Raw genomic sequence first — 72,089 nt, forward strand, 5'->3', positions numbered from 1 at the left:
ATAACTTTTAAAAGTTGATTATTAACACTGCATTTGTATTGAAAACCAACAGTTCCCTGTCTCATTCCTGCCTATTTCCATTCTACTTCTTACAGGCAAATGCTTTCGAGTATTTTAGTAACTTATTATTGATGTGTTTTTCTCCATCTTTTTAAGTGGCATACAATTCATTTTTTAAAAAATTGTATATATTATCTACTGACTTCCTGCTATATAAAATGAGAATTTAGTTTTATTACATTCTATTTCCCCACACAAACCTACTTGACAATAAAATTATGCCACTCATTTTGGTTAAATGCATAATGATATTTTCATTTTTTTATGTTGTAATTACTTAAAACTGAGGTTCTTAAGCACACTGATTGTGTTCTTGCTCAAGTTTTTCTTTTTCCCGGTGTTTACTTAGTTTACTATATATCTATCGTGAATTTATATCTTAAAAGAAAAACCCAAACATTCTTTTCACTACATAAAACCACTTTAGATATTTAATTAAATATACTGTTGGGGCAATTTCCCTATTAAAGCCCTCCATATTCATGGTCCAATCAGTACTATATATTTTTAGAATCTATAATGTGTAAATAATGCTTATACATCAATAATAAAAAGAAAAATGAACAAAAGAGGTGAACAACTATTTACAAAGGGAAGACAATGGTCCATAAACATGAAAAATTACTCCACTTTATCAGTGTTGGCAAAATTAAAACGCTTGATGATACTAAGTTTACTAGAAAATTAAACATTTTATTACTCTGTAAATATTACTTAAAACCGAAGCTCTTAAGTACAGAGACTCTTGGTACAACCTTTTGAGGAAGTGCATCATAATCGAAGGAAGTTGCAGACTGTGCATAACCTAGATGTTATATACCGTAAAGTAACTCTTGCTCATATACCTGAGCAGACATGTACATGTAGGCATTTTGCAGCATTGGTCTTAATAGCTCCTAATGGGAATAATTCCAATGTCAATCAACAGAACACTGAATACATAAAATATGGTATCTTAATGCAGTGGAATGAAGTACTGCAGTGACATTAATACAATCCATATCTGTATGAATGAATCTCAAATAATACACGCAGAGAAACAATAAAATGCCAATTTTAATATAGTGATTATTCCTGGGAGAAAGGCGTTGGGGAGGAAATGGGATAGAAATACACACAGGACTGTAACTGTATTAGCATTTTCTTTGTGAAGCAGCATGGTGACTATATTATTCCTGATACCTCTTTAAGTATTTCATAATACATAAAAAAAGTTCAACTGGAGTCACAATACTGTAAGAGAGCATAGTTGGTGTATTTTTTAAGTATGCAGAAATTGGCTGATAGCATTGGTTGTAAGGTCACCATTGGATGAATCTCAAGAAACAGGATCATGAAAGTAATGTTATTTAACAGAAGAGAAAGAGAAGGGCTAGTCACTTGTTTTTTTTCCTTCCTCTAAACTTCTCTCAGTGAAAGAGGTGCTGTGTTTGGGTTATATTTTTGGGAATAAGTCTCATGGATTGGTCCGTGGCTATTGAGTAATTTCATTTTGACTTGAGGGAACTTTATGTCTGAAGGTGAATTAAATAGCAATTAAGTAAATACCTGCCTAGAAAAATATGCTTTGAATGTGCCAGCATGTCATTATACCTGGGAAATGCCTTCAGAAAAATTCAGCCTGCTGTAATCCTAAATCTTGCAGACTTGGGTGGAAATGCTGAAGGCTTTTTCAGATTTGCACATACCTTAATGTCACAGAAGTTTGACTTGCTAACTTAGCTAAGATACTCTGTCAGTGATGTTTATTAACAGAATTGTGAATTCAGTCCTGATGCTTCTGCATGTGTTTTACTTTAGATTGAAAACATTTCTGCATTGAATTGTCATATTTTCCATTGTAATAATAGAAGAACTGCAACAGGGACACAAAATAAAAGGCATTGCAGCCGAATCAAATCACGTAACAATCCTAGAAGTTGCATTGTGCTACTTTGTCCACCATTAAAAGGAATTCTATGGGGTTCTGCAGTGAAAGAAATGGATTGAAAATTATAATTCACTCTCATCTTTACTAACTTATGTCTGATGGTAGGGCAAGTAACTCACTCTCAGCATTTGTACTAAAATGTTAAAACGTTTATAGCACTTACAGGGGCATTAGAAGGCTTAATATATGTTTAGAAATTCCTACTAATAAGCCTCCTTTCCTCCAAAGCATTCGAGATATTAAAACTAATTAGGTGCTATCTACTTATTAAGTACTAAATGAGTGTTTTTATTGAGTTCTGAGATTCTAAGGAAAAAATTGTGAGGCATAATTATTGCTGGCACTGAATAACATATATGATGAGTAGCACGAAAACAATTCATTTCATCACTATAGCAGATTTTAGCTATTTCACTGTAGGAATGGGATAAGGTACTGTTTAAATCAAAAGGTGAAACCAACACTGACGTATCTGAACCTTCAGATGGCTCAGGATGGACCCTCAGGATTTCATGTGAGTTGAGACTAAGGATAATGAGTTTCTTTATCAAGTAATTTGTATCTAAAAAAGTTAACCTCCAGAACTACTGTCTATCTTAGAAATATTCTAGTGGCTCAGGAGGATGCATCAAGTCTGCTCTTTGGTAGAGAAAAGAATGATCAAGAACTTGGAAGAGAATGAAACACTACAGCCATATTTTCAAAATGTCACTCAGAGATTTCTAGAATGATCCTCTAAAATCTGAAGTCAGCGTCAGGGCACTACAGCAAGTCTTAGGTGTTTCCTGTACAGGCAACTTCATGTGATCATGTCTCAGCTTTCAGCCTGACCATGCCACCACCCTCCCTCCCTCGTGGAAAGTGTTATCTTTGTTTGAGAGAGATACTTTTTTCCCTTATGTCCAGGTAGATTATACCACAGCATTCCTTATGAATTATATGGAGCAATTTAATAGCACTAGAGGAAACTTGCATTTCAGTGGCTTACTGTAGCTGACAGGTAAACCAAAGAATTATCCTGCACAATGCAACTATAAAGTGCTTTAGCATTTCTAAAGTGTTTTCATACTGTGCTGATTCCAAAGTCAGAGACAAAAGTCTCATTTTTTATAGCAGCTTTTCCAAGCATAGGTATATTTGCTCCTTGCAGAATAACTTCTGTGTGCTGAGAACCAGCTGGGGTTCTCTAAGTCTTAGGTTCTGTACTTTCAGATGTGAAGAATCTAGAAAACCTGAAGAAGTCTTGTTTAAGAGTTATATTATTTCGATTCCAAATAAAAGAAAGTTGATTTTATATGGCTGAATCTCAAGGAGGAGATGTATTAATATCTGGCTTAAAAATCAAGCTGCAAGTGGAGCAAAACGTAACTGATCTCAGAAACACCTGGAACTAAGAAATTAAATACCAGCAAAACTTTCTTTCTGCTTCTCATCTTTGATTTTTTTTTTGAATTCCAGTTTCTTTTATTCTCCTTCCTTTTAGACCAGTACCAGAGCTGTGCTGATTTATGTCATATCTAACTCCTAATTTATAAAAAAATTCCAGAGGAAGAATTTTGATATGGTTGGAGTAAGGGTTGGTGGTACAAATAACAAGAAAACCTGATACTCCCAGAGGAATCAAATGGTTATAGCACAGCCAAGAAAAACTCCCTAAGTAAGATGGATTAGTACTTGGGATTTTGCACCACCATATTTTACCTGCCTGTTCTCCCAAGGACGGAGGCTGTATTTATCTACTCATGGTTCTATAACCAAAATATCACAGATGGGGCAGCTTAAACAACAGCAATTTATTTCTCACTGTTCTGGAGGCTGTAAGTTCAAAATCAAGATGGCAGAAAGGTGATGTCTGGGAAAGGAATTTCCTGTGGGTTGCAGATGGCCACCTTCTTGCTGTGTACTCACATGGCCTTTCCTTGGTGCTTGCACACAGAGTGCGAAAGAACTAGCTGGTGTCTCTTTTGATAAGGATGCCAATACTATTGGATTATGGCCCCATCCTATGACCTTACTCACCTTTTTAAAGGTCCTATGTCCAAATACAGTCATGTTCTAAAGTACTGAGGGTTAGAACTTCAAATATACTCATTTGAAGGCAGGGTCATAATTTAGTCAATAACAGAGGCTCAGATTGCTTCCAGCTCCTCACAACTATTAAAAACCTCAAAAAAAACCAACCAAACAAACAAAAAAACAACAAAAAAAACACCCTTATACATACCACCTTATGCACTGTATTAGTTAAGTAGGTCTGCCATAACAAACTAGCACAGAGTGGATGGTTTAAATAATAGATACTTTTTTTTCCCCCCCTCACTGTTCTAGAGGCTAAAACTCCAAGATGAAAATGCTAGCCAGTTTGGTTCCTGGTGAGGGATCTCTTCCTGACTTGTAAATGGCCACCTTCTAACCATGTCCTCCTATGTGCCTTCCTCTGTGCATATATTGAGAGAGAGAGAAATCCTACCAAAAGCCCTATCCCCAAATATAGCCACAATGAGGAGTAGGACTTCGAGATTTGAATTTGGAGGAGATACATATTCAGGTCATAAGATGTGCCTATATAAAACATTCCTTGGAATACTGTATCAGTTACAAATTGTGCTGCAAGAACAAATAACCTCATAATTTCAGTGGCTTAACACAATAAAAGTTTATTTTTCACTCATCTTGGAGATCCAAGATAGGTCTTAACTAATGTAGAGAATATGCTCATTGTAACCACCCAAGGACCCAGGTTGATAGAGACTCCATCTTAACATATTGTTTCCATTATCACTGCAACAGTAGTGAGAGAACACATCTCTAGTCACATTTCATTGACCAAAGTAAATCACATGGCCACATCTATCTTGAAAGATGGAAGAACATATCAGTGCAATCTTACCATGTGTCTAGGAGATTGAGACACAGAAATACTTGATGACTAGCACTGATTTCCCTAATATATGTTAAGGAGTGAAATTTCTAAATGGTAAGGTGAATACGCATTTTCTTGATTGCCTTACTGATGACAGACCACACACTCCACAATGGCTGCAACAGTCTACATTCCCACCAGCAGTGTGCAAGAAGTGCATATTCTCACCAATGCTCAGTGTTATTCAGCTTTCTAATTTGTCAGGCTAATAATGTAAAGCAGTATCTCATTGTGGTTTAACTTTCATTTTCTGATTAGCAATTATTTAAAATATGACTTCATATGTTTAATATTTGATTTCCTTTTTGTTAAACTGTTTATTCATAACCATTGCCAATTTTTCTCTTGGTTTTTCTGTCTTTTTATGATTTTGTAAGAGTTCTTTTTATATTCTAGATACTAATTTCTTGGTGGTTTTAAACAATTGCAAATTATTTCTCACCTGTCATTTATTAACTTTATCCAAGATACCAGTTTTTTAAAAGAAATTCTTAATTTTTTTTTTTTTTTTTTTTTTTTTTTTTTTGCTCTGTGGTGTGTACATTTGAAGTTGTGTTTAAGAATTACTACTTCTCTGTAGTTTGCAATTATATTTTTATTTTCCTCCATGAAGCTTATAGATTTATTCTTCACATTTAGGTCTTTAGTTACCTGTGATCTCCTTTATATATAGTGATATGTAGGGAAAAGTTTCATTTTTTCTTGATTTTGAGGGAGTTTTCCCAAGTAATATGATGTGGTTTGACTCTGTGTCCCTGTCCGAATCTCATCACAAATTGTAATCCCCACAATCCCTGTGCGTGGAGGAAGGGACTAGGTGGGAGGTGATTGGATCATGGGAGCAGTTCCCCCGTGCTAGTCTCGTGACTGAGTTCTCGCAAGATCTGATGGTTTTATAAGGCAGTTTTTCCTGCTCTCACAAGCTCTCTCTTGCCTGCCACTATTTAAGATATTCCTGTTTCCCCTTCTGTCATGATTGTAAGTTTCCTGAGCGACCCAGCCCGGAGACATTGAATGTGAGTTAATTAAACCTCCTTTGTTTATAAATTACCTAGTCTCAGGTATTTTTTTTTTCTTTTTAGCAGTGTCAAAATGGACTCATATGTAATCTATACTTTCCTCCTTGATTTGGTGGTTCCATCTTTATTGTATATCAAATTTTCATAACCCTATATATCTGCCTTTTACATTTTCGTTCTTTTCAATGGCCAGTTTGCCTTTTTTCCCCCATCAATACCACATTGTTTTAAATATATATATATCTTAATATCCAGTCAAGAAAATAATTCCTCTTTTCTCTCTTTTTAAGTTAAAATGCATGTAGTGGTGGTGGATGGTGGATATTTATTCAGTCATGTAAATTTTAAAATGAATATATTAAGTCACAAACAAAATACAAATAAATGTTTGATATTGCACTGAATTTACAGGTTAAGTATAATTGAGATTTTTATAATATTAGGTTGTCTTAGCCAAGGGTAATAATGACCATCTACCCAGTGATTCCCATTGTATTCTTGTAGCCTTATTAGATATTTAAAACATTCTCCATATAAGTATTGCTTCATGTTCTCTATGTAAGTAATTTGTTTTTTTAATCTTGTTCATGAGTTTCACTGAACTTTCTTATTAGATTTAATAATTCTTTTTTAATGTTTTAAGGCAGATAATAGTTCCATAAATAATGACAATTTTATTTCTTCTATTTAAAAGTTTACTACTTTTTTTTTTCTTTTGTTATACTCTTGTCCAGGACTTCCAGGACCATATTAAGCATTAATAGTGACAATGAGCATACTAATCTCATTCTCAATTTTAACGAGAATGTACTTAAGGTCTTTTGCTAGTAGTGTACTATAAATTTTTGGTACATGACTTCTATAAAGTGAAGAAAGTTTCCTTCTAATCATAGTTTCCTAGGATTCTTTTCCAATGTTTTAAATATGTACTAAATTCCATCAAGTGCTTTTTTTCTGAATCAAATGAAATAATACCCTCTCTTTTTTCCTTTTGGTCTATTAATGTAGTAAATTAAGGTATTTTCTAACTTTTATCATCTTCATGTTCCTGGAATAAGCCATACTTGGCCATTATTTATTACATATAAGCACATTTTTGGATTCAGTTAGCTAAAAGTCAAAATCCTTAAAATGGCCTACAAGAGCCTATAGTCCTTGCTCACTCTTCTCCCCTCTATGCCTCACCCCATTATATCTCTGACTTATTTCCTTCAACTTCCCTCATGCACTTATGTAGATCCAGTCATTCTGTCCTACTTGCTATTCCTCCAAATGGCCAGACACATTCCCACATCAATGCCTTTGCACTTGCAGTTCCTTCTGCCTAGAAAGAACTTTCTTTGATATTCAAATGGGTCACTCCCTCTCCAACTTCACGTCTTCACACAATTTTTCATCTTCTCAGTGAGGCCTATCCTGGCATTCCTGTCTAAAATTCCAGCCCACTCACTCCAACATTCTCTATCCCCTTTCTTTGCTATATTTTACTGTCTTCATTGTATTTATTTTCTTTATTCTTGGTGTTCTGGCATTTCTATTGTCACTAATTAGGGAGAGACTGCCCTCCCAGAGGTAGCCAATTCTAAGGGATAGCAAAAGGCTTTTCAGTGAGCACAACTTTCATAAGCAAACTAACCAATCCAGAGTCCGCAGCCCTAACCATCTCCTTTATCGAGCTCTTATGTACCTAGGCCTCTCCCCTCAATCAACCCAGGGTCAGGTCCAAGTCAGCTAGGGACAGACCTTATGCCGCAAAGCCCACCTGCATTATACAAACTAGACAATCCAAAGGTGTTTACCCTGCCCTACCTCACCTTTCCCTCTGAAACCCCAATAAAGGTTGTAGCCTATGACTGACTGTCTCTCAGCCCTTCTGCCCACTGACTTCCCTTGGTGCCCTTACATGTGGCCCAGCATGGTGTGCCGTGTCTCCTGTTTTCAGTATCTGTGAGCAGAAATTTACTCTATGGGAATCACTTCACGTCTGTGTGTCGTAACATACCTGATTAAAACAAATCTCAAGTTCAAATGTTAAGGCATTTACTTCTTATGTCTTCTCACTTCGTACGAAACATACTATACAGTTTATTTATTTACACTGTTTATTGCACGTCGTCCCTAATTAGAATACAAGTTTCATAAAGCAGGAATTTATTTTTGTTGTTTTTTTTTTTTAACTTCTGTATCTCCATTATTGAGAACATTCCCCAGTAAATTCTGGGTCCTCAATAAATGTTTATGAAATGAATGAATGAAATACCAATGAATAAAATGAATCTAATATTTTCCTTTCAAGTAAGGAAAATGAGAAGCAATTAATGTTGGCATATTGATATAGTTTTTGTCAGTTTATGCATTTTTGTTTACAGCTGACTTAGTATTTCCATCTGACAACAGTCATTTGCATGTTTGCTGAGCAGCTCCTTGCTCTGTATCAGACTTTGTGCTGGATATTGGGCAGGCAAGGATGACCAAAATAAACACTATTCTTGTCTGGAGGCAGTTTTCAGCCTTCAAATTTTAAATCTCCTGTTTATTATATTATGGGCAATCCCCCATGTTTCAAAATAAATAAGATTTCCATGAAAATTAATTTTAATAGTTGTACAACAAAAGATTTAAAGCAATCTTCCATGCATTACATGGGGCCGGCAGACTTGCTTTGTTTATAGACATAAAGTTTAAATTAGTTGCCAGTAATGTAAAAGTTGATTGAGTTAACATTAACTAATCCAGATTTCCAGCTGCTGAAAAAAAATAGGAAATTATAGAAAAAAGCACCTGGATCCTCTCAAAAAACTTATTGATACTTAGAGCTGAATGGCAGCCTCTAATGTAGATCAAGTATTGGTTTGTCTGTAAGGTTTTCTTTCATCTCCCTGTTTTTCTCACTTATATTAACTGACTGGTCTCTGTTCATTTTGACTTTGTGACCTCTGTATAGAATATTCTATTATATGGATGCATCATAATTTTCTTAGCTGTTTCCCCAAGGTTAAACAATTAGGTTATTGCTAAATTTTCACTGTTATAAGCAACAGATAAATCTCTATCTCTATGTCAGATTATTTCCTTAGGGTAGATTTTTCTAAAAGGGAAATGACCAAGTCAGGGGGTAGGGATATTTTACTTGCTTTTCAAAAAGAGTACGTAATTTTCTACTCTCAGTTATGTATGAGGGTGCATATTTCAATGATGGCCTACTGAAGCTGCATTTTAAAATGTTTTCATTTTTACTAATAAGCAAAAATTGTATTTTAATTTAGATTTATTTGATCACCATTGAGATGAACCAGTCTGTATTTTATTGGCAGTTATGCAGCACTATTTGCAAAATTACTTTTATTTCAATTTACCATAATTTTGTGGTTGGTATGAGCTTTTTCTCTATTAATTATGTTAAGATTTCTGTGGCTTATTTACTATACATTTTTGTTATTAATTTGTAACTTTATGACTTCTTTGATAAGCTATTTACTTTTTAACATTCAAATCAGGATATTTTTATTTTTTAATTTTTTTCTATTGCTTTTAACTTTACTGTATCCTTTATTCTGTAGAGGTAAATTAAATAGCCATATATACATTATACTTTTCATGACTGATTTTAAATATTTTGCTTTTTATTACTTATTATTATTTTGATATAAGGTATCTAAATTTTTGTGTTGTACTGTCAATTTTAATTGTTTTGCTTTTTTTTTTTTACTAGCATCACAATCAATATTCTGAAATATATTTACTAAATAAATCTCTTTCATGCCAATATATATACCTTATTTACTGTGTATTAACTTCTTGTGTACATTAGCAACTGTATCTAAGTGGTATTATTTTGTTTCATAAATCCTCTCAATGCTTATGACATTTCATTATTAAAACTTTGTAAGATACTTTAATGGCCATATCCTGTTAAATATAAATCCTTAAGAGTTCATTTTTTAAACATAGCCATTCTCATTTGTCTCTAATTTTTCTGGAGTAGAATTAGAATTATACTTTCAAGTCCCAAAATATCTTCTAAGTGATATTATGTCATATAAATACATTTAAAAATAATTAACATTCTAAGAATAATATTGACACATAATTTTTGATCTTTCAAAAAATGATAGTCCCTTCACTTTTTAACATTTCTGTGACATATTTTTTACACTTTTTTTTTCCATAAAAGTCTAGCACACATTGGCTGCAACTATTTTTAACTATTTTATATTTTGTTGCTATTTTGACACAATTATTTTCTATTACATTTTCTACTGATTTATTTTTGGTATTTAAGGACAATTTAATATATTTGTTGATATTTACATATGCTTCTGAATCTTTTTCAACCCTCCCAATTGACTCAATAAATGTTATATATTCAACATTATAGTCTCTAATATTTTATCTTCCAATTATAATTTTTATTTTGATTACATTAGCTATTGTTTTGGTTATAATTGCCAGAACATTAAAAATATTAATGAAGCCACGTGTGGTGGCATGCAGCTGTAGTCCCAGCTACTTGGGAGTCTAAGGCAGGAGGATTCCTTGAGCCCAGGAATTTAAACCTGTAGTTCACTATGATCACTACGATCATGGCTGACTGGCCACTGCATTCCAGCTTGAGCAACATAGCAAGATCCTGTCTCTCTCTATATTATATATATGTGTATATATATAAACAATATTTCATATCTTTGCCTTCATTGTGGCTTTATTGAAATTATCACTAATGTTTTACCTTCAAGTATGATATTGCCTATTGATTTGCCAAAATCTTCATCAGGCTAATTAATTCAATTATTTTATGATTGATTAATTATTTTTATATGGAATTAGAGTTAAATTTAAACCACTCTCTTTTCTGGAATCTCTCGAGATAATAGAATTTTGAAAATTGTATTAGATGATGTTATTTATTATGCTTTAAAGATAATATATTTTTGCATTTCTATAGTTCAGAATGAATTACTCTTTTGCTCTGCTATTAGGATTTTATTAGTACATTTAAAGATATTTATAAGTGACATCACATAGAATTTTTCTTGTTCACCTTATGTGTTTAAGCTTTGGGGTTAGATTACAACTGGATTTATATCAGTCCCTTTCTCTCTGTCAGGGTTGGTCTCATTGAGAAGGTAACAGATGAGCAACAACGTGAAGAAAGTGAGTGGGGGAGCCATGCAGCTACTGGGGGAAACCAATCAAGGCGGAGTGAACAGCTAGTGCAGAGCCATAAATTAATGAGTTTTTTCAATATGCCAGGCTTGGTGTTATATCCAGGGGTTTAAAGAGGAATAAAATGTTAACCCTAACCTTGAATCTACCAATGAAAGTATATTGATCTGCTATAGTAAGACAGCTACTATGAGAGAGAGAATCACATAATGCTTTTGGAGGCTATAAGAAAGGATTCTAACCCAGTCTGGAGGAAATCTGGGAAGAAATCCTGCTGGAGACATTGCTTCATATGGGTAGAGTGAGTAGGACCTACCCAGGTAAAGGAGCAAGATCTGTGTGAGAATAAAATACATATAGGCAACTTAAACCAGTCAAGCATCATGTGAGTAAATACCGCAAGTGAGTGGTAATGAGAGTTGAGATGGTGTGTTAGACTGTTTTCATGCTGTTGATAAAGACATACCTGAAACTGGGAAGGAAAAGAAGTTTAATGGACTTACAGTTCTGCGTAGCTAGGGAGGCCTCACAATCATGGCAGAAGGCAAGGAGGAGCAAGCCTTGTCTTAATGGATGGTGGCATTGCAAAGAGAAGAGAGAATGAGAGCCAAGTGAAACGAGTTTCCCCTTATCAAGCCATCAGATCTCGTGAGACTTGTTCACTATCATGAGAATGGTATGGGGGAAACCACCCCCATGTTTCAATTATCTCCCACTGGGTCCCTCCCACAATGCATGGGAATTATGAGAGTACAATTCAAGATGAGATTTGGGTGGGGACAGAGCCATACCATATCATTCTGCCCCAGATCCCCTCCCAAATCTCATGTCCTCACATTTCAAAACCAATCGTGCCTTCCCAATCATCCCCTAAACTCATTTCAGCATTAACTCAAAAGTCCACAGTCCAAAGTCTCATCTGAGACAAGGCAAGTCCCTTCTGCCTATAATCCTGTAAAATCAAAAGCAAGTTAGTTACTTCCTAGATACAATGGGGGTACAGGCATTGGGTAGATACAGCCATTCCAAATGGGAGGAATTGACCAAAATAAAGGGGTCACAGGCCCCATACAAGTCCAAAACCTAGCAGCACAGTGAAATCTTAAAGGTCCAAAATGATCTCCTTTGACTCCACGTCTCATATCCAGGTAACACTGATGCAGGAGGTGCATTCCCATGGTCTTGGGCAGCTCCACCCCTGGGGTTTTGCAAGGTACAGACTCCCTACCGGGTGCTTTCACTGGCTGGCATTGAGTGTCTGCAGCTTTTCCAGGTAGACAAGGCAAGCTCTCCATGGATCTATCATTCTGGGGTCTGGAGGATGGTGGCCCTCTTCTCACAGCTCCACTAGGTGGTAACACAGCAGGGACTCTGTGTGGGGGCTCCCACCCCACATTTCTCTTCTGCACTGCCCCACCAGAGGTTCTCCATGAGGACCCTGCCCCTACAGCAAACTTCTGCCTGGGCATCCAGGTGTTTCCATATATCTTCTAAAATCTAGGTGGAAGTTTCCAAAACTCAATTCTTGACTTCTGTGCATTCAATGGCTCAACACCACGTGGAAGCTGCCAAGGCTTGAAGCTTACACCCTCTGAAGCTGTGGCCCAAGCTCTACATTGGCCCCTTTCAGCCATGGCTGGAGAGATTGGGACACAGGGCACATGAAGCCAAGTCCCTAGGCTTCACACAGCACGGGGACCCAGGGCCTGACACATGAAACCATTTTTTCTTCCTAGGCCTCCAAGCCCATGATGGGAGGGGCTGTTGTGAAGACCTCTGACAAGTGCTGGAGACATTTTCCCCATTGTCTTGAGGATTAACATTCAGCTTGTTACTTATGCAAATTTCTGCAGCCTGCTTGAATTTCTCGTCAGAAAATGGGATTTTCTTTTCTATCATATTGTTAGGCTGCAAACTTTCCAAACTTTTATGCTCTGCTTCCCTTATAAAACTGAATGCCTTTAACAGCATCCAAGACACCTCTTAAAGGTTTTGCTGCTTCAAAATTTCTTCCACCAGATACCCTAAATCATCTCCCTCAAGTTCAAAGTTCCACAAATCTCTATGGCAGGGGCAAAATGCCACCAGTCTCTTTGCTAAAACATAACAAGAGTCACCTTTGCTCCAGTTCCCAACAAGTTCCTCATCTCCATCTGAGACCACCACAGCCTGGACTTTATTATTATATCACTATAAGAATTTTTGACAAAGCCATTCAACAAGTCTCTAGGAAGTTCTAAACATTCCTGCATTTCCTGTCTTCTTCTGAGCCCTTCTGTTCCAACCTCTGCCTGTTATGCAGTTCCAAAGTTGCTTCCACATTTTTGGGTATCTTTTCAGCAACACCCTACTCTGCTGGTACCAATTTACTGTGTTAGCCTGTTTTCACAGTTGATAAAGACATACCCAAGACTGAGAAGAAAAAGAAGTTTAATGGACTTACAGTTCCACATGGCTATCACAAATCATGGCAGAAGGCAAGGAGGAGCAAGTCATGTCTTACATGGATGGCAGCAGGCAAAAAGAAGAGAGAATGAGAGCCAAGTGAAATGGGTTTTCCCTTTTCAAACCATCAGATCTTGTGAGACTTACTCACTACCATGAGAACAGTATGGGGGAAATTGCCCCATGATTCAATTATCTACCACCAGGTCCCTCCCACAATGCATGGGATTTATGGGAGTACAATTCAAGATGAGATTTGGGTGAGGACAAAGAGTCAAACCATATCAGATGGGAAAGCTTGGAGGGGTCAAACCGTGTTGCAGTGTCAGAAGTTTGTTATCTCTGTGTGCCAGTAAGAAGCTATTTAAAGGCTTAAGGCAGAGGAAAAAAACACATTTTGTTTTAGAAGAGTAATTGGCTATCACATGTAAATGACATTGACCTTGAATGGAGCAAAACTGAAAGCAAAGAGGTCACTTAAGATTTTTGTTGATCATCTGAACAAAGACTGAAACAGAACTGAACAAAGACGACAGAGGAGAAGATGTGATGGGTGGATTTGACAGCTGTTTGTAACTAAAATAGGCAAGCTTTGGTAACTGACTAAAGGAAGAAGGAAGGATAGCTTAGAGTCTGGACTAATTCCTAAATTTCTGGATTGTATGACTAAGTAAAAGATGATGTATTCTGCAATCAGTTCCCTCTCACAGAAGGAATGCTAAAAAGGTGCAAGTTAGGGAGAAATGATAAAAGAATAAACATATCAATCAAAGATTTAACGTCAAAGACACTAGTTTCAAGCTCCCAAATGTGTTGTGTATATGTGTGTTTTAATTTCCTTTCTTCAAAAGTAGTGTACATTTTTTATGATATATTAGATCTGAGAGTCTGCTTTATTCTGCACTTGAAACCTAATACATGTATGTGTATTTCTAATAAAGTCTAAATATACCCAGGGGGCTTGTTTATTAATTGAATTTCCTGAGGCATAATTCATTCCCTTGAGGTGCTAATAACCTGATAATTTCAGATCTTTAATGCTTAGATGTATTAATGAGAACAAATAACTTTGTAAAAACTACTATTCATATTTGTCTTTTAACTTTTATTATAATATGAATTTCTTTCATTATCCCCTACCATTCACATACAAACTTTTCTATTTTAGGAAGCCTTCAACAATGACCTTTTGTTGTGTTAACATTCAAAAGACAATCTTATCATATCTAAAACTGTCACCTCAAACGCATTGCTTCTAGTAGGGAGAAATTTGCTCCTAATTTTTGAGAGGTTAAATGAAGCCAGAAGGCTCCTGTGTCCTCTTATCGACCTCCCCTCCAGGGTGTTCTCTCAATCTTCCCACTGGGTGAATCAGTGCTACCCATTATGTGAGCCCTCAGATGTGAAAAAGGCAGCAGCTTCTTTAAAGCAGGGGAGGCTGGGTGAAGCTGCCCTTTAGCACAATGGGGGACAAATTGCCTAGAGAAGGGGCATGAGCTGAGTCTGCCAGGTCTCATGGCACCCAAAGCACAGCACAGCCCCCACCCAGAGGAAGAACGGCTCCTGAGGATATGACAGAAGGGTCAATGTATTAGCATTCCTGCTACTATAAAAAGACATCTGAGGACTAGGTAATTTATAAAGAACATACATTTGTTTCTCACAGATCTGGAGACTGGGATGTCTGAGATCAAAGTGCCGACGAGTTCAGTGTCTGGAGTCTCTGCTTCCAAGATGACACCTTGAACTCCGTGTCCTCCAGAGACATTGAACAGTACCCTCGGATGGCAGAAGGGATGGAAAAGGGCAAAAGGGGGTCTAGCTTATTCTCTCTGGCCCTTTTATAAAGTTACTAATCCTATTCAAGTGGGTTCCACCTTCATGTCTTAATCACCTTGTGAAGAGTCCATTCATCTCTTAATACTATCACATTGATGACTCAGTTTCAACATGAATTTTGGAAGGATCACAAACATTCACACCATAGCAGTTTACATGACAAAAGAGTGAAAGGCATACAACAAGGGATGATGGGATGTAACCATGGACAAAGTTATCCTGAGTACAGCGGTGACAATAAGGGCTCTGAGAAAAATTCAAACTGTGTGACTCTTTGATATGTACATGTATCAGAAAATTCAAACGTGGTTTGAGTTTATTTAACTTGAAAAGTGATTAAATGCTGAAGGAAATTTACTGATAAGCGTTTGTATTAATCATGCAATTGTCACAGATCCATTCCAATGGATTTTTGTGCTATTGTTGTTGTTGTAGAGCATTATCTCTCTCTGGGTGCTTTTGGTGCACTTGATATTAAAACCAACTCTGAAATCATACCACCTTGGGTGATTTTAAACCTTTGTGATAGAGCATAAAATATCTGGGAACAGCAAAGTCAAGTCACACCTAAAACTTCTGCCTAAGATACTGACCACCCGCATAAAACTTCTCAGCTATATCACGTCCTTAGAAGTTCGGCTTAACTACACAAACTTATTTTATGATCAGAAAAGTGTGTGAAGTTTTATATCTGAAAGTCAAGATTCTTTTGAAAGCCAAGATTTTTAAAACTTGGAAATAGATGGATCCAAATATTGTGGCAACCTAAAAAATCCTATGCTTAAATCTTCAGATATCCACTGAAACTCCATGTGAATATAAAAACAGAAGATCTGGGAGACTGTAACAGCCCTGGTAACTAGAGAAATGGTCTCAGCCACAGGCCAGAAACTTTAAGGAACTCTTGCAATACAGAATGCAGATAAGGGGCAGACCAAAACACCTGATAACCTTTGAGAGGTTGGTTATTTGGTGCCCCTTCGATGCCATATTCTTTAATATCTGATAAGCATTTATATATAAAGGACATGAGGGGTTGTCTGAAAGGGGCAGGGGATTGGAGAGCTAACGAGGGGCAATATGGAGTCTTAGTCTCCCCGTCTTCAAACTTGAACATCCTGTCCAACAGTGAATAGGAGCTCCCGCCATGCCAGGACCTGTTGTGGTGATCTTGTCTGACATGAGTAGGTTCCTTGTGCACTTAATCCCTACTTCAACCAGATCATCGAAGTATTCTTTCTCAACATCCAGATTCATCTCCCCAAGGGAAATATGAGTAAATGCTGTTTTCTTTTTTTATTAAATGTTTTCAGTGATATTTTTGTCCCATAATGATGTATCTCTAGCCTTCTATAAAGCTTGATGACCCCCCAAATCCACCTCTGATTCAAATGACGCTAACTTGAAAGAAAAAAACGGATTTGTGCCTTACCTCCTGCTTGCAGATGGTAACTGGAAGAATACTGAACTGAAAGCTTTGTCATTCCTAATTTGTGGCAAGCATGCCTAGAAATGAGGTGGAGTGTGAGGAGGAAAGTGAGTGAGAGACATGTCAATCTCAACCGGCCCTGGGACATGCTACAGGTTTCCAAGGCTAGAGGAATCAGGGACCAGGACGGTACATACTGTATTTGTATATGGCACCAATAGAAGTGCCACAGTTGCCTTCAGGAAAGGGCAGCATGCCAGGGAAACAGGGTTGAGTTGCCTAATTCAGGGCTGCCAACACACAATGAAAGAAGGGTTCTGCGGAAAAATTTTCTGCTGCCAGATCAAGACAAACAAACAAAAATAAAAATACCTCTCTGATTCCTTCCTCTACCTCTACTTGTGGAACAAAAGCAAAGCCTATTAATAGTAAACATCTATTTTTATCCATATTTACTAAATGATTTTTTAAATGATCCCTTTATCTCTCATAAAACCCACCTCTAATCCCAATGCCAAAAACCAACCAACCAAACAGAAATACCACAAATCTTTCTCTATAAGAATGAACGAGTGACAAAAGAAAGGTCAGACATTGTAAAACTATGTTTAAGTTAATATTTGCAAATTATTCATCCGACAAAGGCCTAACATTCAGCATCTATAAGGAACATAAACGAATTTACAAGGGAAAAACAACCCCATTAAAATGTGGACAAAGGCTGGGAACGGTGGCTCCTGCCTGTAATCCCAGCACTTTGAGAGGCTGAGGGGGGCGGATCACGAGGTCAGGAGATCAAGACCATCCTGGCTAACATGGTGAAACCCTGTCTCTACTAAAAATACAAAAAATTAGCCGGTCATGGTGGCAGGCACATAGTCCAGCTACTCAGGGAACTGAGGCAGGAGAATCAATCACTTGAACCCGGGAGACGGAGGTTGCAGTGAGCAGAGATCGTGCCACTGCACTCCAGCCTGGGTGGCAGAGCGAGACTTCGTTTCAGGGAAAAAAAAAAAAAAGTGGACAAAGGACATGAACAGACACTTCTCAAAAAAAGACATACATTCTTCTAACAAACATATGAAAAAAAGCTCAGTATCACTGATCATTAGAGAAATGCAAATTAAAACCACAGTGAGATACCATCTTACACCAGTCAGATTGGCAATTATTAAAAAGTAAAAAAAAAATAACAGATGCTGGCGAGGTTGCAGAGATAAAAGATTACTTACATACTGTTGATGGAAGTGCAAATTAGTTCAATCATTGTGGAAAATAATATGGCGATTCCTCAAAGAGCTAAAAGCAGAACTACCATTCAACTCAGCAATCCCATTACTGGGTATACACCCAGAGGACTAGACACCATTCTACCATAAAGATACATGCATGTGGATTTTCATTGCAGCACTACTCACAATAACAAAGAAATGAAATCAATCTAAATGCCCATCAATGTCAGAATGGATAAAGAAAACGTGGTACATATACACCATGAAATATTATGCAGCCACAAAAAAGAACGAAATCATGTCTTTTATGGGAACGCGGATGAAGCTGGAGGCTATCATCATTAGCAAATTAACACAGGAAAAGAAACCCAAATACTGCATGTTCTCACTTATAAGTGGGAGCTATAAGTGAACACCATGAAGGAAATAACAGATACTGGGGTCCACTTGTGGGGGAAGAGAGGAGGGAGAGCAGCAGAAAAGATAACTATTAGGTACTGAGCTAAATACCTGGGTGATGAAATAATATGTACAACAAACCCCCGTGACCCATGCTTATCTATATAACAAACCTTCATATGTATCACCAAATCTAAAATAAAAGTTAAAAAAATAAAAACTATGTTTAATAAATAATTTAATGAATGGTGATTAAATTAATGTAAAGCTAATGAATCAAAGCAAATTTATTAGTACTATAAAAGAGATACTAGAATAAAAATGAGAAAAACTAGAGAAAAACCTGCAATTGGTATTCTCCCAAAATGAGAATAGAAATTAGTATAATCATTAGATGCTGTATCTGAAAAAGTTGAGCACAAAAAAGGAAAAAAATCAGAATTTAAAAATTTCTATAATTGTTACATGAAAATGGCTCTCAATTTAAAACTGTCATGAAGGCAATGAAAAACATTAAAATTCAATAAAATTTATTTATTAGTGAAAGGAGTAAGAAACACAAGACTTCCTAAAGAAACATATTTGATGGGAATGCCACAAAAACCTTAATCGGTGAAGGCAGAGAAAAGCACAAGGTTTCTTCCTTAAGCCATAGAGAAATGGAGAAAGAGAGGCTATGGTAGTCACTAGTGATTTTCACTAAATAGTTATAATTCTCTGTTAAGAGTTCACAGATAAAATCAAGGATATCCAGTTAAACTTGAATTTCAGACAAAAAACTAATTGCTTAGGTGTAAGTATGCCTGAAATATTGCACAGGGCACATTTATTCTAAAATTTATTTATATGAAATTCAAATTTAACTGGAAATCCTGTATTTTTATTTGCTAATTTCTGGCAACTACTCTCTGTCTTCTGTGTATAGTGGAATCACATTTCCCTACCTCTTCAAGAAGTTGAGTATGATCAGGGGACTTGCTTTGGCCAATGAAATGACAGTGCAAGGTATTTGAGTCACTTCAGATGGGAAATTGCTAAGAGCTGGTGAACAATTTTATAGAGAAGAATGACCAACTAGTCCACCTCAGGCAATCAGTATGAGGGGGAAATAAGCCTTTGTAGTTTTAAAGCACTGAGATTTGGGGGTTGTTATTTCAGCATAAGTGGATAGTATCATGACTAGATATACAAGTAAAGATTAAAGGTGGGAAAATAGACATGTATATATGTAAGATTGAAAATAAACTTCTATTTAGAATTTACTGACCAGACTAAGTCACAGACTTCACTCAAGGTTAAGGGGAGGTACATAGAAGTGGAAAAAAAGCAGAAATATGGTGAACAATACAAATATAACTACACAGAAACATAAGGGCACAGTGGGAGAGAAAAAAAAATTCTAAGTAAAAAGATCTTCAAATTTGATAGCAATAATAAAAGTAAAAATGTAAATTTTAATATATGTTAATAAAACAATAAATAGCATTTAAAATGAGACAAAGCCTATTTTCAAAAAGCAAACACATTTCAAAATTGTGACTGACATGACTGGTGGCCAATCCAATATTCATGGTCTTTCTTTTCTTATCATGGGAGACTTGGTTTTATTTATTTATCTATTTTGTGGTTGCTAGGAGGTAATATGCGCATCTGGTTTTATTTTCCAACCTCTTTTTCAGAGAAGAGTTGTCATGTGACATAGTTCTGACCAATAGGAAGTGAGTAGAAGTCCCTGGGTGGGACCTCAAAATGGTCCAAAGTCGGCAGGCACATGCTTTTTGTTCTTCCCATTCTTTTTAGCTGGAGTACATTTATAATACTGCCACAGCCAATTTACAACAGTAAGCAAGAGCCTAAAAACTGTGATGGATGTGTAGAAAGAGAGAAGCAGCTTGAGTGTCAACTTCTTTTAATATGAGAAAAATAAAATCTTTTTATTTAAGGCACTGTATGATGGAGAGTCTTTTAATTGAAGCCAACTAAATTCTTAACATACACACAGTTTAAAAAAAAATATTTAAAACACCAAATGAAAATGGGCAAAGTATATCTATATGCACATTTGCTTTCACAAGTCCCAATTAAAACTTATAATAAAATGAGGAAATACCTTATATTCACAATGGATTGGGGGCGAGGTTTTGGGGAATTATAATTATGCCTTGCTGGTGGGATTGTACTCTTGCTCCATACTGGTAGAAGTTATTTTGGAGAGTACACAGGAAGCATTTTACAATGTACAGAAGTTTATGCCAAGCAATTCCACTTCTAGAAGTTTGTCCTATGGAAACATATAGGTATTTGAGTTAGTGTTCTGAAAGCCTTTATAAGGTTTTATAGTAAAACCGTTAAAACAATGTGTCTAAATATCGAGGTTGCTTGCATCCATCAGAATAATTTTATATAATTAAACTTATTCCAGAATCTTATACATAAATATATAAATTAGATAAATTTGCAGCTGCCATGATTGTGTTAACATACAAAAGCCCAGGATATATACGATATACATCACCAACAACACAGGTATGTATGCATATATTTCGTTAGCATAGAGTTTCATTAGCCTATATGCAACTTGTTTTTATAAAATTAATATGATACCCTGCCATTTTAGCACATTCACATTTACCACAATCCTTATTAATAGCTTTCTACTATTTCTTATAGTCTTTCACACAAAATTTTACGGTTGCTTGTAGTCTTATCTATTATAATTCATCTTGCTATTTGTGCTTACTTCTATTGCTTTTAATTTTTCATTCTTTTTCCCACCCTGAGGTCAGATTTGGTCAAAAATAGTTTAATTTTTTGACCCGATTCTTTAACACTGCTAGAATGTAGGGCACAGTCTGAGGTTAAAATGAAGTGTGTTTTGTTTGTTTAAATTAACATGTTAACCAATTTCCTTTGCAAAGTTCACTGAATTCGATATCTGTATACAAGCCTTTGTATGGGCATGTGTTAAGCTACAGATCTGAAAGTTAGACATCTGAATAGAGTGATATAACCTTTCAGTATTTCTCCAAGGGGACTTTATGCACTTGTATAAGTGGTCAGAATTCGCCGTATCACATTTGTAAGATAAAAGCATCTCCTGTTTTTTTTTTTTTTTTTTTTTTTTTTTTTTAATGAGAAGGCTATTGAGGGCCATACATCTGTCAGTGTTACATGTGATAGAACACTAAATAACTGCATTTGACTAGAACTGTCAAAACAGGATAATGGATGGCTTATCTAGATGGATCAAATTGTGACAAGACTTTCTGTTTCCTCAGGAACCACCTTTCCTCACTTTATTCTAAAGCCCAAAGGATGCATGAGAGTGTTAGATGAAATATAATCAGAGAAGACTGAATAAGAGAAAGTGGGCTGAGGGAAAAAATAAAGACATATTCCCAAGGTTGCCTTTGATCTTCAAAAGGCAAAATGCCCTTTGGATCAGAGAGCTGCAGGACAAGGCTTGGGAAGTAGAACCCAGCACAAGCTAGCTACCACTTGTGTGAAGCCAATTGGAGTACTCTAGGTATATTCAGAGCTGCCTGCATTTCATATTCTGAAAAACTCCTCCACTAAAGGTGGTGGTATTCTCCTTTTCATTTTTCTGTTCATTTCCAAACTCATGACTCTAACTTTGACTCCTGTGTAGCCACAATTTGTCCCTCCGGCCACAGAGGTCACCATCACAAGCCTGAGGTGACATGATGAGACACTATTTAGAAGTCATGCTTTTAATTGAGAGCCCTGCCACAGTCCCAGTCAGCCCTGACATCATAGGGTGTTAGGGAGGAACTGCTTTTGAAGTAGCTGAAAGGTCATTTCTTCCCAGACAAGGCTTTCTGAAATTACAGCCTGGGAGGAAAATGGCTTCATGCCAATTTTAATACATGTTCAAACTCAAGGTTCAGCCTCAGAGGCCCAGAAGATAGGAATAGAGGGGGAAAAAAAATGTGCCTTTGATGACTGTTCTTTCTTTTCCCTTTTGCCTTGTTATTTTACTCTGCTTGGGAACTGAAAATATTTCTTACAGCTAGCCAGAGAGGAAATGGTGAATATACAGCACTGCCATTTTTTTACTTGGGTTTACGGATTTTGCTAACTTCAAGTCTGAATTATTAAATTATAGACAATGAAAGAAATAACTAAAATAATTATAGTTTTAGCATTTGGACAGTATCCTCAAAGGTACTAGCTTTTATTTCAATTGTTTTTCTTTTTTTTTTTTAAACTTACTATGTGGCCAGGTACTGTGTCTCGAAGAACAAAGAAGAAATAAGACATAGTTCTTGCCATCTCAAATATTTCAGTCTGGTATTGTATAGGAAGAAAGTTAAATTAAGCATTTCATATGTTAGTTAAATAGAAATGTTTCTGTTATTTCAGAGTATCATCTAAAGTCCTCGAATTAAGAATAATAGTGGCTAAGCAACCCCACATTAGAAAGTAAAACGCTAAGCCATCTCTGCAGCACCTGTAAATTGGAGAAGTCATAAGCTAGCTATACCATTTGTTTGGAAAACTGGAAATTTCTTTAAAAATTAAAATACACTTAACCTATGGCCTAGCAATTTCTCTCCTGGATATTTATCTAAAAAAATGAAAACATGTGCCCATACATAGACTATTATGCAAATGTTCACAGCAGCTTTGTTCATAATAGCCCAAAACTGAAAACAAACTAAATATACATCAACATGTGAATGGATAAACAAACTGTGGTGTATCAGTAAAATGGAAAACTATTCAGCAATTAAAAAGTGAACAAACTACTGAAAAACACAACAAAACAAACCTAAGCAAAATAATTCTCAGAAGCATTATGTTTAGGAACAGAAGGCAGACAACAAAAAATATATATCCCATGATCCCATGTATATGAAATTCTAGACTGGGTAATCAAATATGATAGAAAGCAGATTAGTGGTTGCCTGTGGTTAAGAGAATGGGGTTAAGTAGACTGGGGATTAATTGACAAGGGGCATGAGAGAAATTTTGGAGCATGGAAATATTCTATACTGCAACTGTGGTGGTGGTTACAAGGTCGATTACTATAACTTTCAAATGCGTACATTTTAATGGTATATAAAATGTATCTTAATAAACTTGTATTTTTAAATAGGTAGTTATGCCAATATTAGTTCTCCAAGTTATATGAGAAAAAGGCTAATAATTCATTAGCAATTTGGAAAATTAGAAGATTCCTTTAGAGAGAGACCATTGTTGTAGAAGGTGAGGTATTTCCTCTTATCATAAGCCAACTGATCAGAAACTTTGAGGGAACTACTCACTTAACCTGATATTCCGTAGAGATTGTGGAATGTAATGGCTGATAGCTTATGAATGAAATATCTATATCTGAGAGGATGGGCAGAGTGTCCTTCTGGGCTGTAGAATTAAGAGGCACGGTTGCTGTGGGAAGAGCCTGTACTTCCAGAGTTTGATGAGTCAAGGATGTGTGTTTCCTTCCTGAAGGCCTGATGTGGATCTCACAGAGAATAACTAAACTTGGAGTGTCTTAGAAGCAAGTCTGTCCATGAGGAGCTGCTAAAGGAGTGGGCCATAACAATTCAGTGGCTGGGATAGGTGTCGGTGTTAATTAGTCATCTAGAAAAAGCCAAACTGTGAGATGTAGATACCCACAAAAATGCCCTAGAGAAGAGTCAAGGTTTGCTTTTGGACGTAGAAGTATTTCAGAAACTACTAGGTTATCAATGTACCTCACAAGTAAGCTGCATCTGTACCATATCTCTTCTTCACCAACCCCGTCACCAGCGAAGAAACAAAAGTGGCACAAAACGAGAAGAATAGAAGACTGTGCTAGGCCATTTATGAGAATCAGACTCAGAGATTGAGATATGATCATGGAAGCAGAGGTCAGAGTGATGCAGGACCACAAGCCAAGGAATGCAGGCACCCTCTTGAATCTGGAAAAGGCAAGGAAACAGATTCTTCTCCAGAGTCTCCAAAGGAACACAGTCCTGCTGGCCTACTGTGGACCCCTGGCCTCCAGAACTTCAAGATGATAAATTTGTATTGTTTTAATAATCCACTAAGTGGCTTTTTTGTAATTCATTATAGTAGCAACAAGAAACTAATACAAGAGATAGCCTAGATTTTCTAATATTGCAAGTATATGCAATACAAAAATCTAGATAGCCTAGATATTTTTATAATATTGCAAGTATATGCAACACAAAACAGTTTTATTTGGGAAAAAAAAGCTGTTTTACTATTTGGGTTCCAAATTTTTGGAACATATTTGTTTCATGTTTCATAAAGTTAGTTGGAAGTCTATATCCATTATGCACTTTATTGAAGATGCTTTCCCTCATCTCCCAGTTCTCCTTCCCCCCTTTCCCCACTATAGGCTCTCAATTTCTCCTTTATAGCACATATCAGAGTCATAATTTTGTAAACTTTTTATAAATTTTGATGAACATGCCTTTTCTACTAGAATGTAAGCCCCAGAGGGTCAGAGATCACATATAGTCCTATTTTGTTTCATTTTGCCTTGTTTTGTCTACCACTGAATCTCCAGGACTCAATGTTGTGCATATAGGAGACACTCAATACATACTTGTTGAGTAAATTAAAACTGACTGAATAAATGCATTCTGCATTTCCTGCCTACTGATATCTTCAGAGGGAGTGAGAAATAGATATTGTATATTGTCATTGTGTAAACTTCTGTTTGTGGTGCATGGGTTGTAAGACTCAGAAACCATTATAGAAACTATAAGGACACACTACACCAGTCAATAGAAGAACTGTGAATCTGATCCATAGAGCCAACCACAAGGTGGCAAGAATACAGCCCAGTGAAAGCAGCTTGTCTTTGGAAGGTTCTTAATATCAGCACACTCTATCAGGAATCATTTTTTTTTTTTTTCTAGGATGAAACACTTTTTAAAGGAGCAATAATTTACTAACTTAAAATGCTAACATGACATCAAGAGTTCATCTCATCACTCTTCCTGGCTCAGGGTCAAAATATTAAACTCCTTCTAGGCAAGAATCCCTTATCCAAGAAACCTTAAGCGAAAGACATTAAATAGCCTAACTCAGTAACTCTTTGTCTAACTTCGTCCCCATCAAAACTTGGCTGAGCTATAAGACAGACAATGAGAAACACACCTTTAAAGATATGTAAGAATGTTAGAGGGAAGTTGAGGCCTAGAAATTGAAGAAAACCACTTGGGCCAAAGGAGAGCCGGTGATGTTGGTACCCTTTCTTTGTCACCTCCACATTCATCATTCCCATGAATAGCTAACCAACAGCTTCTACCTGTCACTGTATTCCTAAGGGCTTTCTCTGGCCTCTGTACCCTGCTGGCGCATGCACACACACACACATTCACACACATACACGCACAAACACAAACACACACAACAGGCCAGATAAGACAGAGGTAACTATCTGGAGCAGCACTCAACCAATGATTGATGGATGTTGCTGAATAAATGCCCTAGTCCCCTTACTCCTTGGTTGGGGATAGCTGAGGCATGGTCTATGCTGTCTTCCAAAGTTCCAGCCTTCAGTTTCCCATAGCATGTGCTCATCCTTATGGGCTTGCTTTCCTTCTATGTCCTACTTTCTTTTTTTTTTTTTTTTTTTTTTTGAGACGGAGTCTCGCTCTGTCGCCCAAGCTGGAGTGCAGTGGCGCGATCCTGGCTCACTGAAAGCTCCGCCTCCTGGGTTCACGCCATTCTCCTGCCTCAGCCTCCCGAGTAGCTGGGACTACAGGCGCCCGCCAACGCGCCCGGCTCATTTTTTGTATTTTTAGTAGAGACGGGGTTTCACCATGGTCTTGATCTCCTGACCTTGTGATCCGCCAGCCTCGGCCTCCCAAAGTGCTGGGATTACAGGCGTGAGCCACCGCGCCCGGCCTATGTCCTACTTTCATATTCCCCTACTGGCGCCTCCTGGGGTCACTGCAAGACTATGAAGGGTATCAGATTTTACTCTACTTGCAAGGTAATAATTAGCTTAGCACAATATCATGGAAGCTGGTAAAAGATACGAGATTCCTGGGTCAGATACAAAGGGATGTATTACAGCAATAACAGTGACCAGAGCATTAGTGCACGAGCTTGTTTTCCAAGCCCCAATCCTCACAGTGTGACACCAAGAAAACCAGGTGACACCTGCACACTCGGGTCGTGTTATAGGAGATGAACCTTCACTTCAAAGTGAGACATCTTTACTATATTGGAAAGTAAAAAGACAAGCCAAACCAAAATAAATCAAAGGCATTCTTGCTCTGTGAAGGGAGACATTATCTCTGTCTCCCAAGGTTGTTTGCTATATAAACAACCTTGAAAAGATAGTCCAGATGAAAGACAGTGACTCGGCTCACAAGATGTATAGAAATGTGAGATGCCTGTGGAGAAATGTCTTCCAACAATCTCTTTCCAAATAAACTGCTTGTGCTTAAATCCTTCTCTCAAACTCTGCTTCTGGGGGAATTCAAACAAAGAAACAGAGCAGGAAGTAACTTTTTAATGTTCTATAAATTGTATTATTATTATATCTCTTCTTGATCTTAGTTTCTTAGAATCCTCATTTTGAAGTTACTGCATAATGACTTTGAGTCTCGTGCATAATCTGAACCTCAATTTCTACTTCTGTAAGGGTAACTAATGGGGTAATAGGAGGGTAATGAATATCATAGGTGATGATGCACCTAGAAATAATTTTGAACTTGAAGCACTATATATTGATTGGCAGATAATCATAATCTTGAATATTGTTTTACTATTACCTATGAATGAAAATTAAATCTTGGATTTTTATATTTTTAATTTCTGAGACTTACTTTCAGTTCTAAAAAAATTACCTTATTAGATTTCAGGCCAAAAAAATATGTAGGGTAATTTCTTTCTGAAATTGGAAAATGAGCCAAATCTGCAAGGCTTCCCTCTGCCCTTTCAGTGACTCTTGACTGTCACTCCCATCCTTCTCCTACTTCTGCCCCAACTAGGCCTAGACACATCGTACAAAACCCTGGTTGTTGCAGCTCTTAAATGATCTGGCCAACCCAGATTCCAACTGAAGTAACAGTGGAACAGTCAGCCTGCATGCTTGATACTTCCTCCTGCTAGGTGTTAACAGCTTGTCAAGGCTGAGCAGATCAGACTGGTAGACAATGACATCAATATGCCAATAGGCCCCTGCTTTCCTCCATCTGCTGTAAAAGGTGCATCAGCAGCATTTGTGTTGTGGGATAGAGAGCTCAAGGCTAAATTCCCCCGTCTTACTCACACTTTCCTTCAGGGATCCACGTTTCTGAGACCTGAAGTTCAGAGCAACTTAAATCACTATCTGCCCAAACATGTTGACTTTTGCCAATATTTCTTTTTCCTTCCTTCCTTCCTTCCTCCCTGCCTCCCTCTCTTCTCTTTGTTTTCCTCCCTTTTTCCCTCCCTCCCTCCCCCATCTCTCTTTTAAATTCAAGTGTGTGAAGAATAAGTAGATAGCAGCAACTATGGGGGCTGGGAAAGATGACTCTGGCAGAGAAAAAGCAACCTAGGGCAGGTCAATTTCCCCATCTCTCATTCTCTCATATAAATATACGATATAAGAATACAGTATAATATATGTGTAATATCTTTTTTATAATAAACAGTAAATTTTCTAGAATATTTTATTATTTATATGGTAATATGAATAGCACAGATACTCATGAATTCATCAGCTTATATATAACATTTATAGTCAGATTTATATGCTCTACTAAATGACTATATTATGTAATAAAGATATATTTGTTAAAAATACTAGAAAATTTGAGTTTTTCTAGTATTTTCTTCGTAAATTAAAATTTACAAAGTTATAACATGGACTATAATGACTACAATTGTAGCAAGAGCAGTGGTAGTAGTCAATAATAACAATAGCAGCACTTTGAGTTCAGTTAATCTTCCTGTGACTTACATATATTATATCATGGAATCCTAATGACAATTCTATGAAGGAATAGTATTTTCCTCATTCATATAAATGAGGAAACTAAAGTTTAGAGTTATAAAATAACTCAGTTCTATCAAGGTCACCTACCATGTAAGTGGTAAATATCAGATTAAAACACAAATTTGCTTTATTCTAAAATCCTCTGCTCTTAACCACCAAAAAGGCAGTTAATAGCACCTGTCTTCCATTTTAATCTCATTTTTGGGAAGACCAGGTTTATCTATGGTCATTTGATTTGGCGAAATTTATGAAGTCACAAGAAGGAAAATATCAGTTCCCAGATTAAGAAATCTATATAATTTCACCCTTTTTAAATAAAATACAATCCACTTGGAGTAACCTAGTAAAACATTTTTGTCTGATGTAATCATTTCTAGATATTAATGATAGAAAAGCATTTTAGAGGGCAGAAAAAGTGGCAGACCACCCACAAGAACTCTTGGATATTGGTGTACTAACCCTTAAAAGGAATTTTGATATATTCACAAAATTCTGATGAATTTGAGAGCATTCTGATGCTAATGCTCACTCAAAACCACCATCACCAACTGCACGTGCTTCAAATAACCACATCAGGACAAACAGAGACAAATGCATATTCTATTAAAATCCCAATGTTCTTCTTTTGCTAATTTTAAGAAATAGAATACAATCGTAAGGTAATTGTTGGAAGTGATTTTAGAAATCAGCCAAACAGGATGGCATGTACCTATAGTCCCACCTACTCAAGAGACTGAGGCAGGAGGATTGCTTGAGCCCAAGAGTAACAAGGCCAACTTGAGCAATGTAGTGAGATCCCCATCTCCAAAAGAAAAAAAAAATTGTCTTACCTAGGCCACTTTTGAGGCTGAGGTGGGAGGATCTGTTGAGTCGGGGAGGTCGAAGCTTCACTGAGCTGTGATCATGCCACTGCACTGCACTCCAGCCTGGGCAACGGAATGAGACCCTGTCTCAAACACACAAAAAGAAAGGCATAGACTCTTGTTTATAACAAGGGAACCAAAGATATTCAAGGGCAAAGCTAATCACCTCTTTCATCCATCCTTCTCTCCAATGACATTCTACTGAAAAGATCACTAGCAATGGCTGAGTATGTGTTTTCATTCTTTCATCCTTAAAAGTAATAGCCAGGATACATACATATATATACACACACACATATATATACATGTGTACATATATATGTGTGTACTTATATACACGTATATGAAGGAATAGTATTTTCCTTATTTATATAAATGAGGAAACTAAAGTTTAGAGATATAAAATAACTCAGCTCTATCAAGGTCACCTACCATGTAAGTAGTAAATATCAGATTAAAACACAAATTTGCTTTACTCTAAAATCTTCTGCTCTTAACCACCAAACAAGGCAGTTAACAGCACCTGTCTTCCATTTTAATCTCGTTTTGGGGAAGAACAGGTTTATCTATGGTCATTTGATTTGGCAAAATTTTTGAAGTCACAAGAAGGAAAATATCAGTTCCCAGATTAAGAAAACTATGTAATTTCACCCTTTTTAAATAAAATGGTATATATATACACACATATGTACATATATATGTATGTGTATATATATACATATCTATGTATGTATATATGCTGGTGAAATATGTATACACACATACAAATAAGTTTTTGCTTGGTGGTTTTCACAAAATTCAAAAATACTGTTTTTCACTTTGGCAAACAAAAAAAAAACAACAGTTTATCAAGGATGGACATTCATACCAGCCATTAGCTATAGATCAAACTTTTTTTTTCAATTTCTTTAGACATATATGCACATAAACTACATTTTTTAACCAAAAAAGTGTTCATAGAATGAATGCGAAAAAAATTTTAAGTATACACTTTCTCTCTCTCTCCCTCTTGGTTTACTTTTCCCTTCCTATGCTTGTCTCTGTTTACTTTACTCATCCCCCCACACCATCCTCAAGCTGTGTTTAGGCTAATTTGTGTTAGTTTCTTATATTCATAATCATATAAAATCTATATATGGATACACATACATAAAAATATTATATATCTAAATTTAAAATAAATTTTATTTTATATATTTGAATTTCACAACATGTTATAGGATACACGTACATAGTAAAATGGCTACTACAGTGAAACAGAATAACATATCTATCATCTTACATAGTTACTTTCATAGTCAGTGATTTTGAGTAATACCGTGATTATTTTACTCTATTTCATGTTTTTATTGTATTTTTAAATAGTGTGAAGTATTCAAAACATAGCAAGTCTGAAACATAAAACATACACATTGTTTTCCCTAGAGACAATCACTATTACTAGTTTCTTGTGTGTGTTTTCCCACAAATAATTATCCAAACGTAAATGCTAGGGACTATAAGATACTCACTGTTTGGCACTTTAACTTTCCCATGTAATAATATTTCTTGTGATGTGGTGGATCAGAGTGGTGGGAAAAGCTATAGGGAAAGGACGCAAACCTTCTGAAAGGTCAGGTTTTGCAGAGCCCTGGGGGAGAATAGCTGAAAGCAACTGTCCTATAACTCTGAGGCAGAGGGCAAGGAGTAAGTACAAGGGAGTGTAGGGAAATTTATCTTAAACAGGCTTGTTTATATTGACCAGGAACTGACCTTTGATCATCCACGCCCATGCACGAGACGTTCCCTGAAAGGGGAACAATAAATGTTAATTACCTACAGGTTGCGTTTGCTGCAGGTTTTCAGCATTGCGCCTGCACTGAGTAAAAGCAAGCAGCTCCAGCTTCCTGGGGCTGCTCTGTGGTCACTAGAGCCAGGCAGTCACCTAGTTGTTCTTATGCTGCACACCTGTGTCTGAGTACTCATTTCATCAGTCGGCCAGGGTCTGCAGGACACACCCAGCACTTGTGTATGGAGTAGCTTTATTCACTTTACTGGCTGCATAATATTTCAACATATGGATGTACCAGAACTTATTTAGCTAGTCCCATATGGCTAAAATTTTCTTGTTTACAAACTCTAGCTCTTCCTAAAGTGTAGCATTTAATATTGTCCAAATGATATTTTGTACATGTGTGAAAGAATGCTTGAGGAATAAATTCCTAGAAGTGGAATTGGTATGTCAAAGTGCACATGCTTTTAAAACGTTGAATAACTAGTTTTTAGAAGATCTTAGGTGAGAAATCAGATATTAAGATTTCTTCCACAGTGCTATTTCAGACTCAAAAAATTCAGTCTTCCCTGAAGAAACTGGAATTTTGCCTGGCACAGAAATCAAGGCTAGGATTTCCCTGAGATTGGAAAAAAAATCTCTCTTAAACTCGCCTCCTCTTGCGATCCTCTAAATATTTCAGCGGGATGAGGAAAGGGGCAAAAGCCCTATCCAGCAGGCAACTGGTTAAGGCTGAGTTGTGTGTGGGTGACCGGAGAAGGTCTAGTTATTTTCAGGCACCAGAACTTAGGAACCTGAGAAAGGAACTGGCTTTTCTATACAGATGAGTGGTTTGTGTCTCACAGAAGGACCAGGTTTTACTATTCAAATCAGAATGAAGAACCACAAGAACCAAAGCCGATTAATTAAGGGTTTTCTCTGACTTTAGAATGAGCTATGAGTTTCTTTTATTTTTATCTTTCACTCATCCTCTTCTTCCCCCTATGTAGCTCTCTGTATTTCAGTTCCAAAGTGGGACTACTTGGTTGAATTTTTTCTGATAGGATCAGAGCCATCTGTTTATCAACGTGTTAGATTCAGAAGACTACTCTTTTTGCATGTTATTCCTTAACAGAAGCAGAGATATTTCACTTTTGCTCTGTCGCAGCTTCTGTTACCGGATTGACATGCTTTCTGCCAACTGCCAGAACATGTTTTTCTTTGTCCTTTTTCTTCTTTGTTTTTCCCCTAGCAGTGCAGCAATAATCTTAATGTGCTGTTGTGTTTGAATAGTCAATTTAGGCTGACTATTAAAATAAAATAGCACATTATAAAACTACATTGATGAGTGCCCTCCAAATGGTAGATGCCATGGAGATAGTGTTCTTTTAAAGGGACAAGAGAGCCTGGGGCAATATGACTGTGTTATACCATCATCCCCAAACACAGTTTGTTTTTTACCTTTTCTGTTGGTTTCTGCTTGCTGAGATACCCAATTCCGGGCGGCCACTGAAGGGGCAGCACTAAATGAGAGTGTAAGCCTATTATCCAGTGTGCAGTTCCCTGTTATCCCAGCACTGCCTCACCAGAAAGAACTGGAGAAACAATTCTGTAGGGAATCTCCAAGTTTTTGTATGCCCTTAGGCAGAACACCAGAGTTTGTTGTTGTTGTTGTTGTTGTTGTTGTTTGAGACAGGATCTCACTCTCACATCCAGGCTGGAGTACAGTGGTATGGTCATACCCCACTGCAACCTCCAACTCTCAAACAATCCTCCCACTTCAGCCTCCTGAGTAGCTGGGACTATAGACATGTGCCACCACACCTGGCTAATTTTTATTTTTGTATTTTTTGCAGAGATGGGGGTCTCACTATGTTGCCCAGGCTGGTCTCAAACACCTGGGCTCAAGCAATCCACCCGCCTCAGCCTCCCAAAGTGCTGGGGTTACAGGCATGAGCCACTGTGGTCCAGCCCAGAAGTATCTTTATGTTAATATAGATCTAGGAGAAACAGCAACATTCATCCCTTGTTGGTTCCAATTAAGAAACCAAGTAAGAATTAAGCAAAATGAGAATAGATTATATTTTCACCATCTACCACTTTCAGTTCCACTTTCTTTTTTTTTCTTTTTTGAGACGGAGTCTCACCTGTCGCCTCCCAGGTTGGAGTGCAGTGTCGGATCTCAGCCTCACTGCAGTTCACCTGGTTTACTTATTCTTCCTGCCTCAGCCTCCCGAGAAGACTATAGGCCCACACCTCGGCCTCCGGGCTAGTTTTTTGTATTTTTTTAGTAGAGATCGGGTTTCACCGGGTGTTAGCCAGACAGTTCTATCTCCTGACCTCGATCCACCTGCCTCGGCCTCCCAAAGTGCTGGGATTACAGCCTTTGAGCTAATCACCGCCTAGTTCCACTTTCTTTCACTTAAACCTTGATCATGGACTCCTTGCTTGGTTTCGCCCTTTGACTTTGACAGTCACGTAGTCTACTTTCTAATGGTTCCCCAGATTTTAGAGATTTTTCTACTTCTCCCTTCAACGATTTTCTTTTTTCTTTCTTCTTTTACTTTTTGTTCATTCGCAATCCTTCATTTCTGCCAAGTGGCAATCGTTGCATATAAGAGCTCCCTGGATATAATGGTCAAGGGAACAATATGGCAATATATTCAGAGAAATAGTTTTGGTCCTGGGAAGAGGGAACTGAAATGCTGGTTCAGTCACTCGCCACTTACACAGTTCAATTAACAAGAGCAGGGTCTGCTCTAAAGAAAATGACTTCTTATTTCAAAGTTAGCTCGGGAGAAGAAGTACAGGTTTCCTGCCTTTAAGGGTACCACTTCACTTTCGAAGCAGAAAGTGAGCAATTTTTTTTTTTTTTTTTTTGAGATGGAGTTTCACTCTTGTTGTCTAGGCTGGAGTGCAGTGGCCGGATCTCAGCTCACTGCAACCGCTGTCTCCCGGGTTCAAGTGATTCTCCTGCCTCAGCCTCCCAAAGAGCTGGGATTACAGGCATGCGCCACAACGCCCAGCTAATTTTTTTGTATTCTTAGTAGAGATGGGGTTTCTCCATGTTGGTCAGGCTGGTCTCAAACTCCCGACCTCAGGTGATCCACCCGCTTCGGCCTCCCAAAGTGCTGGGATTACAGGCGTCAGCCACTGCGCTGGGCCGAAAGTGAGCAATTTTAAAGGGGACCTAACATGAACTGCCCACGGGGGTAGGGGGGGTGAGCAGATGAGGGGTCCACATGTTAGCTTGGTGCCTTATCTACCCAGCTGGTTCTGCTGACACTTTCCTCTTCCTCTCGGGCAGGTAGACTTTGGATTATAAATAGATGGTTAATCTCTTCAGGAAACCTCCTGCTGGCCGAGAGTTCTTTTCTGTGGCTCCTAAGCACATAGTTAGAACTTGCCCTATAGGGAATGTCTGGTGAAGGGGAGGTAAAAGGCTGTATTTGCATTTCTGAAGGGCTAAGTAGGAAGTGGGGTAAAGGAGGAAAAAGAGAGAGAGAAAATAAACTATCTCTTAGAAAAATGGGGGTAGTCCAGATGACTAAGCTCTGATTTTTTCTTATCTTGCCCACATTCCTAAGGGGTCTGGGAAGTCATGCCTTACAAACCATAAATTCTCATCAGTTGCTTTTATTTAACCATATAGATCATGACTTACTTTCCAATCTGCCTCTGGCATAACAAGACAAAGGAGAAAATCAAAATATTTTACCCCAAAAAATGTGACAAAGGAGAAAATCAAAATATTTTACCCCCAAAAATGTGACAAAGGAGAAAATCAAAATATTTTACCCCTAAACATGTTTCTTTGCCATATCTTGAAATGGCCTTGCTCTGTAAAGAATCTCTATTGATATAGCTAGATCTTTTTCTTCCTGGCCTTCCCAATCCTGAAGAGATTAACTGAGAGTCTAGAACCTTTTAAAGGTCTGAATAGGGAACATTTGTCATATATTGTCTCTAAGGGCAGCCACTATGAGACTTCAAAAGAACCCTGAGGTCTCCACAATCTTTCATCTTAACTTAAACATTTCCTTTCCATTGATCCCAGGTCTTTAGACAAATCCATCCAATTGTCAACCAGAAAATGTTTACATTTACCTATAGCCTGGAAGGCCCCCACTTTGAATTGCCCTGCCTTTCTGGACCAAAGCAATGTATTTCTCAAATGTATTTGATGTTTCATGCCTCCCTAACATGTATAAAACCAAGCTGCACCCCGACTACCCTGGGTACATGTTCTCAGGACTTCCTGAGGGCTGTGTCATGGGTGATGATCACTCATATTTGGCTCGGAGTAAATCTCTTCAAATATTTTACAGAATTTGACTCTTTTCTTGTCGACACTCTCAGTTACAATATGTGTTTTTGCCTACTCTTTGAATTTAGAAAGTTGACACTAGGTTCTTGAAGCCTTTCTCTCAAAGAAGATTGGATAGTTAGAAACTGTTAGAATAGATCATTTTTTTCCTCCCACATTCTGGCCCAGGTTCTACCATGTTTACGAATTAGTAGACACACACAGGCATCCTGAGAAGTACTAGACAATCATAGACTTGTCACGTTTGAAATTAACCAGTTAGTGTCTCTTTTATTATACAGAATAATTTTCTGAATGTTAATCTGCAGTCTCTCAACTCTAAATTTCATCAGTGTGCAAGAGTTTGCATTGAATAAATCTGCTAGTAAAGTTTTAAAGAAGAAAATCAGATAGAGCTTATCTATTGTGAAAGGAAAATAAATTTCAGGACCCCCAAATCACTAAGCCAAAGGAAAAAGTCAAGCTGGGAACTACATCAGGTAAACCTGCCTCCCATTTTATTCCTAAATAAGATAGCTCTAAAGATTAAAACTAACAAACAAAAAACAAGCTATATACCTCTCTCACAATTTGCCCTCACAATTTGCCCACAAAATCTTTGCCCTAAAACAGTTCTGTTGAATTTTACACTGACAGTATAAATTAATAGCTTATCTTCACAGGTATGGGACAAAGGATAGACAGAAATAAAAGTAATCCCTCTGCTCACCTGAGACAAATGCATATCTCGTTCCTTCCTCTGCCCTATTATTTATGTAAAAACTCAGATTCACTGAGCCAGACTAGGGCATAAATACCTATTCCTCTACCCACAGCCTGACATGTAAAATGTGAATTCAGTGAAAGGCTGATCAAAAACCTAAAGGAATGCAACTTCGTGTTTCTTATCTACCTGTGACCTGGAAGCCCCCACTTTGACTTGTCCTGACTTTTTGGACCAAACCAATATACATCTTACACATATTGATTGATGTCTCATGTCTTCCTAAAATGTGTAAAACCAAGGTGTGCCCTGAGCACCTTGGGCACATGTGGTAAGCACCTGCTGAGGCAGTGTGTCATGGGTACATTCTCAACCTTGGCAAAAAAGACTTTCTAAATAGATTGAGACCTGTCTCGGATACTTTTGACAACACAGTTTGTGACCCTATGTTGATTTACATAGAGCTATGTTTATACTCAATGAGCTCACTATAAATCTTAAAAGGTCCTAGAAGTGAAGAGCATCATTCAATGTGTTCAAAGTTTTCTTCTTAAAAATGTGCCCTCCTACCCTGTCTCTACTAAAATACAAAAAATTAGCTGAGCGTGGTGGCGCATGCTTGTAGTCCCAGCTACACAGGAGGCCGAGGCAGGGAATCACTTGAACTCGGGAGGCAGAGGTTGCAGTGAGCTGAAGTCGCGCCACTGCACCCCAGCCTGGCAACAGAGCAAGACTCCATCTCAGAAAAAAGGTGCCCTTCTTCCCCCTCCCCCTCCCCTTCTTCTTCTTCTTCTTCTTCCTCTTCCTCTTCCTCCTATTCCTCTTCCTCTTCTTCTTCCTCTTCTTCGCAGGATCTCATTCTGTCACTTAGGCTGGAGTGCAGTGGCACGATCTTGGCTCACTGCAACCTCAACCTCCCAGGCTCAAGTGATCCTCCCACCTCAGCCTCCTGAGTAGCTGGGACTACAGGCATACACCACCACTCTGGCTAATTTTTGTATTTTATGTGGAGGCAGCGTTTCACCACGTTGCCCAGGCTGGTCTCAAACTCCTGGGCTCAAGTGAACCACCCAAAGTGCCGGGATTATAGACATGCACCAGTGTGCCTAACCAAATGTGCCCTTCTTTTAAAGTTTGAAAATGCATTGACTTGATATGCTTATACCTTTCTGCACAAGTCTATTTTCTCAACCTACTTTCTATGAATAGCTCTCAATCTGCTATCATTTCTCCTGAGAGTGGAAACATGAAAGTTCAACACAAGGAAGGAAAAACTGAAAATTTCAGTACTGGAATTAGAGTGAAGAAGAAAAGTTAAAAGCAATCTAGGAAGTTTCAACTAGCTAATGATGGTAGCTCCAATGTCCCTAATGGGCTGCATTGAATTCCTATTGTCTTTATTAGGCATGTAGTTGCTTCTTCACTGGACCATAAGTAAGAGTCAACTCCATGTGGAGTTGAAACAGAAAAATTTCCCTGACCCCTTAACAGGCCTCACAAAAGGGGCACCTTACTTACTCAGCCTGTAGCCCTTAACCCCTTGCGGGAGGGAGAGCACACAGGTGAGCAGGTTCAGGAGCTGGGACTAGTACTTCTGGGCACCAGCAGGAGCAGAGCTCAGTGCAGCCCCATGGCAGCGCCTAGAGGTGTACCTGTGACACTTGGAGCCCCAGAGGGCATGTGTTACAGTGCCCTTTTAGCTTTGCCATCTGCAGAGGGCTTAAGAATTAAATGACTAAAGCATCTGTACCTGTGGCTCCTGAGCTCTTGTTCAGTGTCCAGCAGAATCAGGTCACATGAACGAATTGAAAGGTAGTGAATATGGAGGATATTTATTGCCACTGAAAGTGGCTTTCATCAGGAAAGGGAGCTGAAAAGGGGATAGAGTGGGAACGTTGTCTTCCCCTGGAGTCTGGCCACCCCGGCAAGGCTTTTCTCCAAAGTCCTGCCATCAAGCTGTCCCTCTGAAGTCAAGCTGCTTCTCTCAGAGGTCTGGCTACTTCTTTTCTCCTCCCCACTCCTCTCTGTCTAGAATTTTTCTGCCTCTTGTCCCTATCAGAGGGACTTTCAATGCTGACTTCCTAAGGGTACTTGTACACTTCTCCTATAGAAAGTATTATGTATGCTCTCATGAGAGATCTAGCAGTTAGCAGTTGGCAAATCATAACTTTTTAGACTGTGCTTTGTTTCCTTTAATAACAGTAAGATGGAAATTGTGGGAAAACAAAGAGCAGAGGGCAGTCCAAGCCTTTTATTCCTTATTAAATGCAATGAAAAGCAATATCCAGACATTAGTCCTTCTGCCTCTTGCACTTGGCTTCAAGGGGGGTTCTTCAATTCTTTATGTGGTCCTGAAGCCCAGGGCTGGCACTTTCTACCCAGTGATTAGGATTAAATATGGGACTGTGTCCAAATACACTATGGAACGCTTTCAGCAAATGCAGCAAAGGGAGGGCCTGTTTCCAGCAGAAACTGTAGGAGCCTACAGTGAAGTAGAATTACAACTTCTTTTTCTGTAATTAAAATATGATTCCCTAATGTATCAAAAAGCTCAAGCAAATAGTTTTATGCAAATATACTTTAGGCAGGATATTTGCTGATATTATGTAACATTTTTCAGGAAAGATATGCCACATATATTTCAGGAAATGGCACAATGACAGTGGCATAACTCCATTGTGAATGAGGAAGCAAAGTCTTAATTCCGTATGTTCCTACGAGGGAAAAAAAAATTCCCTGGACGTCCAAGTTGACTCAAACCCCTAATAAATAATTTTCTCCTCTTCTCACATCTTCCAGGGAAAACTTAACAAGACTAGATTGCATTTTGACTCAACAGAAATCATTAGGAGGAATCATGGAAAACAATAACTTAACAGATTAATGAAGTACAAATTTCAGATCTATGAAGAATGGTGAAAGTTATCATAATTTTATAATTTCAAAATAGGTTTACTCTATCTTATATCTAAAATTTCATTAGAAAATATAGATCCATAAAACAGTTATTTGGAAGCTAAAGGAAATCAGTTGAAATTATCATAATTTTGGCAAACTGGCTTACCCAAAAGCAGGACTCTTTGAGGTTAAATGGTTTCAGGACACTCCAGAATTCATCCTAGTGAGGTAGATGTTTAAGAAATAGTCTAAGTAGGCAGTAAATAATTGGATTGAGTTGCTTCTAATAATAGTTACTTTATAAACACTTCCTGGTTTTTACTTTTCTTCTGTAACAATGTAGCTACTCTTCTTCTACCGCTGGCATGCTGGACCCAAATACACAAATAGTAAGATGAAGTCTGAAACAACACTTACTTGTGGGCATCTAATTGAATGTAAAATTGAATAAGGGAGTTGACGGGGTTTGTTCTTTCCAGGATACAAAATATTTTTGAGATGGGGAATATCTAAGGGTTGAAGGACACTAAATGTTGGCATCTGATATAAAAGTTATTGCCAAATTCAGTGCACAAGTGTAGTCCTTATTTTTTCACTATGATTCGTGCCTCTTTACATTTGGATTTTTTGCCATTTCTGAGTCTAAGAAACTGGGGCAGTAAGAGGATATGTTTTTCCCTGGTCACTGGCCCTCGGATTTTTGGGGGCCATTAGGAAAGCCAGAATTATATCAACCAGATGGGCTCAGGATCCAGCTACTTTTTTCCATTATAGAACTCTGTCCCTTCCTGCCGTCTTCCTTCAGCCAACCCTCCACTCTATTCAGAGTCCACAAACTCTCTCTACCTTTTATGTTTTTAAATGCCAAAGTTCTGTTACTCATCTCTTCTCAAACAATTTAGTTGGATTATCACTGATGGAGGCTTCTATCTTTGATATATTACAGACCTTGTTCATAGAACGTCTTGAGATGGGGTTGTGAGAGCTCATAACCTTTGTGAGTTCCTTTTTTTCTTTTTATTTCTTTTATTGTGGTTATGAAAAAAAAAAAAACCCTTGTAACATGAGATACATGCTTTTCACAATTTTTAAGTGAATAGTACAGAATTGTTAACTATAAACATAATACTGTACAGCAGATCTCTAAATTTTTCATTTGCATGACTGAAATTTTATACCATTGAACAGCAAGTCTCCATTTCCCCCTCTCCTCAGCTTCTCCTACTTTAATTTATTCATTTTTAATAGCTTTTTGGGGGTGTAATTAATACACAAAACTGCAGATATTTAATGTGTATAATTTAATGGGTTTGAACATATGCATACCCCTGTGAAATCATCGCCACAATCAAGTACTAAACATACCTATCACCTCTAAAAGATTTCTCCTGCTGTCACCTCCCATTTTCCTGAGATCAACTCTCTTAACCTTTTTTTTTGAGGCAGAGTCCTGCACTACTGTCGCCCAGGCTGGAATACAGTGGCATGATCTTGGCTCACTGCAAGGTCCGCCTCCCTGATTCATGCCATTCTCCTGGCTCAGCCTCCGGAGTAGCTGGGACTGCAGGCGCCTGCCACAATGCCTGGCTAATTTTTTGTATTTTTTAGTAGAGACGGGGTTTCACTGTGTTAGCCAGGATGGTTTCAATGTCCTGACCTTGTGATTCGCCCACCTCGGCCTCCCAAAGTGCTGGGATTACAGGCGTGAGCCACCGTGCCTGGCCGTCTCTTAACCATTTTTTCAGTGCATAATACAGCATTGTTAGCTAGAGGCATTATGTTGTAGATTGGGTCTCTAGAACTTATTCAGCTTGTATAACAGAAACTATACTCATTGTAAGACAATTCTCCTTTTTTCCCCTCCCCACAGCCCCTGGAAACCACCATTCTAATTTCTGATTCTGTAAGTTTGACAATTTTAGGTACTGCATATAAATGGAATCATGCAGTATTTGTCTTTCTGTGTCTGACTTATTTCACTTAGGATAATGTCCTTAAGGTTTTCCAGTTTGGGGGATGCATCCAAGGGGAGTGTCCTGTGATATGAGGACACAATTACCATCTGCGAAGAGAGGACAGAGGAGGAAAAAGTAGAAAGAACATGGTTTTTTTTTTTTTTCTTTCAAAGGAATCCCAGTGATTCAAGAGTCATTCCAGAGAAATACAGACTGAAGATGACTGGTAACCCATCTAGAAAGAGGGGAACAAGACCTCCCTAGTTCCTTTTGCTTCCCAGAGAATACATGAGGTACGTGAGGGAGAGAAGAATAGATGTCCACCTTTCTTCTTCAATCCTTATATCCCTGAGTCCCAGCGACCTTGGTGGGGTACCACCTGTGGGTGCCAACGCAGATTTTCACCCATGTTAACAGGGAGGCCTTGGGGCTGGGAAATACCTGCATTTACCCACGTGCCGCCTCCTCCCTGCTGTTAGCAACCCTTCATTTCCCTAGACCTTGTCTATACCACGGACACTCACATGACCTCTATCCATGAAACTGGCGGGGGGGTTGGGGGTGGGGTGGCTAATCAGCAGGAAATAGTCATGCTCACCTGTGCTGTTCTTCTTTTCTTCTGTTGTCGCCTGCGTCTGTATCCCTTAGATCCAGTTTTCCCTCCTAGGGCTTCAACGCAAAGCCTGGAATTGAGTTTGTGACAAAAAAATGTGCTTCAGGAGAGTTCATGGACTGCTTAAGTCCCACGTGGCCCTCCTCATAAAGGAGAGAAAAGGGAGTCCTGTGAATTGGGGTCTTGGCCTTGCAAGACATCTTCCAAAAGGAAAAAACAACAACAACACAAAACCTCTCACATAGAAAACTCCCTGTATTCGCAGGTCTGTGTTAACAGAGAAATGGAAAATAAGTAACAGAGAAATAAATAACAGAGAAAAGGAAAATAAAACAGCTTTATGTGTGGGGCAGAAACGGTGCCTAGGGAAAAACCTCTAGCTCTATACAAATAAATTCCTCAAACAGGGAGAGAAACTCTTGATTGTTGTACTCTCCTTTTGGCTTGGCCAGGGGAAGAGAGACTCTGCGGGCATGTGGTGGGAGGGGAAGACAAGTGGGAAACACTGGCCAATCAGCTGCATGGGACCCTTGGCCCTGGAGACCGCCCAGGGCTGGGGCGGCTGCTGAGGCTCATTCCTGTGCTGTGTGGCCTTTGGGGGCTGCATGCACATGAGGCAGACAGGGCCATGCACCCCAGCCTGGAGTGGAGGGGAACAGGCTTAAGAACAGACGGAAATTACATTGTTCTAAATTGCATATCTGATGGCTGGGCAAAGACTCTTTCTACCTCTTAATATCTCTGCAGTTTGCAATAACACCCCCAATATTGTAAAAGAAAACACAGGTAACAACTCCAAAAGGAAGAAGAAAAATGTCATAGAAAAGACTGGATTGGGATGAGGCCCATATTAACCTCCGAGTGTGACGGGGGTGGATGGCAGCCTCTGCAGCCGTCCCCTTCGTTATTAATTGGCTAACAGGAGCCCAGTGCTCCATCTGTTTAGAGAAAAAGTCTGAGGATGAGAAGGTTCAGCAACGAAAGTCAGAGATTTTTGGGAGTCCACCTTTTACTTACCCTTCCTCAGGTTTCGCATATAGCCAACAAAATGATGCAGAACATTTTGCTCTTTTAGCTCAGCTGGATCTGGGTTCTTGTCTCATGACCAGGAAAAATTAGATGTGTGGACCCCAGAGAGTGAGTGGAGTAGAATTTATTATGCAAAAGGAATGCTCTCAGCAAAGAGAGGGGGCCTGAAAGCCAGCTGCCCCCTTCACAGTTGAATACCCGGGCTTAAGGCGTGAATTCCTGGTAGCTCCACCCAACCCTTCCCATGTGCATGCCGACTCATAGACTGAGACGCTCCACGTTGATTTATTTCCCTTACTGTGCATGAATTAAGGAACAGAATTTTCCACTGTGGGCATGTTGAGGCAAGTCTCCTGTGCAAGTTCCCTTATACACAAAATGTCTGGTTTAAACATTTGTGGGGTAAGTCTGAGGTTCTCTGGGGACCCTGCCCTTAGTGTCTGCCTAAGCCAAGCTGGTTAACTCTTTTCAACATAACATCTCATCATGGTTTTGATTTGCATTTCCCCACGATTAGTAATGTTGAGCATCTTTTAATATACTGCTGGCCATTTGTATGCACTCTTTGGAGAAATGTCTATTCACATAAATTCCGTTTTTTAGGTGAAGTCAGCTGGGCTCCTGAGTTGGGTGGGGATGTGGAGAACTTCTGTGTCTAGCTAAAGGATTGTGAATGCACCAATCAGCACTATGAAGGCCCCAAGCTCTGAGAGCCCACACTATTTATTGGTAATCCAGCAAAGAAATAGGTGGTGAGAAAGTGGGGGTCCTAAGGGAGCGTTGTATTAAGCACATGATTTACAGCTGTGACTGTTTAGCATTTGCTCTGCTACTTGAGATAATGGAGAGCAGGTTCTTTTAACTCAAGATACAATCGATCATGGGCAAGCAAGGAGCAAGGAGCCAGCAAGTCTAGACACATTCCAGAGGCCACAAGCCCTGGACTCTATCCAAGCCATGAGGGATTTTATGCCCTGAGCTTAGATTATGGTGTGTCAGGGTAGCCTTCCACCCTTTAGCACAGAGCGTGGTGTTCCAAAGGCCATAAGGGGTTTTAGACCCTGGACCACAGACATGTTCCAAGACTCTTTTACATTATGTCAGACATACAAGCCCTGCCTCAGCTTCTCTCACAACACTCAGCTTTTCTCCCAACAAATTCACATATCTCAGAATGTTAATTAGAAATCTGTTGGTTGCAAAAGATTTAAATACCTAGAAGTGTACCTGATTTCAAGTGCAGCTGGAACCAGAGGCTCAAATAATCTCACAAACACACTGTTTCTCACATTGTCCTGACATTACCAATCTCGTGAGAAAAGATAATCTCCTCAATATTTTCACTAAACTTCCTGGGACTGTATCCATTGGTCCAGCTTGAGTCACATGCTTATCACTGAGCAATCATTCTGGCCAGGATGATAAAGTCCTTTGATTGACTGATCTTAGCCATGTGTAGCCTTCAAACTTAATCAAAGTAGTGAACAATGAAGGGGCCCTTCACTAAATTACTGGACAAATATTTTCTTTTTTTATATCTTCTGCACATCTGCCCATGGTACCAACTTAGGGTTGCCAAATGAATACAGGATGCCTAGTTAAAATTGAGCTTCAGAAAAACAATAAATAAAAGCACTTTTTAAAATAAATGAATCCCAAATATTACATGGGACACAATTATACTAAATATATTGATCATTTATCAGAAATTTAAATTTAACTGATTATCTTATATTTTTATTTGCTAAATCTGGCAATCCAAAACCAGGTGAAAGTTTTTTCTTTGATCCTTAACTAATTTGGCACTGTTCTAGATAAAACTCACAAGATTATTTTGAGGATCAATACAGGTAATAGTGGCAAAAGCATCTGATAAATTACAAAGTGCTACAGAAAGGCAAGAAATTATTTAGGTGGGGTCGAGGGGCTGGATTCCTAAAGTTTTATTTCAATCTTGGTTCTATCTTGAGAAAGTTCTGTCCAGTACCATGATCACACAATTCTAAACTGGAAGGCACTTACTCTCCCTAATAATTAAGAGAATAAATACAATTGAGCTTACATATATATGATTAAAACTAATCATAACTGAGGCCAGGTGCAGTAGCTCATACCTGTCATCCCAGCACTTTGGGAGGCCAAGGCAAGTGGATCACTTAAGGCCAGGAGTTCAAGATCAGCCTGGCCCACATGGTGAAACCCAGTCTACTATAAATACAAAAAAATTAGACAGGCATGGTAGTACATGCCTGTAATCCCAGCTTTTGTAACACTGAGGCAGGAAAATCATTTGTAATGGGAGGTAGAGGTTGCAGTGAGCTGAGATCATGCCACTGCCCTCTAGCCTGGGCAATGCAGCGAAACTCTGTCTCAAAACAAAAAACAAACAACAATAAAAACAAAAAGACCTTAAAATAATCATAACTGAAATTATTTTTCCTTAGAGCCATTAAAACAATAAACATTTCTCAAAAACACTTTTTTTTTTCAGGATCCCAGAGAGAGCCAAGTTCATTGTTGATTGTCTACAATGGAGAGTGAATCTGTCTTTAATTTTTAATTTTAAATTTTGTGGTTACATAGTAGTTGTATAAATTTATGGGGTACATAAGATATTTTGATATAGGCATGCAATGTGTAATAATTATGTCGCAAAAAATGAGGTATCCATTCCCTCAAGCATTTATCCTTTGTGTTACAAACAATTCAATTATATTCTTTTAGTTATTTCAAAATGTACAATTAAATTATTATTGACTATACTCACTCTGTTGTGCTACAAAATACTAGGTCTTGCTCATTCTTCCTATTTTTTTTTTTCTGCCCATTCACTAACCTCATTTCCTGTCAACTGCCCCATTACCCTTCCCAGCCTTTGGTAACTACCTTTTAACTATCTCCATGTGTTCAATTGTTTTGATTTTTAGATCCCACAAATAAGTGAGAACATGAGATGTTTGTCTTTCTGTGCCTGATTTATTTCACTGAACATAATGACCTCCGGTTCCGTCCATGTTATTGCAAATAACAGAATCACATTATTTTTTATAGCTGAATAGTACTCCATTAGTACTCCATTGTGTAGAAGTATCACATTTTCTTTATCCATTCATCTATTGATGGACACTTATGTTGCTTCCAAATTTTGGCTATTGTGAATAGTGCTGTAACAAACACAGGAGTGCAGATATCTCTTCCATATACTGATTTCCTTTCTTTGGGGTATGTACTCAGCAGTAGCATTGCTGGATCATATGGTAGCTCTATTTTTAGTTTTTTGAGGAACCTCCAAACTGTTCTCCATAGTGATTGTACTAATTTACATTCCCACCAACAGTGTACAAGGATTCCCTTTTCTCCACATCCTCTCTAGCATTTGATATTGCCTGTTTTTTAGATATAAGCCATTTTAACTGGGTGTAATACCTAGTTGTATTTTTGATTGTATTTCTCTGATGATCAATGATGTTGATATGGTTTGTCTGTGTACCCACCCAAATCCCATCTTGAACTGTAACTCCCACAATTTCCATGTGTCATGGGAGGGACCCAGTGGAAGCTAATTGAATCATGGGGACAGGTCTTTCTTGTGCTATTCTTGTGACAGCAAATAAGTCTCACGAGTTCTGATAGTTTTAAAAAGAGGAGTTACCCTGCACAAGCTCTCATTTTTTGACTGCCGCTATCCATGTAAAATGTGACTTGCTCCTCCTTGCCTTCCACCATGATTGTGAGGCTTCCACAGCCGCACAGAACTGTGAGTCCAATTAAACCTCCTTCTTTTGTAAATTGCTCAGTCTTGGGTATGTCTTTATCAGCACTGTGAAAACGAACTAATACAGATGTTGAGCATCTTTTCATATGCCTGTTTGCCATTTGTATGTTTTCCTTCAGGAAATGCCTATTCAAATCTCTTGACCATTTTACAATCAGATTATTAGATTGTTATTCTTATAGAGTTGTTAGAGCTTATTATAAATTGTGGTTATTAATCCCTTGTCAGATGGGTAGTACACACATATTTTCTCCCATTCTGTGGATCTCTCTTCACTTTGTTGATTATTTCCTTTGTAGTGCAGAAGCTTTATAACTTGATGTGATCTCATTTGTTCATTTTGCCTTGGTTGCCTGTGTTTGTGGGGTATTACTCAAGAAATTTTTACCCAGATCAATGTCCTGGAGAGTTTCCCCATTGTTTTCTTGTAGTTGTTTCATAGATTGAGGTCTTAAATTTAAGTTTTTAACCCATTCTAACTTGATTTTTATATATGATAAGAGACAGAAGTTTAGTTTTATTCTTCTGCATATGGATATTCTGTTTTCCCAGAACCATTTATTGAAGAGACTGTCTTTTCCCTAGTATATGTTCTTGGCACATTTATTAAAAATGAGTTCACTGTAGGTGTGTGCTGATCGTGAATCTTAAACTTTATCTCATAACATTTCCAAGAGATATGACTGATAATTCTGGTTTGGAGTTTTAAAAGTCTACATGTTTCACTACTGCCAAGTTTTAATTACTTCCTGTAGGGGATCCTTCTCCAGTTCCTGAAATTATTCAGAAAAGAGACATCTGCTAAACGGAAATGCAACTTCCAGCCACAAAGATTTTTTTTTCTCTCTTTTAATTTTTTTCCCTCCAACCAGTGAAGAGTAAGGTCTATTTTTTCCTAGGGGGAAAAATGGCAAATGTTTTGCCACTTACCTATCTTCACTTCCCAAAGGACTTCTTCTTGTTATTCTCTTATTAAAATGGAGGTTGTTATCTGCATACAATGGCTAAGGTTAATTAAATAAAACCTCAGGGCCAGATTTTCCTGGGAAGCTGAGAAAATAGTATCTTTTGCAACCTGATTCTATTAAAGAAGTAAAGTGATAGACTATTGCAAAAGAATAGCAAATTAAACTGGAAAAACCTTACTTGCACTCAAAGTTGTATACAGACATGTACAGGCAATTAGGAAACAGGAAACACTACATAATGTACTAATTATTTCAAAGATATAATCACTTCAGGAAAGGTGGGCATGGGACAGGGTTGTAAAACTAGAATTCACAGAGTATCCACGGGAGGGGCTATAAGTCCTGGAAATGGCTTTGACTTCTTTGCATTGAGTGACTGTGGGTCAATCATTTCAAACCCTGTGCCTCAGGCCCGTTATTAAATGGCGATAGTATAGTGGCTATTTACAAGTTTATTGCAAGAATAAGAGATAGGCAGCTTTTGGTGCTCCTTGAAAACTGCCTAGCATGTAGTAGATCTGACCTCTGGATAGTTTATAGCTCTCTGTTTCTGTTTACTTTTGATTTCCTCTCTGTCAGAGACTTTCTTCAAATGGTTAATTGTCATTAATACCTAAGTTCCAGGCACTAAAAAGCACTGCGTGCAGAGATGGGCTGCAAGACAAGGTGATTGCTCATGGATCAGCTCTTGACTGAAAGACATTCAAAAGTCAGTGTCTGAAGATCTTTGCTCAGGGGCCTCTCTTTTTCTGGAGAAAATACATCCAGCTCTTGCCTTGGTGGAAATGGGATGTAGTGTACTTATCAACTAGTAATATTGATACAGACAGGAGGCAGGGAAATGCAGGGTGTGGTCCCTGGCAAGGGTTCCACCCTCAAACCTGGACCTGTGTCCCCAAATGAGAACTTCACATCCCTGTTTTCCTGCCTGAACGTTGCCTTTTCAGAAACCAGTCTGGCCTGCCCCACCCTCTACCCTGTACCCATAAAAACCCAAGCTCCGCTGGCAGAGGAGCAGAGTGGCATGGCAGAGAAGGACAGGAGAGAGAAGCGACTGAATGTCAAGAGGAGAAGCAGTTGGACATCAGAGACTGTGGTCAGAGAGGAGTTCAGTCAGGGATGGTTGGAGAGGAGTTTGGCTGGGGGAGGGCCAAACTCCAGGAGAAGACTGCCTTCTCAATCCATCCCCTTTGCAGTTCCCCATCCCACTGAGAGCCACTTCCACTGCTCAATAAAATCTCCATATTCACCAACCTTCAAGGCTGTGTGACATCATTCCTCTTGGGCACTGGACAAGGACCCAGGTGCAGGTGCAAGAGGCTATCACACTGACTCTCCACTGAGTGGTTTAACACTTAAACCATCTGCAAATGGCAAGCTAAAAGTGTATGCTGTAACACACACCTTCTGAAGCTCCAGAAGTTGTGGGCAACCCCTAGACACTGCCATGGGCTGGTATGGGGTTCATTCCTGCTGGTGTCCAAAGCCACTGGCCCTGGCTCCTGCATCCACTCACCTGCATGCTCCGCTCCTGCAAGGGGTTTGAGTACTGCTGGCTGAGTAAATGAGCTACCCCTTCATGATTCCCACTAAGGTGTCAAGGGAACTATCCTGTCTCAATATAGGCTCAGGTCTCTTAATACTTACGTTTTTCATCTTATGTTTCACATCCATCCTCTGCTCTTCTATGTTCCCAAATCCATAGCATCTCTAACATAACTTCTCTGGAGCATAAACTTGAAGTCTCCTTTGTGGGAGGAGAAGGGTAATAACCTGGCTAATTGGGATCAAGAAAGTATATACATGATTAATATAAAGTCTTAATCAATGATTTGGTCCATTTTGGATTTATGCATCCAAACAGCTTGCTTCCACAGGTGTCTGTAAATTCTTTGACACTCCTCCCATCAAGATATAGCAGTCTAATTTTTATCCTCTTTAATATGAGCTGATATTATTGTCATTTGTCTAATAAATATTAAATGGAGGAAATGGCACTCAGTGACTTCAGAGGCTAGGTTATAAAAGGTGCCTATAGTTCTGCCTGTCTAACTTTCTGTCTGAGACATACACATTTGGAGTATGGAGGCATCCTGTAAGAAGTCTGGCAACCATAAGAAGTCTGGCAACCGTGAAGCCACCATGCTCAAGAGTAGAGATCTCATAGAGATAGAGAGAGAGATGCCAGAGAAGACCAAGCTATTCTATTCTGGTCTCCATCTGTTTAAAACTTTCCAGCTCAGTTACCAGATATGCAGGTGAAGAAGCCTTCAAGATAACTCCAGTGTCAGTCATTGTGATGGATCCTAACACAAAAGACCTTCAGTAAGAACCTCTTGTCTGAGCCCAAACAAACTCCAGAACCATGAGAAATGACACTGACAAGTAATTGCTGCTGTTTTATATCACGAAATTTGTGGTGGTTTGTTGTGTAGTTGGAGGCAACTGGAACACTTGGAATATTGACCCATGTACTCAACCTGTGAAGAATAGAATATTCCAAGGGAAACTCATTCTCTCTAAGGAGTGCTTGGCTCTGCCTCCATTAACTTTGCAATCTTAGAGAAGAAACTGACAAATTATCCAAATAATAGATTTCTCATTTGAAAATGTGGATGATGAGATTGAAAATGCTCCTGTGAGCAGGACTTTTGTATGAATTAAATGAGAAAATGAGAAAATATATGAAAAAAACTCTGGGTACTATAAAACACTACATAAAATTGTGAGTTATTATTGAAATTTTTATGATGCAAAGTATTTCCAATGAACGAGATTACTGAGAAGTTTTCAAACACTTTTCTAAGGCTTCTCTGTTCTGTGGTTAGGGCTTGGGGGAAGGAAGGTTAATTCTGTCTAATCAACTTAACATCTTTATATTTTATTGTATTGAAAAATGTGTATAATTGCATTAGCATGTAAAAATGGGAAATTATTATATCTTCTCCATACTTAAGAAAATGTCAGTTATATCTAGGGTGGAATGATAAGGGAAGCATGGTTACAGTGACAACGTGAGTCCTGCAAAGATTTGTGGTTCAAAATTAGATGTGTTTTTTTATGAAATGGCAGTTCTTATGTTACCATGATATGAATTCCTAATGATCATGTCACTTATCATCAGATTTATACCTTGTTTTGTAAATTGATTTAAAGAATATGTTTTTGCAGTAGTAGGAAGGGATTTGCAATGATTTAACAACAATTTTCAGGGCTCAGCAGTCTTAATAACCAGTAAATAGGAGAGGCACTATAGTGTGGCAGGCACAATCTCAATCCACAAAACCAGACATGCAGGAAACAGTATTTTCTTTTTCTCAAACTCAATTTAAATTTTATTTTAAGCACCAATTTTACCTGGCACATTTTGGTGGAAAGTTAATCACAATCAATTTGTGTTTTCTTCTCTCCAGGATTGCATCTGATTTCTGGAGTACTAATGTCATCTTAAACTGTTGGGAAAATGATGTATTCTTTTATGCCATTTGTCATTACTAGACCTTGCTCTTCTCTTGTAGAAGATAACATTACTACCTAATACAGTAATTCCTAAACCTTAACAGGTATCAGAATCACCTAGAGGGCTTGTTAAAACAAAAACTGCTGGGCCTCACTTCGCCTGAGGCAGGGCCTGAGAATTTGCCTTTCTAATTAGTTTCCAAAAGTTGCTGATACTGATGGTCCTTGACCACGCTTTAAGGACCACTGGCCTTAAGATGAAATACTTGGATTTGGTATATTTTACTGAGAGCTAATCTAGCTCAAGGAAAGTCTTTGCCACGAGAAACCCCATTGTTTTGTATCAAACACTAACCAAAAAAAGTAATTCCAGAAGGATCTGTGCGGCAGAGGGGGAAGTGTATTTCAGGTTTTCAGCTTAGATGTACCTTAGGTCATAATTTTATTTTATTTTTTATCAGCTAGCTAGTTAGTTTTAGAAGCTGAACAAATCAGTGAAACATGACCAGGATAGAGAGAGAAACTTTGGTTCTCTTTTTATTTATCTCTCTACTTACTCACAGAATGGATCATATGTCCTGTATTCCATTAAGGAAAAATAAAAGTTTTGGGCAATGATTAGAACAAATGAAACTCATCTCATCACCGTTCCTGAATCTGAAGCAACCACTTCCAAATGTGCCATCTCATTTTGCTTAATATCAGAGCAAGTACTGGAATAGTCTTACACAGTACAGGTACAATTTAAAACATTTTACTTTTTGGAATTTAGCTTTTTTGGAGGTAGGGAACACTAGCCACCCTATCTGACTGTGAGCTTTTTCCTTTTTTCCTCCCTTCCTTCCTTTCTTTTTCTTTTCTCTTAACTTTCTTTCTTTCTTCTCTCTCTCTCTTTTCTCTCCTCTCTTATTCTCTGCAATCTATATGCTCCATATCTTATAACTGCTTTGGAGAGGTTTCTGTGGAATCTGTTAGGTATGTAATGTGTGGTTTACTGGTTTTAACTATTTTTTCCGTTGAGGTATTATGTTTGGAAGACAAATAAGAGAAAGTGGAACCAATAGTACAACTGCTTAATAATGAAAAGTGACAAAATATTACTTTGAAATAAGGAACCAGACTTCCTCTTAGACTCACACACACACACACCACTACATTGGAGTTCCTTAGTGCTCAGTCCTAGGTCCTATTGTCACTCTATTTGGACTTGTCTTGAAGCTTGGTGATCATTGTATCATATGACTTTATTTTCAAAAAGGATCACCGAATGTCTAGCATCCATGTGTTCCAGAAAGCAAATTTATTAATGCAGATGAGAACTGGCTTTGAAGTCATACACTTAGGTTAAATTTCTGGCTATATTCAAATATATATTTCTGGCCACATTCAAACTATGTGAACCTGGGCATCACTTGATTTTTCTTTGCTTTAGTAAGGTGGGATAATAATTCCTGTCTCCCAGGGTGTGGGGATTGGTAACATATGTAAAGCACTTATCACAGCACCTGCACAAATACTCAACAAGTTATAGTTGCTATTACTCTACACATTCTGTTGCCCTTTCTTGCTTCTTTTCATCTCCATAGATAAAAATCTTCTGTTTTCTGGCCACTAGGTGGAGAAAGCAAGCCTTCTACAGTAATTGAATTAAACAACAAGGCCAAATACCACAGACATTTAAGGGAGAGAAAAACAATTTTTCTTCTTCCTCTTTTTCAAAACTTTGGATGGCATGAACAGGCAATCTGGAGAGATGCTTTGAGTAGTTCACAATGAAAGTGTTTGTGTTTTAAGTGTGGTCATGCCTTAAAGCACTAGATTTCACTCAGGGAAGGTCCTAGCCAAATTATAAAATACAAAAAAGTTTGCTTTCTAGCACCTTCTCATTCTCCATGTCCTATTCTCTTCTCACCTTCATTTCAGGCAGGCACCTGGTCAGTATTCTTTTCTTTCTAAGTTATCCTATAGCACTGATTCCCAGGGATATTTGCATTTTAAAATAAAGTTCCTTGATAAGTTACTTTTCTTTAACCTGTAATAAAATATTAAGGATAATTCATTGGACCCACTTCATCGAGCTATTTTGAGGATCATTAAGTTAATATGTGTACAATCCCACTGTAGTGTTGAAGTTCATACTAATGAAAAATTCAATTTATATTGAAGATCCCGAAGCTCTTCAGTTAGAAGAAAGAAACCACTATCATAGAATTAGCATGACATTTGAGGCAAGGGTCTCCTGAAATCACACAGGCAGGTGGACTTCTAGCTGGCCAAATTTGCAATTTTTATCTCAATAGTTTTTTCCAAAGTCAGTTTGCTACGTATTAAAAAATTGTATCTAATTATTTCACATACCAGATATTAAGAGGGTAAGAATCCTTTTCTGATGTTTTCTCTCAAAGTTTTGCCCTTAATGAAACAAGATAAGAAGCCCAAAATATTCTTGCAAAAGAATCTAGGTTACAAGGGGCTGAAGTAATAAGAAAAGACATAGTTGAAACATGTTAAACGGATCTAGGTCCAGGTCGTAAGAGGAAATAGATCAGTATTTATGAATATTTGCATGCATTTCAAACAAACAAAGTGCTCCTGAAGATTATCTACATTCACCACTCTATCCGCACCCAATACTGAGTCTATAGGCATTTAGATAAAGATGTCGTCTCTCCTTGAAGCATAGAGTCAGGCAGTGATCCAAGCTCCATATTATGCTCCTTATTTCTCCCTGTCATCTGGTTTCCAAAGTCTTTTTTCATTTGTTTTCATGTTATATTTATCTTCCCAGCATTGGCTCTTCAGATGAACAACTATTTGGAATGTTAACCCATTCTATATGTTAGCATCTCCCCTGGAATTGTCTCATCAGCCCTAAAAATTACAGCTGTCACCTTTATTCTTGATCCAAACTTCAAAATTCCATATTATTCCAGAAAAGTACCCATGATCCCTTTGTATTTAAGAGTGCCAAGAAAGGAACCGTTCAAAGATTTTTAATGTTTATTCATACTTTCACTTAACAAGCACAAAATTTTCTGCTTTTCGTTAAGGAAAATACCCAAGTTGCATACCAAATATTCAGTTTATAATTGATGTAATTTTATTGCACAAAATTATCATCTCATACTTTAAAAATAGTAGTCATGTTTGCCTTTCCACTGGTGCTATTCACTAGTACTTTTGTTGTTGTTTTGGTTTTCCTATGTTATTTAAGGAAAGGAAGGGCTCTGGAGAAATTTTAGCTTATGTTCAGTAAATTTCCACCCTAGGACGTGAACAAAACTTCCTACAGGCAGCCAAGAGCATGATTGGAACCCTGGAATCCTGTTCCATTTAAATGTGGCTTGAAATAGCACACTTATTTCCACTAAATTTACTTTTAATGCACCTCATAGAATTATCATTTGTGCATAACTCATGCACACACACACACACACACACACACACATGCACACACACAGAGGACCTAAATATAGGCTCTAGGTATAAATTCCATATTTTTCCCTTTACAGCATTTTCTGATTTGCAATTTATGGTATCAATTTTCAATCACCGTGTTCCATATGCATAGGACACTCATATATGATATTAAATGTTTTATGTTGGACGTCTCCCAAAGCAAACTCCGAAGCAAAGATTTGAGTGCTGGCAGTTTATTGGCAAGTGTAAGAAACACAAGTAGGTGAGGGGTAGAGAGCTAGGTAGAGGAAGGGCAAACAATAAAGGGGTATTATAACACTGATTTCTGTAATGGATAATTGGAGCCTAATCCTGCAGAAAAACTCTAGAAGTGATGCAAAATATACTCCTCAGCATTACCTAGTGAAGGGCAGGGAAACGAGTATTTATGTTCCTGTACTTGTCAGTTTTTAGTTAAAGGCTTGGGGTCGAGGGGAGATTTAATTCTCAGTCCTTCCTATCAACCTTACATGTGAGCTATCTGGCTTTCAGCACAGCCTGCTAACAAAGATGCAGGTTCTGGCCATTGGAAGACAGGCATCTCTGCAGAGAAATGGTGTAAAGGTCCAAAAGAAATGAGGTGATTTGCTAACACACCTGCTACACCACCCTATTGAGCAAATTGCTACTTATGTGTTACACTCCATATTTATTACCACATTTATATCAAATCCTCAAACTAAAAATCAATATACAACTCCCATAAAGTAAATCTCCAGGCCCAGGAGTTTAACTGGAGAATTCCAAAAAATATTTAAAATAGAGTTAAAAACAATTTTATACAGTCTCCTCCCGAAAACAGAAGAGAGAATAACACTTCCCAATGCTCTTTAAGGAGGTCATTATTGTCTTAGACCAAAACCACACAAAGAGAGTACAAAAAGTGAATATTACAGACCAATATCTCCTCAGAACTTAGATTAAAAATCTTCGACAAAAACCTTCAACTTCAGCAAACTGAATCCAATAATGAATATAAAGAATTATACATCATTTCTAAGTAGAATTTATTTCAAGCATGCAAACTGTGTCAATATTTGAAATCAATCAATGTAATTCATCGTATCAACAGGCTAAGAAGAACATTGTGTAATCATATCAATTGACACAGAAAAAGCGTTAGGCAGAATTTGAATTCCATTCCTGATTTTAAAAAAGCAAATCAAAAAACAAAACAAAACAAAACAAAACAAACAAACAAAAAAACCTCTCAGCAAGTTAGGAATAGAAGAGAATTACCTTAACTTGATAGAGGGCATCTACAAAATCCCTTCAGTTAGGATCATATTTAATAGTGACAGACTGCCGTTTTCACCTAAAATTAGGAACAAGGCAATGATTTCTGCTGTCACCATTTATTCAATATAGTACTCATACTTCTAGCCCCTGCAATAAGGAAAAAAAAGCATACTGATTGGAAGAAAATAAAACTGTCCCTATTTGCAGACGATATGGTTGTCTACATAGAAAACCCCAAGAAACATACAACTCTTAAAACTCTAGAACTGGTAAGGTCAGCAAGGTTTGCAAATACAGCATCAACACACACAATGTAATCACATTTTATATACCAAGAATGAACATGTAGAAACTGAAATTAAAAACATAACACTATTGGTAATCATCTCAAAGAAAATGAAACACTCAGGCACATACTTTAAAATGTTCAGGTTCTGTATGCTGAAAATTACAAAATGTTGTTAAAAGAAACCAAAGAAGAGAATGCATCATATTCATGGATTGGAGCACTCAAAATAGTAAAGATGTCAATCCTTCCTAAATTTAGTGTAAATTTAGGTTTAGTGCAATCTCTCTCAAAATACCAGCAAGATTTCTTTTTTCTAGACAGACAAGATCATTGTAAAGTGCATATATGAAAGGGCACAGCTATTTTAGAATAGCTAATGAAATATTGACAACAAAAATAAAGTAGGAGGGTGACAGTTACCAAGTCTATGATATTAGTGGAAGGATCGATGCCATAGATCAACTGGACAGGATAGGAAACTCATAAAAAGACACAAACAAAAATGGTTGACTGATTTTCCAACAAAAGTGCAAAGAAATTAGTTGAAGGAAATATAGTCTTTTTGATAAAAAAGTATAGGAGCAATTAAAAACTCATAAACCAAAAGATCATTGTCTTAAAGGCAAAATGTAAAGCTATAAGTAATAGAGAAAATCGAAGTTATTTCTCTATTTTGTGCTGTCCCTGGCCTTGTCTCTTATAAGCATTTAAATTTGATTTTATTTCTTTTGAGAAGTAGGATAGAATGATGGCGAATAGTGCAGGCTATGGAGTTCAAATGCATGAGTTTATATCCAAGGCTTTGGTTTGCATCCATGCATCATGACTCTTCAGCTCCCCAGCTCTGTAATTTTGAGCATGTTCCATCAATCCTCTATCTGAAGTTTCCTACTCTGTGAAATAGGAATCATGACAACAGCCCTTATCTCAAAGGGAAGTTTGTCACATGGGAGCTTATAGAACTATACCCAATCTATTGTATGAACTTCATAAGTGGTAGCTGTTTTTTTAATGTTTAATATTGAATATTTTCTTACATTATTCATGAGGAGCATGTTTCCCAAGCCCATCTGCTAAAGACCTATCGATCTGAAACAATAAGAACCCTGCATTTTGATCACTTGCATACCCAAGCAGGCTATGTAAGACAGCTGCATGTGTTTTGTGTTTTGCATTTTTTTTTCAAGAGTAACAGTTTCTAATTCCATTTTGCCCATGAAATAGCATATATGGCTATTAGAGGAAGGTGACAGATACCCATCCAAGAGTGGTACAAAGAGTAGAATTGACTTGAAACAAACATGAGGTTGGTACAAAGAGTAGAATTGACTTGAAACAAACACGAGGATGGAGATAGAAAGTCAGTAAAATATCATGTAATTACACACAAAGATGAAGACAATAAATACGAACACTAATAGTACTTTAAAATATAGGTTATTTCCCAACCATATTGGAATTGATTCTAAAGCTTAAAATGGAAAACATTTAGCCATTAAAATTAAATGTTATCTTCCTGGTTCTGAGAAATTTTGTTTTTAAACTAGGGATTTGCTTCCTGAAGTAACCTTATTCTTTCCAGTATTCATCAAAAACTGTGAGAATAATTTATTCTTATCACATGGCTACTTTCAAATGACTAGTCAGTCAATGGATAGGAGTTTTATTTTACACTTTCTTTGGCATATGTCCAGTCAATATGTATGCCTTGTTTTCATGCACATTCTGAAAGTTAAAATTCGATTCCTATTTTTTATACTCAACCTAATGTCTAATCCTTGGTGGTCATTTTTGCACTTGCATAGTACTTTTTTTTCTAAAATGTTGATCAATTTCAAAATTATCTGTGCATTTACCTCTACATATAAATCTTTTATTCTACTGCTGACATATACTATTATCATTACTAGTTAAGAGCAAGACTATTTAACTTCTTTTTGTTGTTGTTGTTGTTCTATATGTGTGCTGGTTTGTTGGTTTCTTCCAGACATTTTAGGATTCGCATCATGTTAACAGTAATTAACTACTTTTTTGGGTTTTGCTCCTACTGCAGTCACAGTCGTAAACTAGATTATTTGCTGTCAATTTGGCACTACCACCACCGTACTCTAAGGCTGGGAATTATATTTCTCAGAATCTTCCTCCACGTATGGTTCCAGACTGGTGTTTGACAATGAAAGGAGCTGGTGTCTGATTTGAAAGGTGAACATAAAGCAGTAATCATTATTTTCTGGAGGCAAGTAGAGCCAGATGTCTAGGAAGATGAGAGTTTCACAGCAGCTTTCTGGTAACTCCAAAATATGACCCACTTTTCAGAAAAAGCAGATGGTGGGAGCTTCTTAATGATTCTCGAGAGTTGTAGCAGCCTCCAGGCAAATTTTGAAGAATCGAATTGGGTACTTCAGTCTGAAGTCTTCAGCATCAATTTCTCTGCCTTTGATGGCAGCTCCCCTGGCCTTCCATAGTAGTTTCCCTGACACTACCACTTTTCTAACTGTCACATAGGTCCCCGATCCTATACTAAATCTGTTATACAGGAAGCCCTCACTAATGTGCATAAGTGAGATCCTTGCAAACTGTGACTTTAAGTGAAACAACATATAATGAAACCAGTTTTACCATAGGCTAATTGATATCAAAAAGGGTTAAGTTCCTATGGCAGATTTCTGGTCACCAAAAATCACCGAACTCATAAATTAAGACCCAAAACGCTTCTAATAGTAAATGTTGAAATAAATGTGACATATACATACATTTAAGAAAGATGAATAAAACAAGAAAGATAATTATTTACTTTTTGGTGAATCAGTGAGTGATGGTGTTCAGAGTGGCAGTGCATTAAATCAAGGAATAAATATTTGCAAGTCAAAAATTGTAAAGAGCACCTCCTACCACCACACAGTTCAAAAATAAACAATTACAAATAAGATGAGCTCGCTGAATGCTTTTGTACTGCGTCGTTTATTGTAAATTTGTGTGATTATCTAGACTTAACAAATTAATATTGGATAATAATTTATATTTATTCATTTATTTCCCAGTCTACTTATTCCAGTTCAGAGTCACAGGTGGCTGGATCCTATTCCAGCAGCTCAGATCACAAGGCGGGAAGCAGCCCTGGACAGGATGCCTATACTCTGTAGGGTACATACACACACACACACACACACACACACACACACACTCAGACTGGGACAATTTGGACAGGCTATTTCACTTAATATGCACATCTTTGAGGTGTGAGAGAAAAAAGAATTTCCCAGAGAAAATCGATGCAGACAGTGGCCTTGGCTGGGAATTAACTTTTTTTCCAATCAACATTACAGTGAAATGATGTTGAATGAAACATTATTCAAGAACCTGCTGTAGTTAGGATACAGAGTGATTTTGTTTTCTTGACTGAATCCTAACTGATCCAAAGATCTTTAATACCTTGAAAATAAGATCCCAAATCTTTCCAAGAGTCCTCATCAAGTATCCAAGTGAGCCAATAAAAGTCTTCTCTGTCACATGTCACCTGCTGTGTTGTTCTTCCTTCGAGGATACCTCATCACTCCTAAGATCACCAGTGCCTACTAGGATGTCCATGGGCTCCAAAAATAACCATGTAAAGCTTGCCATCTCCAAAGAGCTGCGAATTGTTGAGAATAACATTGTGAAAACCTGTGAGGTGCCAAGGCTAGATAGCAACCCAGGCAGAATCAGGAGAATGCCACTGTTCCCGCATTTATTATCAAACTTAAATGTGAGAGAAAAAAGAATTACCCAGAGAAGATCCATGAAGACAGTGACTGGGAATTAACTTTTTTGCTTAACTTAAACATGAAACAGCACTGTCTATGTCCAAGTGCGTCACAAAGTCACTCATTATAATATCATCTTTAAATTTTGTCAGCTCTCTCTTTCAGGTTCAACATGTTTCTGAAGAAAGACCACATTGTACTCCCAACCCTTTATCTTTAGCAAACTGCCCATCTCTATTCTTCCACCCTGAAAAACTACCATGCATAGTATAGCTTTAGTCAGATTTGCCACATAAGTCGGCTCCATGTGGCTAAATATGTCTGTATTACAGCATTGGGCACAACTTAAGCTAAAGTGGTGACCCCACTCTGCAAATTTAGATTTTTGGTCATTTTGACTTCAGTGTTTAGAAAATACCGCAGCAATAGTAGGAAGAAACCTGAAACCTGCCTGTCTGATATAATATAATGATTAAGACTGGAAACTTTAGAGTCAGACTGCCAAGGCTTGAGTGCCACTTAAAGTATTTACTCATGATATACCTTAAATAAGTTACCCTCCCTGTGTTTATCTGCGAAATAGAATAATAGTATAGTTGTTATGAGGACTATCTTGATTACAATAATACTTGCTTGTGTTCACACTAAGTAATCTTAGCAAAATCATTTTGCATGACTTTTGTATTTCAGAATCCTCAAATGGAAATTCTAATAGACTTTTTAACTTGAACATTCTATGATCTATGTGTATTTTCTGTGTCATTAATTGCTGATCAAATTGGGAAACAACAAAAACAACAAGTCAGACTGATTTTACTGGGGGCCAGGGCAAGCCACATTGAAATTACTAATCCCTTCACTGGACTGTATGCTGGGCAGCAAATTTTATTTGAGAGTAGGTATTAAATAGCAAAAAAAAAAAAAAAAAAAAAAGGCCAGGCATGGTGGGTCACACCTGTAATCCTAACACTTTGGGAGGCCGAGTCGGGTGGATCACTTGAGCTCAGGAGTTTGAGACCAGCCTGGCTGACATAGTGAAACCCCATCTCTACTAAAAATACAAAAATCAGCCAGGCTGGTGGCGGGAGCCTAAAATCCCAGCTACTTGGGAGGCTGAGGCAGAAGAACTGCTTAAACCTGGGAAGCAGAGGTTGAAGTAAGCCAAGATCATGACACTGTACTACAGCCTGGGTGACACAGTGAGATTCCATCTTAAAAAAAAAAAAAAAAAAAAAAAAGTAAAAAAAATCTTTTCAGTAGGTATCTCAGTTGAGAATGTCCTCTGGAGTTAAGTGACATGTAAAACAGATCACTATAAATTATCCTCAAACCTCTTCTACAGTCACTGCAAGTAGGACCTATGAATTTGCTTCTCTAATCAGGTTGCAGGTGATGCAAACGTTATGGTCACTGCACTGCAACTTGAGTATCCCTATTCTAGACTGTGTGCCTGGAGTCTTAGCTGTCAAGGAGAGTCACATCAGACACTGCCTTCGATATAAAGATGTAGAACATTTTTCTTCCAGTGTGGATCACAAACACAATTTATAGCATTGGCATTGTGAAAATATGTGAAAGAAATGTGTACGAAATCTTGAAGGAGTAGAATTCCAAAGAAGGGAAGAGTGTATGAGCAAAGAGTGGTGGTGAAATAAAGGGTAGTTCAGATTTGCTGAAGGGGAAAATCAGACAGATAGGCCTGGCTTAAACCAGATGTTGACTTTAGTATACCCCTGGGCTCTGAGTTAACAGAATAGGGCATACTAATACTCAGCAACGCGTGGGACTGCTTACTCTCCACACTAATGCTGCACGAATCAGGGAATCATTTTCATGGTCATGTTTCACATTTATAAATACAAAGTAAATTTCCAGTATTAAAAGATCAAGATTTTATTTTACTTTTAGTTTTATTTTCAACTTTAATTCTGAATATAAGTTATCATACTGGAAATTTTGAAGGTAAAATAAAATGTTCCTGTCTTCTTACCTTCATGCATAGCTGCTAATGGACATGAGGGGCAAGCACTCTTTTTTAAAAATCACATTTCAGGAGTCTCATGGGGGTCATAAAACACATATTCACCTTGCATGCTTCCCTCTGTCCTCTACATTCAATAGCACGAACATATTTTTGTTACTCTTACTATAAAAATTTATGTGGATGGTTGCACACTGAAGTTTTAGTTTATTTTTCCTCACCCCAACGCTGCCTACGAATTCCTTTTTATGTGCCCTAAGACCCTGTTGTAGTAGACCTAGGCTACCTACTGTGAAATTTGAATGAAGACTAAAAAATACTCAATGATTGAGCCACAAACTACTGGCTACAGTGAAAGACATACAAATTTGGTTGCAGGCTTGTTTCCTTTTCTCAAAGATGAGTGAAAACAATGGTGCTAAAAAAGAGGAAGGAGGGAAGGACCATTTGCAGAGGAGAACTTGAGACTGAGAAACCCAGAATAAGCACTGACCTGATACTGAGGAAGCTGAGTTGCCCTTTGCATCCCCCTCCCCTCCCATACTCAGCATTAGTAAGCCCCACCTGTCAGTCATCCCATTTGGATTACTCTTTTTCATTCCATGGAAATACCTTTCTTTCTAGTCCAGGACACACATAAGTGCCCCTTAATGGAGCAAGGGCATGCTAGAAAAATTTCAATTTACCCCTCCAGGTCCTCTCTTCACTCTTCTCCATCTTGTCATTTGCCCAAAGAAGCTGACCTGAATGGTGCATGCATCTACAGCTCCTTTGACTTACATCTCCTAGTTGGGTGTTGTATATCTTAGATATTTGTCCCCTCTGGATTTCATGTTGAAATATCCCCAATATTAGAGGTGGAACCTAGTGGGAGGTGTTTGGGTCATGGGGGCAAATCCTTAATGCATGGCTTGGTGCCATCCCCTTGGTGATAAGTGAGTTCCCACTCTATTAGTTTACATGAGATTTGGTTGTTTAAAGAGTCTGGCGTGTTCCTTTTCTTTCTTGATCCCTTCTCTCTTGCTTTGTCTCTTGCCATGTGACACACCTGCTTCCTCTTCACCTTCTGCCATGAGTAAAAGCTTCCTGAGGTCTCACCGGAAGCCAAACAGATGCTGGTGCCATGCTTATACAGCCTGCAGAACTAGGAGCCAAATAAATCTCTTTCCTTTATAAATTACTCAGTGTCAGGTATTTCTTTGTAGCAACACAAAATGGACTAATGCAGGTGTTCAGACACTAGCAGAAGATTAGAGAGTGTCAGGTTCTGTGTCAGTCTGGCTCTCTCTCTGCTCTGTTGCAGTGGAGTGGTTGTGGCTTTCTAGTGAAGGTCATAGCTTCTGATAGAGAGTTGATACTCTTTTTGTAATCTGAAAACTTCTCCTTTCCCTTGCACCTTAGGTAATAGCTCTACAGTGTTAACAACCCTGGGGAAACTGCAAGATTCCCTGCTCATTTCTCTTAATCCTGTATATACCTTTGACTAATGGAATTAGGAACTTAGGCATCTTTAAAGATGATGATAGTATGAAGGGACAGTCTCGCCCTCTGTCAGTGTGGAAATATTCCCTTGCAGTTTGGCATCACCAGATAGGGAGAGCAAAGGCCCTTGATGCACTTACCGTTTATTAGATGGATATATTCCATTAGGAAAAATAGGTGTAAAACATTCTCTAGAACTATGGGTGTGGGGAATGTAGAGGGTTGTCAGAACTTTATAAATTATAAATATGCTTCTCTAGGGCCTTAAAATGTGAAAGACAAATCTACATGTATGGAATAATATAAGGCAGGTATTCCCAACCCCTGGGCTATGAACTGGTGTCAGTCCATGACCTGTTAGGAACTGAGCCACAGGAGGTGAGTGGCAGGTGAGCAAGCATTACCACCTGAGCTCTACCTCCTGTCAGATCAGCAGTAGTATTAGATTCTCATGGAAGCACGAACCCTATTATGAACTGTGTGTGCGAGGGATCTAGGTTGTGCACTCCATATGAGAATATAACTAATGCCTGACGATCTCAGGTGGAACAGTTTATCCCAAAACCATCCCTACCTGGGATCTGTAGAAAAATTATTTTCCATGAAACTTGCCCCTGGTCCCCAACCTTTTGGGAACCACTGATGTAAGGAATAAAAGTCGCAGGATGGAGGCTGCGGCAATTGGGAAGGACAGGGAAACTGCCGAGTGTGCATCAAGTCTTAAGTTACCAATCAGGACCATGGATACACATTGGCTGCTATTCAGAATGCTATCCTGGTGCTCTTGGTGGTGTTTAGAGAGACCTTATGTATTAGTCTGTTTTCACACTGCTTTAGAACTACCTGAGACTGCGTAATTTATAAAGGAAAGAGATTTAATTGATTTACTGTACCGCATGGCTGGGGAGGCCTGCGGGAATACAATAGTGGTAGAGGATGAAGGGGAAACAAGGCATATCTCACACAACAGCAGGAGAGAGAGAGACAGAGCAAGGGGGAAACTGCCAAACACTTTTAAACTATCAGATCACATGAGAACTCACTATCACAAGAAGAGCATGGGGGAAACTGCCCCCATGATCCAATTATCTCCCATTGGGTCCCTCCCTTGATATGTGGAGATTAAAATTTGAGATGAGATTTAGATGGGGACACAGAGCCAAACCATATCATTCTGTCCCTGGCCCCTTCAAAATCTCATGTCCTCCTCACATTTCAAAATGCAATCATGCCTTCCCAACAGTCCCCCAAAGTCTTAACTCATTTCAGCATTAACTCAAAAGTCCAAGTCCAAAGTCTCATCTGAGACAAGGCAAGTCCCTTCTGCCTATGACCCTGTAAAATCAAAGGCAATTTAGTTACTTCCTAGATACAATGGGAATACAGGCATTGGGTAGATGTTCCCATTCCAAATGGGAGACATTTGCCATAATGAAGGGGCCACAGGCCCCATGCAAGTCTGAAACCCAGCAGGACATTCATTAAAATGTAAAACTCCAGCATAATCTCCTTTGACTTCATGACTCACATTCAGGGCATACTGATGTAATGGGTGGGTTCCCAAGGCCTGGGGCAGCTCAGCCTCTGTGGCTCTGAGCTGTACCACCTCCTTGGCTGCTTTCCCAGGCTAGTGTTGAATGCCTTCAGCTTTTCCAGGTGCTGTTCCATTCTTGCTCTCTCTCTCTCTTGAAGAGGTCCTTCACGTTCCCTGGTAAGTTGCATTCCTAAGTATTTTATTTTCTTTATAGCAATTATGAATGGGAGTTCACTCATGATTTGGCTCTCTATTATTGGTGTACAGAAACCCTAGTGATTTTTGCACATTAGTTTTCTGAGACCTTGCTGAAGTTGCTAATCAGCTTGAGGAGTTTTTGGGCTGAGACAATGGGGTTTTCTAAATATACAATCATGTCATTGCAAACAGAGACAATTTGAGTCTTCCTATTTGAGTACCCTTTATTTTTTTCTTTTGCCTGATTGCCATGGTCAGAACTTCCAATACTATGTTGAATAGGAGTGGTGAGAGAGGGCATCCTTGTCTTGTGTCCGTTTCAAAAGGAATGTTCCAGCTTTTGCCTATTCAGTATGATATTGGCTATGGGTTTGTCATAAATAGCTCTTATTATTTTGAGATATGTTCCATCACTACTTAGTTAATTGAGTGTTTTTAGCATGAAAGGGTGTTAAATTTTACTGAAGGCATTTTCTGCATCTATTGAGATAATCATGTGATCTTTGTCATTGGTTCTGTTTATGTGATGGATTACATTTATTGATTTATGTATGTTGAATCAGCCTTTCATCCCAGGGATGAAGCTGACTTGATTGTGGTAGATAAGCTTTTTGATGTACTGCTGGATTCGGTTTGCCAGTATTTTATTGAGGACTTTTGCATTGATGTTCATTCAGGGATGTTGGACTGAAATTTTCTTTTTTTGCTGTGTCTCTGCCAGGCTTTGGTATCATGATGATGCCGGCCTCATAAAATGAGTTAGAAAGGAGTCCCTCTTTTTTCTATTGTTTGGAATAGTTTCGGAACGAAAGGTACCAGCTCCTGTTTGTACCTCTGGTAGAATTCGGCTGTGAATCCATCTGGTCCTGGGCTTTTTTTGGTTGGTAGGCTATTAATTACTGCCTCAATTTCAGAAATTGTTATTGGTCTATTCTGGGATTCAACTTCTTACTGGTTTAGTCTTGGGAGGGTGTGTGTGTCCAGGAATTAATCCACTTCTTCTAGATTTTCTAGTTCATTTGCACAGAAGTGTTTATAGTATTCTCTGATGGTAGAGTGCACTTCTGTGGGATCAGTGGTGATATCCCCTTTATCATTTTTTTATGGTGTCTATATGATTCTCCTCTCTTTTCTTCTTTATTAGTCTGGCTAGCAGTCTATCTATTTTGTTAATCTTTTCAAAAAACCGGCTCCTGGATTCATTGATTTTTTTAAAGGGTTTTTTCAAAAAACCTTACTTCTCTAATTTTAGTTATTTCTTGTCTTCTGCTAGCTTTTGAATTTGTTTGCACTTGCTTCACTAGTTCTTTTAACTGTGATGTTAGAGTGTTGATTTTAGATCACTCCTGCTTTCTGATGTGGGCATTTAGTGCTATAAATTTCCCTCTTAACACTGCTTTAGCTGTGTCCCAGAGATTCTGGTATGTTGTGTCTGTTTGCATTGGTTTCAAAAAACTTACTTATTTCTGCCTTAATTTCATTATTTACCTAGTAGTCATTCAGGAGCAGGTTGTTCCATGTAGTTGTGTGGTTTTAAGTGAGTTTCTTAAAAAGAGCCTGTATAGCCCAGACAATCTTAAGCAAAAAGAACAAAGCTGGAGTTATCATGCTACCTGACTTCAAACTATACTACAAGCCTGCAGTAACCAAAACAGCATGGTACTGGTACCAAAACAGATATATAGACCAATGGAACAGAACAGAGGCCACAGAAATAACACCACACATCTACAACCATCTGATCTTTGACAGACCTGACAAAAATAAGCAATGGGGAAAAAATTCCCTATTTAATAAATGGTGCTGGGAAAACTGGCTAGCCATATGCAGAAAATTGAAACGGGATCCCTTCCTTACACTTTATACAACAATTAACTCAAGATGAATTAAAGACTTAAATATAAAACCTAAAACCATAAAAACCCTAGAAGAAAACCTAAGCAATAAAATTTAGGACATAGGCATGGGCAAAGACTTCATGACTAAAACACCAAAAGCAATCACAACAAAAGCCAAAATCAACAAATGGGATCTAATTAAATGAAAGAGCTTCTGCACAGCAAAAGAAACTATTATCAGAGTGAACAGGCAACCCACAGGATGGAAGAAAATTTTTGCAATCTATCCATCTGGCAAAGGGCTGTTATCCAGAATCTATAAAGAATGTAAACAAATTTACAAGAAAAAAACAAACAACCCCATCAAAAAGTGAGTGAAGGATATAAACAGACCCTACTCAAAAGAAGACATTCATGTGGCCAACAAACATATGAAAAAAAGCTCATCATCACTGGTCACTAGAGAAATGAAAATCAAAACCACAATGAGATAGCATCTTGTGCCAGTTAGAATGGCAACCATTAAAAGTCAGGAAACAGCAGATGCCGAAGAAGATGTAGAGAAATAGGAATGCTTTTACACTGTTGGTGGGAGTATAAATTAGTTCAGCCATTTGGAAGACAGTGTGGTTATTTCTCAAGGATTTAGAACCAGAAATACGATTTGACCCAGCAATTCCATTACTGGGTATATTTCCAAAGGGTTATAAATCATTCTACTATAAAAACACATGCACACATATGTTTCTTGCAGCACTATTCATAATAGTAAAGACTTGGAACTGACCAAATGCCCATCAATGATAGACTGGATAAGGAAAATGTAGCACATATACACCATGGAATACTATACAGCCATAAAAAAGAAAGAGTTCATGTCCTTTGCAGGGACATGGTTGAAGCTGGAAACTATCATTCTCAGCAAACTAACACAGGAACAGAAAACCAAACACCACAAATTCTCACTCATAAGTGAGAGTTGAACAATGAGAACATGTAGACATGGGGAGAGGAACATCACACACTGGGTTCTGTTGCTGGGTGAGGGGCAAGGGAAGGGAAAGCATTAGGATAAATACCTAATGCATGCGGGGCTTAACACCTAGATGGCGGGTTGATGGGTGCAGCAAACCACCATTGCACATTTACAGCTATGTAGCAAACCTGCACGTTCTGCACATGTGTCCCAGAACTTAAAGTATAATAAAAAAAATTTTAAAAGAAGAAAATAAAATTTCTCTAATATTCAGCCTCCCTCTTTCTTAATGCTTCTTTAGTAATTTACTTCTTTCCCCCTAAAGCTTTATCTAATCTCTTCTTATTTAACCCTCCTTCTCACTGGTTCCTCTAACTAAAAAAGTTGTTCCTTTTTTCCAAAGTTAAATCAATCCTCTAATTATTACTCCATCAGACACCTACTTTTTCTTTCTTTCATCTTCAATATCTTGTTTTTATCTATAGGATATTTCATTTTCTTCTTTTCTAAAGAGACTATTTCCTTAACTCCCCTCAGTGTCCTCTTATCTTTCTGAAGAGGTAATTTTTGTTACTATTTAGGAGTATTCATTTAAGAATTATTTTTTGATCAATTACTATATTCCAGACACTGTTATAAACACTGGAAATGAAGAAGGAAAAAGGCTATACATTTTTAAAAATGAACAAGATAATTTAAAAAAGTGATAAATGCTTTGAAGAAAATAGGGTAATGTCATGAGGAATGACATTAGGCACACAGGCAGGAGTAGTGGAGCTACTTTACATGGGATTCTTAGAGAAAACGCCATTGAGGAGGTTACATTTAAGATAGAACCTGAGTGAAGAGAAGTAGTCAATTTTGTGGAGGTCTGGAGGAAGAATGTTCAAGGCAGAACATGTCTATATACACATATCCCTATAGACATATTATATGTACACATACATAGAGATATATATCTTCACGTTGACCCTGAGTTCCCAATATTACCTCTTAAAGGGCTCCCTACTCAGTACCCATTTTCATAGTACTATGTTGCCATGGTAACTTAGGTAACTTACATTGTCTAATAATTGGTCTGATTTTATGTTGCCTGAGGGAAACTTATGAGAGCTGGGGTATTGCGTGTCCCTGGCCAGCCTCAAATGGATGTTCTAGACATGGTTGTATAGGAAATATAAAGTACTCTCTGACTCGAAAGTTGATAGTCTTTTGCCAACTTCATTCTCCTCCACTCTCCACTAACACAAAAATTTATATTGTTGGATAGGAAAATGAAAGATCTTTAAAGGGAAAAATCAGTTTGACACTCTAAGCTTGCTCTTAACTCTTTTAGCCCTTGAAGCTAACTTTCATTATCACCTCTTCAGCTCTTGGCATCTTGGGATGTGTACTCTATAAGCACCGAAAGATCCAAGTTATTTTATCATTTGGCAGAAATGGTATTCTTTGTGTCTTCTACCTCCTGCCCACGTTCAATAGAATGGATGCTATTTTTAAATGCATTAGTTTTACCTTTGTACAAAGAGAAAGGTGAAGTGAATTATTCTAAGACAAAAAGTATTGAAGAAAAATGCAGGCGTCTAAGACATCAATTACAAAGAAATATGAAAAAGAATAGCTTGGACTTTTCATCTCTCCCTCCTGATTAAGCTGGAAGCCCAAAATAGCCTCTCACAATACCATCTGTAACTTCCTTAATCTCTTGGCTTTTTTATTTACTCAGGCTATGTTCATCAAATTCTCTTCGTGAAGGTCATCAGTGACAAATGACCTTTTGGTTAACTATGTTCAATGGTCACTTAACAATCCCGTCTTCCACTTTTCAACAGCACTTGATGCTGTCAACCACACTTAGCCACTTGTAGTTCTGCCTCTCTTTGTGCAGTAAATAGTACTGCTCTGTTTGTCTTTTTTTATCTTTCACCATCTTCTCTTTAAGTTTCATTTAGCTGATTTTTCCACTATCATCCCATTATTGTGAAGGCACACTTTTTTCTCCCTGTGTGTCACCATCAGTGATGTCAACTATTACCTCAATAGGAATGGCCCCAACATCCAAATCTGTAGCCTTAACCACTCTCTAAAGACCCAGCCATTGTCAATTGCTTACTCGCATTTTCTTCTAGATATCTTGCACCTTGTCCATTTTTGGCCCAGCTCCTGAAGGCTCCTGGCATGGACAAATGCACCAAGGTTCTTGTGAAAGAAATGTCCTTGCTTGAGCCTAGTATTCCCACACTTAGATTTCCAGTCACCCCTGCCCACTTTTACTTGCTTGGACTTACTGTGTTTCTTTGATCTCCTCTGTGCTTTAGGATGCACTTTTGTTGATGTGCTGATCTGTGGCCTCCTCCCCTTCTCTCTTTTTCAAAAATTCTGGTTCTTCATCTTATCACTTTGGTTTAGTTGGATAATTCTATGATTAATCTCCTGGGTAATATTCCCAATAAGCTCAATTTTTTCCACTACCCTACTGGAAACATCTATCCCCTTTAACAAAACCTGTGCTTTATGTGTTTAAATCTGGGCTTATTATCTTCATCACAAACCCAACTGCATGGCTTTTTAAAATTTTTCATTCCTTTCAAGACATCAGTATTCTCACAGACTCTCAAGTGCAAAACCTGATTCATCTTTGACTGCTCCCTTTCCTCCACTTTTTACAGTCATTCTGTCAGTTTTCTTTCTAACTTTTAATCCCCCTATCCTTACCTCCAGCTGTGAAAACCCCTAAATGTTGATCTTATATACCATTTGTGCCAGTGCAGCCTTCTTAATAACTATGATCAGAATTTGGTTTATTTTAACTGCAAACATGCATTGTGCTTTGCATTTTAACTGCTCGTAAGACAATCAGATCACTCATTAGTGAAATAAAAAAGAAATAAGGACTAAGATCTCTTTCGCTTCTCTTCAGTATCATTTACTTACAACAACCTAACAAAGAGTTATAAGTTGACTATTTAAAATGGTATACTACAGTTTTTAGTACATTGGCCTTCATTTGCACAAAATATAAGGCTCTCTGGCTATGTTAAGCAGGAAGTGACTTCATATAGAGAATTAAGTTAAATAAAAAATTGGCAGAGGGGCTCAGGCCTTTGGCTGTGCCATGAATCCCCCTTAGAACAACATTGTGGGATTAGCCCACATAGAAGCTATAACTCTCAACAGAAAGCTACCAATTGGGAGTGTGAGCTCAAAATGCAAACTCATTTGGCCAGGTTCCAGGGGTCAGGAAGCCACTGCCATGTCTTTGGAGACATGCCAAGCCTTCTAGATATCTACTGGGGAAAGAAACAAATGTTCTATGCCTTGCCTCTTGACACCCACAAAGACAACGAATGTTGACGCTGTTGCAGAAAAACCCAACATCATTCCAACCATGTTGCTGCCTTACTTTTGTATTCCAAATCTCATGGAAATGAGTCTAAATGCATTTTATGTGGAGTTATAGCTTCTCTGTGGGCTAATTCCATATTGTTGTTCTAAGAGGTATTCATGGCACAGCCAAAGGCCTGAGCCCTTCTGCCATTTTTAAATTTAACTTAATTCTCTATATTAAGTCACTTCCTGCTAACTTACGTTGAGCCTAAAGACGATTTGGAGCTACAAAAGAGTCAGAGAAATGCAACTTATGGCTAGTCAGGCTCTGTATTACACTGAAGCAGATGAGAAGGGATATGAGATTCTTGTTGAAAGCCAATCTGGCATAGCCATTACAAATATTTATGGAGGATGTTTAACTGTTTTCTGATTGTGAAATTAATGTGGACTTATTATTTAAAATGGTTAACTGAGAAAAATATAAAGACAAGAATTAAATCTCTAATTATACTGATAACACTTTGATATACCCATTGTTTAGGTCAAACTTTAAAACAAACTGCAACATTAAGGGGTCTTATATTTATGTGTTATTTATAAAGTCCTTTGCAATCTTGGAATCTTTATTAGCCAAAACAATTTGGCTACTCCTTTCCATCTAATCTACATTGTATTCAAAATTTCACTTAGAACATATTTCAGTTTTTTGTTTACCAGAGTTACCGGATGTAATTCAGAGCAACAACAACCAAATAGCCATCACTTTTTTCTACACAGAATGAAATTCATCACCTAAAACTTTTATTTTCTTTGACTTTTCTCGGCAAGGTGATACTTTGCAAAGTGCTACCAAGTACGGAAAACTAATAAAAGATCTAAGTAGCAGTACATATTTTAATACACATATATAATGAATTGATATCAATTATATATATTAAAATATATATTACACACATATATATGTACATTGAAAAATTAATATAAGAAAATCTGTTGCCTAAAGGAGAGATGGTTTGGAATTTTTAAAAATAAAATTGTAAAAAGTCAAGTTCAAAACACTCTTCATAACCAAACCTAATTTCCTACTCTTTAGATTGACATTCCCAAATTGCTGTAAAGATTTGTAAAAACAGTGTTCTCATTTTGTCAGTATAAACTGCAAGAAAAAGAATATATTAGCAGGACCTAGAATGAGTGAGTATCTCTGGATAACCAAGTCTCCCACTGATTCTGTCACAATCAATGTGAAAATTGGATCTATAATTAAG

General features: G+C 37.9%; 1 long non-coding RNA gene across 1 annotated transcript; it reads right to left on the reverse strand.

Moving 5' to 3' along the window:
- Nucleotides 1–19,914: 19,914 nt before the first annotated feature.
- LOC108584406 lies at nt 19,915–32,723 on the reverse strand. Its single transcript, XR_001899429.3, has 3 exons — nt 30,787–32,723; nt 29,243–29,358; nt 19,915–20,723 (listed from the first exon to the last, which is right to left on the reverse strand). It is a non-coding gene; the product is annotated as an uncharacterized LOC108584406 (long non-coding RNA).
- Nucleotides 32,724–72,089: the final 39,366 nt, after the last annotated feature.

The sequence above is a fragment of the Papio anubis genome, chromosome 2 (assembly GCF_008728515.1).
Source record: "Papio anubis isolate 15944 chromosome 2, Panubis1.0, whole genome shotgun sequence".
Classification (NCBI taxonomy): Eukaryota; Metazoa; Chordata; class Mammalia; order Primates; family Cercopithecidae; genus Papio; species Papio anubis.